Source organism: Chenopodium album, chromosome 5 (assembly GCF_948465745.1).
Source record: "Chenopodium album chromosome 5, dcCheAlbu1.1, whole genome shotgun sequence".
Lineage (NCBI taxonomy): Eukaryota > Viridiplantae > Streptophyta > Magnoliopsida > Caryophyllales > Amaranthaceae > Chenopodium > Chenopodium album.
In genome coordinates this window covers 74,112,154-74,184,242 of record NC_137838.1, presented here as the reverse complement: position 1 = coordinate 74,184,242, position 72,089 = coordinate 74,112,154, and the positions used below count along the sequence as shown (strand labels likewise).

At 33.7% G+C, this 72,089-nt stretch overlaps 6 protein-coding genes and 1 non-coding gene across 8 annotated transcripts; 4 read left to right on the top strand and 3 right to left on the bottom strand.

The window, feature by feature from the left end:
• The first annotated feature begins 1,990 nt into the window (after positions 1-1,990).
• On the top strand, positions 1,991-4,957 carry LOC145631044 (uncharacterized). Its single transcript, XM_081683152.1, has 2 exons — positions 1,991-2,362; positions 3,562-4,957. The coding sequence occupies exons 1-2, from the start codon at positions 2,233-2,235 to the stop codon at positions 4,650-4,652; spliced, it is 1,221 nt and encodes a 406-aa protein (XP_081539278.1). The 5' UTR covers positions 1,991-2,232; the 3' UTR covers positions 4,653-4,957.
• Positions 4,958-7,398: 2,441 nt separating this feature from the next.
• Positions 7,399-10,745, top strand: LOC145631043 (putative inactive purple acid phosphatase 16). The gene is made up of 5 exons (XM_081683150.1): positions 7,399-7,550; positions 8,851-9,075; positions 9,363-9,639; positions 9,723-9,891; positions 10,108-10,745. The coding sequence occupies exons 1-5, from the start codon at positions 7,520-7,522 to the stop codon at positions 10,318-10,320; spliced, it is 915 nt and encodes a 304-aa protein (XP_081539276.1). The 5' UTR covers positions 7,399-7,519; the 3' UTR covers positions 10,321-10,745.
• Positions 10,746-16,371: 5,626 nt separating this feature from the next.
• Positions 16,372-20,714, top strand: LOC145631042 (protein IQ-DOMAIN 12-like). 2 transcript variants are annotated; one of them, XM_081683148.1, is made up of 6 exons: positions 16,372-16,732; positions 16,846-17,145; positions 17,619-17,819; positions 17,896-18,027; positions 18,202-18,673; positions 19,734-20,714. In XM_081683148.1, the coding sequence occupies exons 1-6, from the start codon at positions 16,658-16,660 to the stop codon at positions 19,772-19,774; spliced, it is 1,221 nt and encodes a 406-aa protein (XP_081539274.1). In that variant the 5' UTR covers positions 16,372-16,657; the 3' UTR covers positions 19,775-20,714. The 2 variants fall into 2 exon arrangements, with proteins under 2 accessions (XP_081539274.1, XP_081539275.1); XM_081683149.1 differs by having other exon boundaries at positions 16,373-16,732; positions 17,619-17,741; positions 19,759-20,714.
• On the bottom strand, positions 19,828-20,766 carry LOC145633146 (glucan endo-1,3-beta-glucosidase, acidic-like). The gene is made up of 3 exons (XM_081685426.1): positions 20,715-20,766; positions 19,961-20,484; positions 19,828-19,833 (listed from the first exon to the last, which is right to left on the bottom strand). Exons 1-3 carry the CDS (start codon positions 20,764-20,766, stop codon positions 19,828-19,830), a joined length of 582 nt encoding a protein of 193 aa, XP_081541552.1.
• An 860-nt stretch (positions 20,767-21,626) lies between these two features.
• LOC145631041 (DNA repair protein recA homolog 2, mitochondrial-like) lies at positions 21,627-27,934 on the bottom strand. Its single transcript, XM_081683147.1, has 8 exons — positions 27,764-27,934; positions 26,532-26,595; positions 25,682-25,899; positions 24,692-24,779; positions 23,859-24,031; positions 23,499-23,645; positions 22,910-23,044; positions 21,627-22,226 (listed from the first exon to the last, which is right to left on the bottom strand). Exons 1-8 carry the CDS (start codon positions 27,845-27,847, stop codon positions 21,939-21,941), a joined length of 1,197 nt encoding a protein of 398 aa, XP_081539273.1. The 5' UTR covers positions 27,848-27,934; the 3' UTR covers positions 21,627-21,938.
• A 921-nt stretch (positions 27,935-28,855) lies between these two features.
• On the top strand, positions 28,856-32,934 carry LOC145632287 (protein FATTY ACID EXPORT 1, chloroplastic-like). The gene is made up of 6 exons (XM_081684619.1): positions 28,856-29,137; positions 29,488-29,728; positions 30,387-30,554; positions 32,227-32,273; positions 32,358-32,398; positions 32,491-32,934. The coding sequence occupies exons 1-6, from the start codon at positions 29,033-29,035 to the stop codon at positions 32,582-32,584; spliced, it is 696 nt and encodes a 231-aa protein (XP_081540745.1). The 5' UTR covers positions 28,856-29,032; the 3' UTR covers positions 32,585-32,934.
• Positions 32,935-44,558: 11,624 nt separating this feature from the next.
• LOC145633447 (small nucleolar RNA R71) lies at positions 44,559-44,665 on the bottom strand. The gene has a single exon (XR_014112772.1). It is a non-coding gene; the product is annotated as a small nucleolar RNA R71 (small nucleolar RNA).
• Between the last annotated feature and the right edge of the window lie 27,424 nt (positions 44,666-72,089).

Genomic DNA, 72,089 nt, shown 5'->3' with positions numbered 1-72,089 from the left:
TAATTTAAATGAAATAAATATTCGAAGCCTCTTGGGTTGAGTCAAACCCAAAACTTTAGATAGGGTTGAACATTTTTTGACTTGTAACCTAAAGTGACCCAATTCGAGATGATTCATAACCCGACTCTAATTGATTGGTCTACATAGTAATAAAATTCTATTACATTGTGAAGTATATTATTTTAACTGATTAGTATATATTATAAATGGATGTTTTACGCTTTGAACTACTTCCTCCACTCTAAAAATTATTATGATATAATTTTTTTCAAAAAAAAAAAAATATTATGATATAAAAAATTAATTTATATGATAATTTTTTAGAATTATGATTTTTTAGAATTATGATCTAATAATTTTTTTGAATAAAATTATAATTCAATTTGTACATCTGAAATATTGGTATTTTATTGAAAATAAAACTCTAACAATCAATAACTCTTAATACTAAAAGCGAAACCAGTGATGACACATGTTATTCACTGGTTACAAATTTTCCCTCCATTCTTTATCTTTCCTTATGAAAAATATTTATAGCCTATAATATTTACTTTCCATTTTAGCGATTATATTTTTGTCATACGCACTCAAACGAAATATTTTTGAAAGTATATTTTTATAGTAATTCTATTTTTTTTTTTTAGCATATAATTGTTAAATTAATGTAGTAATTTACTATATATCATCAATCAATAACTTAATACTAAAAGCGAAACCAGTGATGACACATGTTATTCACTGGTTACAAATTTTCCCTCCATTCTTTATCTTTCCTTATGAAAAATATTTATAGGCCCTGTTTGGTGCTAGCGTTTGAGGTAGCGGTTAGCGTTTTGACCACTCAAAACACTATTTGAAAAAAATTAAGAGTGTTTGGCAAGGTAGCGATTCTAGTAGCGGTTAGCGATAGAGGTAGTGTTTAGGTAGCTTTTCTCAAACGTTAAAAATAGTAGCGTTTAGAAGTAGCGAGTAGTGTTTGGAATTTTTTTTTACTTTTAAAACAATATTTATATGAATTTTGATATATTTTGGTATGCAACCGCTACTTTTGCCAAACACTCATGTTATTAACCGTTACTTTGACAGCTAACCTCTACCCATTACTAATTGACCGCTACTCGCTACCTTAAAAGTACCCGCTACTCCACTGCTAGAAGCTACCCGCTACCACTACTTTTGCCAAACAGGACCATAGCCTATAATATTTACTTTCCATTTTAGCGATTATATTTTTGTCATACGCACTCAAACGAAATATTTTTGAAAGTATATTTTTATAGCAATTCTATTTTTTTTTTAGCATATAATTGTTAAATTAATGTAGTAATTTACTATATAAGTTATTAAAATCCGTGCATTGTGCGGGACTTTAACTAGTTTTTTTTTTCTAAAATTCTATCCAAATAGAATTCTATACTAACTTTTTTATCTTAGGAAGTCTATTTAAATCTATCTAATGTGGCGCGACACTTGACGAAAAGTTAGAACGTCAAGTGTCGTTGTCTCGTGACATGGCTAAAAGTTTAGCTTTATATATTAGTTATACTTCCTCCGTTCTTTTATTATTGCACCACTTACCTTTTTAGGAAGTTTTACAAATATTGCACCATTTCCTCTTTAGGAAAAAAATTATTTGTGTTCACACTACAAATACCCAACATACCCTTTTTTTCACACTTACTTTTTAGTTTATCAATATGTCACATGGGCAATTTTGTATTTTTACCTTTCTCTCTCTTATTTTTTTCCACTACCAAAATATTTGTATCCAACTCTTATGGTGCAATAACAAAAAAAACTGAGGAAGTATATGATATGATATAACCCTTCGTATTCCTATTCAAATAAATCATAATTTTATAGAGCTATCAAATCAGATATTTGGATCGAGTATGGATTACTCTTTCCTTAACCCCACTATATATATATATATATATATATATATATATATATATATATAACCCTCCCCCTCTTCGTAAATAATCTTTCACCTTATATTCCCAGAAACCTTTGGGCTTGAATTTATTTTCTCTCACCTCCCAAAAATTATAAAATCAACCCTTGGCTAATACTGTGGGTGATCACTGTCTCGCCTTCAAACCCTTTTTTCTTGCAACAATTCTATTAAGTCGGTGTAATTTTAGCTGAATTTTTCTGGGTCGGTCTGATTCTTGCATAATTTTTCTGGGTTTTTGATTTTCAGAAGAATTATTTTGGTTGGTTTATGGTGGGATGATGGAAAATAATAATTATAATTATAATAATCGTACTTACTGGAAGAAGAAACCAAAGGCAGAGAATTTCAATGGCGGTTCATGGTCGAGATCACAGAACAACAACAGGAAGCCTTCTTTTGGCAACGGTAATTTGTCAGACTTTCTATTTTTGATATTTTCTGTTTTTATTGTCAGATAATTTGAAGTTTCTTATAATTAAATTACAGTTATTTGGGTGTTTGTTATTTGATTTTGAACTTTGCTCAATTAAATTGAATGTGGGTTTCCTGATTTCCCCTTTCTTTTTTTTTAATTGAGATTATCAATTAAGGTTTAGCTAATTTCGTAATTATCGTGATCCCGTCTACATTATTGCCCTTGCGACTCTATATAGTTAATAGACCAAAACAATCAATTCAAATAAATATCTACTGAATTTAGGAACCTTATAATTAGAGTAACATACTAACATCAAATTAATTGACTTACTTTTATCTTAATTTTGTCTATATTCTTAATCTTTTGTGTTAATTTAGGAAATGTTGGGTTGAGTGTCTGACATTGATATATAAGGAAGATTTTACCTGATTTATGTTCTACTTGTTTTTTATTTATTTATATGAAAAAGCAAGGAATAAAGTCTTGGGAATCTTTTTGTACACTATTTTTGGTGTATATGTTGTATATTTCCTTACACACAACCTTTGTATGTTCTATAAAGGGGTGAAACACTAAAAATACCTATGAAACCAATAAACTTTTGTGTTTGATGGAGAGAGCAACTTATGATATGGAATAAATGGCTTTGTAATCATATATCATCATTTTGGAAACCCTAGCCTAGTTGAGCAATGCTACATGAGAATGCTATGAAATTCGGCACATTGTAGGGCGGTTACGACTGTTATCATTAAGGTAGCTTTAGTAGGATGGCCTTAACCAGCAATAAAAACGCGCTGGTCCATTCCCTTTGAGTGATGATCATTATCATGGACCGTGTTTTTACATGACTTGATCAATGAGGTCCTAAATTTTAAGTCTTTGACGTTAAGCAAGTTATATAGATTAGAATATTAGATTGTAGTATGCTAACAAAGAGGGTAGTTAAAGCATGTTTTGTGCATTATAGATGCTCCAAATGAATTTGCATTATAGCGAATTGGTGTCCTAATTTAGATGTATGATGGGGTAGGACTTTTTTGCCTTATGCTGCTTCTATTAATATTTATTTGATTCATTAGTTGAAACTTGAACTAGTTGATCAAATGAATTGGATTACTCTAAGGTCTCTTTTTCTTTTTATCTACTCCATAGAATAGTGTTCAACCTCCACTTTATTCTGTAGGTGGGCGGCAGCAGTCTACGCTTTCACTGGAGAAGAAATTCTGTGCAGTGGTAGGAAGAGTATCATGGAAAAAGATATTGCATACACAGAAATACATGTTCCAAGATGAAAAGATAATAAACTGGAAGGACTCTGCTGTAGAGGAGGCTTTTTGGAATGCTAAGAAGCGGTTTTTGGCAGATGCACTTGGCCGTCCTTGTGACATAGAACTACCTGATCCTGACATCTTCATCGACAACATTGACTGGGATTCCAATGTCGATCCCCGTCTCTTATTAGACTTGGAAAAGAGAGATTCAGATATTTCTTGTGAGACAGATCAAAAGAACAGTGGTGTAGTTGTGGGGATTCCTGTGGTACCGGAGCAATATGTTTTAAGCCCTATGGGATGGGGAGATGCTGAAGAGGAGGATCCACAATTACATAATCCTGAAAAGCATGACAGTGTGAATAATGCAGAGAAAGGTTGCTCAAATAAAGGTTGGGAAGATGATAATTATGGCCATTGGGGTGACAACATTGCGAACAACGCAGAGAAAGGTTGCTCAAATAATGGCTGGGTGGCTGATTTTGATAATTGGGGTGACAGAAATATGAACAATGCAGAGAAAGGTTGCACAAATAATGGTTGGGAAGATAATTACTATGGCCATTGGGGTGACAAGATTGTGAATAACGCAGAGAAAGGTTGCTCGAATAATGGTTGGGAGGCTGATTATGATCATTGGGGTGACAGCAATGTGAACAATGCAAAGAAAGGTTGCTTGAATAATGGCTGGGATAATAGTTTTGTTTACGTTGCTAATGATATGGTTCACTACAAAGAATATCATTGGGATGGCGACGGGACCAATAATTGGGATGACTACGGGACTGATAATTGGGATGGCTACGGAACCAATAAATGGTGGGATCATCGTAGCTACAAGAAGTCAGATTATGGGGGTCAGCATGGGTTCAACATCTCCCAGTATCAACATAATGGTAATGACCAGTCATTCTTCGGTGATTTCGGAAGCAACAGAAGAGGCAATTTTTCTGATATTGAACACCCTCTGATAAAGCGGAAACCTGTTTCAAGGCAATGGTAGATTAGTAGTATGATTGTGAGCAAATTTTGCAGGAGTTTAAAGCATAATAGCAGTGGTATTTTGTTGATACATAATCAAAATTCTTTTGTTAATCTAGTATCATAAATTCGTAATGCCGTAGATTGATATGGTAATACTAAGATTAGTATATACTTGTGCTATTTTGTACTGTAGGAGGTTATTTTGTAGCTGGATGGCATGTTTATGTGTATAACATGGGGGATATATGGAAGAGTTATTGAATGAGTCAATGAGCTTGTTGTGTTAAGCGTTCTCAATCTTAATAATAATCTCTTGTTCTCGAAGATTAATCGCGATTATGTTTTTCTTTTTGTAATAAACCGTTTGCTTAAGGTATGTAAATCAACATTTGTTCTTGAAATTTCACCTTCTGAAAATCACAAGTTTTATGTTGGTTCATGTTGCCTTTTATAAGTGCAAATCAAATAGTTGTATCATAAGCAACCAAGCACCAGCTTTATTTGTTAGCCTCTCTTTGTCAATCAAACTTCACAAAACATATGCTAAAGAATATCCCATTTGGCCCCTCCCATACTCTAATGCTTTTACTTATTTACCCTTCTTGAACATGTGTATAAGTGAATGACTACAAGTCCTAGTTTATCACATTGATAAATAAAAATTGCAAATGCCAATCTGAATGACATTTTTGTAATAAAATCAACATATGAGACCCACACTTAATAAAACTTGTTAATCCATTTACAAGATTGTTAATTGATTTTAATTCCAAGTTTATCAATGTGATAACTTGGATTTTCTTGATAAATGATGGATCATGCATACAAGCTCATGCGTACGGGTATTGTTTATGGTTTTGGCATAGATATGGGAAACTTAGTTATTTTCCTTCCAAATTAGAGATTTTTTAAAGACAAAATAATCCACATAGAGTAAGATTGGATTTCAAAAGTCATGCAAAGTCAGTGGCGGACCTAGAAATTTAATAGTGAGGGGACAATTTCGATAATTCAACTAACATCAACATGTTTTTTAAAAAAACGGGTACACAATACAAATAATTCGAGTACATACTTGATTAATACGAGAATTAAAAAGTTACAATCCCAAAATCCATTAAATAATACAATTCGGTTACATACTACTAAAATATCCTCCGAATCTTCATTATTTGAAATCGATCAATGATATCTTTATCGGGGACTTGTAAAAACACTCTTTCTCTATAAAAGTAATCAAACAATATACTATTTCTAAATTTATTTTTGACATATCCTAATTCATTTAAAAAAATAAGCTTCAATATTCAATAATCATCTTTTTAAAATAAGCATTCAAAATCTAAAAAACCAAATCACAAACTAAAGTCACAAACTAATTTACATATTAATTAAATTCACAAACTACTTGCCTACTTTCAAAGTTTCAATCTTCCATTCACCATATTCACCAAATAATTCACAAATTCACAATTCAATTCACAAACTAATAACAAATAAACTAAATCACAAATTAATTCAAACACATGATTACATAAACACAATTACTCATGAACTAATTCTTTGATTTTTTATAATCTAAGATAAAAATTAGGAAATAATAATAATAATAAAAAAACTGACTTGGGTTCAGTGGGTTGACGACTTGACGGAAATGACGGGTAGTGGCGCTGCCTGTGGCGGTTTTGCGGCAAGAAATCCGGTGGTCGATGACTCGGTGGTACTGTGCTGTTGCGGTGGTGGGCGAAGGGGCGATCTACTTTCTCTCTTAGGTTTTTCAATTTTAAAACTTTTCTCTTTCCTCCCTTTTTTTCTGAAAAATTTTCTCTTTCATTCTTTCTTAACCCACGTTTTTCTGTCAGGGATGCTGATTTGCTGATTTGCTGATTTTTTCAATTTTTTTTTCTTTTTTTTTTTTATTTCTCTGATTTTTTTTTTTAAAGTGGGGGGACAATGGTCCCCCCTTGTCCTCACGTGGGTCCGCCGCTGTGCAAAGTGCTGGACTAAATCTTTTACCATAAGCCAAAATCACAATTTTCGCAAGAGCGTTATGGCCAATTGTGTTGGGGTTGTTCATCCTAAGGAGCTGTTCTCATTGATTGAAATAGGCTAAACTGAACTGAACTGAACTTATTAGAGCTGAACAAAACTGAACTGGACTTATTAGAGCTGAACTGAACTGAACTGAACTTATTAGAGCTGAACAAAACTGAACTGAACTTATTAGAGCTGAACTGAACTGAAATGATTTATAAGAGAAGGAAATTAGGAGCTAAACTGAACTGAACTTATTAGAGATGAGCTGAACTGAATTGAACAGAACTTATTAAAACTGAGCTGAACTAAACTTTAATTAGAGCTTAACTGAACTGAAAATAATCGTATCTGAACAGACCCTAAATTCCACATGGAAGAATGAAGGAAGAAAGGACTTCCTTATAAGCGAGTGACACTCCAAGTATTATATGATTTTTTTGAAAAGTAGGTGACCCGGGCCTAACAAATTGGGTTACATTTGTCTTATAAACACTTGGAAGCAAAAAAAGCAAACTTCCAAACTTAACCAACAATCAAGCTACCCATTCACAAGTCATAACAAGTTAACAACCATGAATTGTTATGGGAAACATAAGATAACTTCACAAGGGCCTAAGAATGGAGGGGCAAAATGGGAAACAATGCAAAAAATTCTCTATCCTCAAAATCGTCCTCCTTTTGCCATTAATTAGATTTGGTTCAGTGGTAGTGGCTAAGCCAAGGACAGCAAAAAATCTTCAGGTGCAGAAAGGCCTACCCTTCAAGATTGCACTCTTCGCTGACTTGCATTTTGGTGAAGACGCGTGGACTAAGTGGGGCCCTCTTCAAGATGTTCACTCTACCAATGTTATGTCTTCTATCCTAGATCAAGAGAAACCAGGTGATGTATCATAAAATTGATGATCCTAAAAACTTTGTGTTATATTTAGCTACAATAATAATCTTTCTATCTTCGTCGTATATTCTAGTGTAATTTTACATCGTCTCACATTTTCTTCCCTTATTAAACCGTGGTGTACATGTTACACATACATGACAATACTAAGATGTACACCCTAGTCGTATACTCGTATACAATGTTGTCCCATGTAACCCGATCACTTTGTTTAGAGAATAATTGGCTTTACCCATATGTGTTTATTAACGTAAATATAATTTGATTTTATCTTGTAATAAGAACCTTTGATACAGAATTGTACTCGTTTTAGGTACATAGTATTGTACTCCCTCCGTCCCTAAATTACATTCATACTTCTCTTTATTATGTGAGGAATAAATGCTGGAAGTATGAATGTAATTTAGGGACGGAGAGATTACATAAATTAGTATGAATATAATTTGATTTTATTTCTAAATCTATGTGATTGTAATTTTCAAGCAAAGGCAGTTGTTCAATACTTTTCTATGTTACTCAATCAGTGATTCGTTGCCCTTTCATGTGGCCTGGTATAGCAATAGAGGCTATAGAGTTGGTGATTTCGTACAGCTCTTTAGAGTCTAGTTTGTACTACGGAGTATTAATGTTTGAATTATTGCGAAGTACATTATTAGTTCAAATTACACTATCAACGTAGCTGTACGTGTAAACTCATAGGCACTAGGCAGTAAAGGGGGACAATATGTTGGTGGGCTTGTAGGGCTTGCTATAGGCGCCTAGTGAAGGCCCTATAGTTTGATTAAAAAAAAAAAAAACCGGGCGGTCGGGTACACTTGCTACACTAGGAATTTGCTGCAAATGGTTCATTTGGCCCAACTTTGGTAGACTAGTGAGTCATTTAGTTCGGTTTCAGTTCAAGTCGAGTTGAAGTGATTTGGATCACACCTTCACAGGATGAGTTGGAGACAATCCAGTTGAATTTAGGGTAAAAGTAAACTTTCTTTAGGTCCTTTTTTATTTCACCAAAAACAAGCAAAACTTTATTCAATTTCAAAATTGAAAAATTGACTAAGTTATGCTATTTTGCTCTTCAATCAGTTAGCCTCAGGAATCTAGCACCTTTTGTGTCTGGTGTCCTTTCTGCTATTCTCAATCAACACCATATAACTGTGTTATTAGTATAAGCATGATTCAAGGTCCTGAACTCATCATGAACCAATGCATATATAATGTTACTCGAACTTCAGGACAGGTCGCGATCTTTTTATGGACTTACATTAATAATCTACAACTGTGGGTGCAGACTTTGTAATTTATCTAGGAGATGTTATCACAGCTAATAACATTCCAATAGCAAATGCAAGTCTATATTGGGATCAAGCGCTCTCACCAGCTAAAAATAGGTGCATTCCTTGGGCCATTGTCTTTGGAAACCATGATGATGCTCAATTTACATGGCCTACGGAATGGTTTTCAGATAGCGGAATTCCCTCTCTGAAGTGCACATCAGATACTTCATTATCTTCAGGTGACCGAAATTCCTAGAAAAATATGACTTTCTTGAATTTCTAATTAAATGGCTTCATTCTTTCACACAAGAAACCTACCTACTTATTTTTGTTACACCTTATCTTAATATGTTTTAGTTATAAATTGAACTTGAACTTGGTTAGCCCTGATCAGCTGAATATTTTTTCAGAAACTTATTTTTGTAAGGTTAAGAGCACATCACCTTTGTCCAGTCTTTCGATTTTTTTTTTCCCTTAATGTATGTATGCCTTATGCAAGAAGCACTGATTACGGTTCATCCTGCAGGGGAGGACAATTGTGGCTTCATGGGCACAACGCGTTTGCAATTGATTAATCATGACATTGGAAGCAAGACATTATCATTCTCTCAAAAGGGACCTAAAAATCTATGGCCTAGTGTGTCCAACTATGTCCTCAGAATTTCATCGTCAGATGATTCAGAATCACCGGTAGCCTACCTGTACTTTCTAGACTCTGGAGGGGGGTCTTATCCGGAAGTCATATCATCTGCACAAGCAAAATGGCTTAACAGCACATCTCAGGAAATCAACCCTGACTCAAGGTACATAAAATTATGCATGATATTGACTCGTTTCTTCAAACTTTCCCAGACAGCAACTAAGATGACATGCTTAACACTTTCAGAGTGCCTGAGATAATCTTTTGGCACATTCCTAGCAGAGCTTACAAAACTGTGGCACCTTCTGGTAAAATAGATAAACCTTGTGTAGGATCGATTAACAAAGAGACTGTTGCTCCTCAAGAAGCTGAATTCGGTATCATGAACACATTAGAAGCTCGGTCTTCAGTTCAGGTATGCACATTCACAACTACAACGTTATTCCAATTATAAACATTCCTTACAGAAAAAGTTCAGTCAGTCATTAATCTTACTTGGTGCAAACATTCTGGTTGATTATAAAAAATGTTCGATGTTCAAAACTTATGTTCTTCCATGATCATTACAGTACATATATTAGGATTTTTACACTAGTTACATAGTTTGCTTTATGTTTTGTGTTTATGGTAGGCTGTGTTTGTGGGGCACAATCATGGACTAGACTGGTGCTGTCCTTACAAAAAATTCTGGCTTTGCTTTGCGCGCCACACTGGCTATGGTGGTTATGGAAATTGGGCTAAAGGAGCTAGAATACTCGAGATCACTGAGCAGCCATTCTCTCTCAAGTCATGGATTACAATGGAGGACAGTTCTGTACATAGTCATGTTACGCTGAAGTTTTGATGTCATCTATTTCCTCTGCTTCTTTACACTAAGAAGTACTTCGAATAAGGCATTGGCAGCTTGTTCTGTACATAAAAACATCATAAAGGTAAAATCATCCATGTAAATTTACACAAAACTAGATTATTATTCGTGTAATTTATGATCACTTATCAAACGAGTCATACTGGGGTTGTTTGGCAATCGGCGGTTGGCTGTTGGCTGTTGGCTTGTTTGCTTGGCTTGTTTGACTAGCTGGAAGTATTAGCTGTATGGGTTGGCTTTTTAAGTTATTGTATTAAGCTGACTGTTTTCAAAAGTATTTGGTAAAATTATTAATGATTGTTAGCTGTTTATTAGTGATAAAGTGGGCCAACAAGCCAAAAGCCAATTAAAAAAGCTACTCTTATTAGCTTTTGGCTTTTGGCGGAAAAGCTAGCTTAAAAGCCAACAAAAAAGCCAACTACCAAACATATTTTTTGGTTGTTTGACCAAACTTAAAAGCCAGAAGCCAAAAGCTAGGCAAAAAGCCAATTGCCAAACAACCCCATTACCTTAATACAATACACAACGGATAAATGAGCATGAAGGGTATATTAGATCATTGTGAAGGGAGAATTATTTGACTTGATTCATGTACTTGTTAGAATGTTCCAAGTAGTCTACTTTCCTTTTATGAAAAACGAGAAAATTCAAGTTTATCAATATAAATTTGTTTATCAAATGGCAAAATTGTAAATAAATCAACAACTTTTTATAAATATGGGTCCCACTGTTGTTGATATATTTACGAAAATGCCATTTTAACCGGAGCTTCCTCATGAAAAACATTCCTCTCTTCATTCTTATGCTATTTGGATCTTAGATTATACTTGGAATTACTATTCTTGACATGACACTGAAGCAACTTGTAAGGATATTGTTGATCAATACAGTACATAATAAATCTTCAACTTATGATTTGCAAAGATGAAAGGATGGTAAAATACCCCAAGATTCATGGCCTTGGTATACTTTCAAATTAAATCCTCATAACATGGTACAACAAGCTAAGGGTTGGGTTGAAGGACCGGGAAAAGGAAATTAATGACAGAGTCAGGCTAATTTCCAAGAGAGGACAATGTAAAAAGGCAAAATGGTGCGTCTGTTGAGAAATAAGACTTTTTTTTTTCCAAACAAATGCTAATGGAATACATGTGAGTTTAACATGTCATGTTGATTGGACATTTTTGTTAATTTATTTACAATTTTATCACTTGATAAATAAAGAGATAATTTAGGGTTTCCTCAACAAAAAGCAGGAAAAAAGTAAATAGTTTAAACTCAAAAATTATTGTAACATACTTCGTATAAAATATATTAACAATGGTGAGATGCATCATTGGATTCACTGAGACTTTTTTATATCACAAAAGTATCAATGAGACATTAAAAAGAAATAAGAGTAACAATTAAATTAAATATATACATTGTCTTTCTACCACAAGATCATACTTACTTACCATAGTACATGAAGAAAATGTCTATAATTAGGGTGAATTAAAAAGAGAAACCATTTTTTAAAAGTTAATTAAAAAGTAATTAACTTGAAAAACATGAATATAATCTAGTTTAGAGGTGTGGAAATCTTCTTTCGGCTCTAAGTCATTAGATCCACCCTGGCCCTGTAAGAAGTTGAACAGAAAATCCAATTATTTTTTGAGGGTGTACATTCTTCCACATACTTTCATCTGGGACCAAGATTTTATGCAATAACTATATCATATGTTTAGGATATATTATATAATTACTACAAATTAAAGAGTTACTTTTTATACTTTGATTTACTTTTTGCATGAATAACAAACATTGCTTAATGATGAGGAGATGTGTATGTAATTATGAAGATTAATGAGTTTATTTAAATGTTTAATTAATTTTTGATTGCATGCATCTCTTGATTTTTCTTTTTGCTTTAGATGATGAGCTCCAAATGATGACATTGGTATTCATCTAGCTATGCTATAGCTACTTCATTTCTTGAAACTAAAGGTACCTACCTGACCTTTAATTTATGTGAACTGTTTATTTGATTCAATTTGGAATGATTATTATATTCTTCTTTCAAATATAATAAAATAATAAAAATATATATATAATGGTACTTCCTCAATCAGTTTTTGTTTCTTTTTATGTTGCGGTATTAATTGTGCTTGTTTGTCAATTCCAACTTAAACTTGAAAATCATGAACAACTAAGGGCTTGTTCTGATTTACTAAACTGAGCTGAGCTGAACTGTAATGAATTGTTTATATGAGAAAGAAATTAGGAACTGAACTGAATTGAACTAATTGGAGCTAAGCTGAACTAAACTAAACTGAAATTAAGTTGAAAAGAACATACAGGTCCTAAATATTGACATGTCAAGATAACTTGTGAGTTACCTAGTCAAATCAGATCAACGGGTCAGGTTCGAGTTAATTTTGGGTCATATGGGTTGTTTATTTGGTTCGGGTGATTTGGATCGTTTGAGTTAATACAAATTATGACAAGTGGGTCAAATTGGGTTGATTTTCGGGTCGTTTGGGTCGAGTTAGCTTCGATTTTCTTTAGTGACTCGATTTTGAAATTAGGATGGGTTGGGTTGGGTTGGGTCGGGTCGGGATTTGAGAGCTCTACCTATGATGAACCCTACTTACTTAGTATTAATCAAACTCGAAGTTCAATAGGACTAAAGTAAAAATAACTTAGATTAGAATTAAACTCAAATTCAAATAATAAACATGACCCAATAAAACTAGATATGATTTCTAAACAACTTAAGTTTGTCGTGTATTACGAGTTTCGACCTGATTTGATTGAAATGTAATTGAAACGATCCATTTTTATTTCTACCTTTACCTAGGATAGACAAAATACTTTCCAATAATAAGAACCTTCAATTCATAACCAGAATTCAATTTAATTATTCATCAATCAACTAGAGTAACTTTTTATGGAAAAAAAAACCAATTGGGACTTCCTATATATAGTAACTCCAATCCAACCCATAACCATCCTTTCAAATGAATTCAATAATGTTCCAAAAAATTTTGTTTTGTCATTATATTTTTATAAGTTTGATCCATTTACATCAACTTGTACCACATGATAGAAACTAAGGAGTAAGGAGTAGTCATACTTTGAAGAACATAAATAAATAAAACATTCATTATTAGTTAAAACTTTATTGCAAAGGACTTTTGGGGATTAGAAAATTTTGGTACAGCTCAAAAGACATCCATGGACCATAATCTATAGATAGATATCACATCATTTGAGCAAATATTTAATTGACTTTAATTAATTAAATTAATTTAATTTATACAAATTATATCAATTAAGACTATTTTATAAATTCACCTACAAAATTCAAAATATTCTGACTTTTGAATTAAATAATAGCAACAATTTATGATGTTACAACTCAAGTAGTCAAGTGCCAATTTTATAATTGTCATAATCACTAATTTTAAATTATGATGCAATGTGTAAGATTAGAGCATGTTCTTGCAATTACAAGATGTGGGTCTAAACACAAGGGTGGATAGTCTTTCACGTGTCTTGATTTTTCTTAAAACAGTAATTATAAGTCTTTTTCAAGTACTATACCCCACTTTTTTGGAAGGCCTTAGCTTGATCATTATTGGACGTTATTAAGCTACTTAATTAGTTCTCATAATTAACTTTCAAAGTTCATAATTATATCATCAAGTTTCTATTGAGTTGGAAGCTTGAAGTTGGCCACGAAATGTAACTAAAGATACAATAAAGAAAGTGATATTTTTGCTTTTAAAAGTATGTAACAATGTGTATATAGGTTCAACACGCCCTCTCATATAAGACTCTTTTGTACTTGAAGTTTAGATGCAACATAGACCCTCCACATACCTTACACGAAATGTTCCACTTGAAAGTGTAGGGCAGATCAGATTTAAAAGGTCACATGATATTGGTTCTGAATATCATGTTAATGAACCAAGTCAATCAAAAGGTTATGCTAATAGTTAAAGTTCGGGAATATGTTGTATAATCTATCACTTACCTTCTCTGATCCATCCCGATTCTCAACCAATAACATGCAGCTAATTGTACTACGTAACGGATGCCATACTCATAAGACATGGGAGGACATGGTGTTACGCCATATATTTTGGATGTACAAAGAATAAATCTGTAATTAGCATTAATCCTGCAAATGGATTTTGGCAGCAATCAAATTCTTCACTGAATCAAATGTTAGTCAAATTAAGGTAGGAAGTTACATCACTATAATAATGAGTTTTTGGTTGAATGTTTGTTTTTCAGGCTTAAAGACATTACATCACTTTGCCCTAAGCTTCCCTACACCCACATGCATTTTTTTTTAGCTTCATCTTTACATCTGACACCACTACTTTCTAAATTATTGGAAAATAAAAATAAAGTTTTTTTTTAATTAAAAATATTATAATTTTTTCCCTATTTAGTCCATTATTAAAGTGATTGGTGTGTCCTGATTTTGAGAAAGTCATATTAATTTCTGTAACAAACATTCTATTTGTCAATATTATATTCTCAATCTGATCTTATAATAATTTTCATCTTATTTTTGAGGAATAATAATCATCATATTTTAACTTATGTATAGGTTTAATGCTTGTTGATTTTAATCATTAATATGTTTAAAATATGAGAATTTATCTAGATTAATAAGATTTTTATATAGTAGGATAGATGTCCTGACAATAACTTTTGGTGTAAATTTTATTATTATATGTTGAATAAGTAAAATATTACATGAATTTTGAATATTACTAGAGTCATAGTACATATACTTCATATCTAGCATAAACTACCGTAACAACGTCTAGGATAATAATTTGTCTCAAAAACTTCACACTTGCCTAAACAACTACTTTGAGGGCATGTTCTTATACGTTCAAATTCAATTCAGTTCAGTTCAGTTCAGCTCAGCTCCTAATTTCCTTCTCTTATAAAATATTCATTTCATTTCAGTTCAGTTCAGTTCAGCTCAGTTTAGTTCAGCTCAGTTCAGTTCAACTCAATTCAGTTCAGTTCAGTTCAGTCAATGAGAACAGGCCCTAACAACTAACTTCTAACAATAACTAGCATAAGAATGATTTAAATGTGTCCCCCCAATTTGCAACTAATTGATACATATACACTCCCTAATCCCTATGTTATCTTTTCATCACTGGGTGTAAAATGAAAGGGTATACAACTATACGTCAATACATGTAATAGTAGATCAAGTGATCATAAATAATGTTATTTCCTACTCCGTAATATACAAAGCTTTACAAATTATACTTTATATATTTAACTTAATTTTCTATCCGTTTCACCGTTATAATAACTAGACACAAACTCCAACCAACTTAACGCCAAAAAAGTAGAGTACTACTATTCAAAGAACCATTTCTTCTCTCTTTCCAAAATCAACAAATTTTGCATTTTTTAGTTGTGTAAACAATTTTTCATAAGAAAAATAATTTTTTTTTTTCTAAAAAAGTGATCATTCAAAAGGACACATTGGCAGCAATGAATAACTCCTATGATTGACTTGGGAAAGTACAGTGTGGTCCGCCGTAGGTAATAGACTATTTTACAAACAAAAAAAAAAGGTTGGAACTAGTCTTCTCTTCTCTTAAGCAGTTATAAGTAGGAAAGAGAGAGAATGAAATATGACATCTCTTCTTTTCTTTTGTCACACCAAACATCAAAGGGTAGATACATCTTCTTCCACTTCAATTCTTTTATTTATTCACTCTATTTTTTGTGCCTCTTTTTTTGGCATAATTTTCAACCCAACAACAGAATTTTTAGGGTCGGTCCAATATCATATATAGCTTATAATAATACAAGTATGTTATATTTTCTTTACTTTGACTAGTAGATTTTCGAGTCGTTTTATTTTGGTGTTTCGAGAGTTACAAGTGACACTGTCTACACTGGTGTTGACGGGTTTTATCTATCTCTAGTCTTATGTGTTGCTACTCGACCCCGAGTTACTCCCATTACTTTATCAACTAAGGTATGTTACTTGAATATTACTCTTTGATGAGATTTTGCAATAAAGTCTTCATGTGAAGTTTCTTAGTGTCTTCAACTTTTTCCTTTTTAGTGGAATTTGGATAGAATTGCTAAAGTGCCTTTTTATGCAACAGAAATACAATTATTGAGTCTATATTATTAATTTTACATACTTTTTTTTTTTATTATTATTTATTTATTTATGTAAATGCTTTAAGCCTTTAATTAATTACAAATGGGTATTGATATTTCTCCTTAATTTTTCAGGAAATTAATTGGTTTGTTTAATTTGTCCATAATCTTTATGGCTAAGAAGAATTGGTGGTTTAATCTTGTCAAGAATCTAATAAGTTGTGAATCCAAACCAAAAGCAAAAAAGGTACATAAATTTTGTTCTTTTGAATTTTCCTCTATTTTTCAACTACCCATTATTTGATCACTAAATTTAATTAGTTAATGTAATGATTAAATTAAATTGCTGAACTTTTTCAGGGTAAGCCAAAGAGTTGGGGTTGGATTTTTAATAGATTTAGGTTCAAACAACTCCCTGCAACATCAACAACATTACAAGAAAAGTCACTAAGTGAAGCCAGAGATGAGCAGAGGAAGATTGCAATGAATGTTGCTCGGGCCACCGCCGCGGCTGCTGAGGCTGCAGTTGCTGCAGCTCAGGCAGCTGCGGAGGTAGTCCGGCTCACAAGTGTGTCCCGACATTCGTCGTTACGACAGCATGAAAGAGAGGTTCAATACTTGGCTGCCATCAAAATTCAGACTTCTTTCAGGGGATACCTTGTAAGACCTCTATAGACCACTTCAACATTCGTGGCATCTTTATTACCCACCTAGGACATATTCACTTCAACTTAATTTCAGTCTTGTTCAGTTCAGCTCAATTTCTAATTTTCTTTTCTCATAAAATATTCATTTTAGCTCTATTCAATTCAGTTCATTACAGCTCCAATCAGTTCAGTTCAATTATTGTGAACAAACCCTTAAGGTCTCGTTTTATTCTTATTCGAGTTATAAAAATTAGTTTTAATCAGTAAAAAAATAAACTCATAGATTTATAGTTAGTTTTGTTCAATATGATATCAGTTGAAGTGAACAAAGCCGAGCTGCTAATTTAAAGTGCGATATTTTAATATAGAATCACGATTTATGTTTGAATATTTGACTTCTTTTAATGCTAAAGTCCCTATTAATTTTCCCTCCCTTGCATTTTTTTTGAAATGGCTAATTTGAGATTGATTTGAGTGAACTTTCAGGCAAGGAAGGCACTGAGAGCACTAAAAGGAGTGGTAAGAATACAAGCAATAGCACGAGGACGAGCTGTGAGGCGTCGAGTGAGCACAAAACTTCAGCATTTGAAGTGTGTAAATCCCACAAAGGTAGTTCATACAATAAGAGTTCCTAGTGTAATTGATCAATCTCCTAGCACAAAGAACATAGTAGGAGAAAATTCCAAGGTAGTGCGGCTCTTGCTGTTAAATCAGTTTTAGCTTAGCATTTTCTTTGCTAATATTGTTTTTTCATGTTTAACAGCTTCAATGCAAGAGCCAGAGGCAATGGACTGACAGCTTGTTTTCAAAGGAGGAGATCGAATCCATATACTTGCATAAGCAAGAGGCCGTCTTTAGAAGAGAGCGAATGAAGCAATATTCATTCTCTCATCGGGTAATTAACACTCTTACTTTTCCTATAACTCTTAACAACCCGTTTGGTAGGCAATAATAAATAATGAATTTTCATTTGTACACACACAAATTGGCATAGTACGTCAACCAAGTGGACCATAAATGTTTATCAAGGGGAAAAAATGAGAACTTAAATTCCAAGGACATTTTACAGGAGAGCAAATGTTCTCAAATACTTGAAGAAGCACTACCACACCGAAACAATGAAGGAAAAACATGCCTAAGAAAACAATGGAACGAGGAAGATATCCGTGACAAGGGACATTCAAAAGGCGCTATCTTAGAGTTACATCCAAATGCAAGGAGCTGGGACTTAGGAACACACTTGAGGGTCAAATCAAGGGCTACAAATCTAGCAAAACAGGATTTTACAGAGGAAGTGAGCTCCCCATATTCACATCCTAGAAGATCATTTTCTCACACGAGGCTAAAGCAAGGCATCGACGACTTTCAGCTATCCAACTCTACCATGTTTCCTACTTACATGGCTGTGACAGAATCAGCCAAGGCAAAGATGAGGTCATTGAGTACACCGCGACAAAGGCTAGGGTACCTTGATACATGTTTCGAGCAATATGGATCGCCGTGTAAGAGTAGGCTGCATTCTTCTTGGTCTTATTACAATGGTGAGTCCAGTGCACTTGGAAGGACAAATTGTTCCTAGAATATTATCTTAAAGAATGGGAGTTCTTCACCAATAAGTTTGGAAATTGATGAAATTCTCCTTTTTATTTATTTATTGGGCTCATTTTGTCATGAAAATTTTGGTTTGTGATTGTTTTCTCTTGGGATTTGATGAAACAAAAGAGTGAAAAATTTTGTTTTGACTAACACATAGTACAAAGTTAATACTGTAAAATTGAGTGTCAAAGAGTTGTGGTTGTTTGAGAGTGGTATAGAATTTCTTGGTGTTAATACATTTGTTTTATTTGTTGTCAATTTTTTCCGACTTCGATTAGATGGTTGGGGGTGACCTCTGCAATGGTATATATATTCTTCTTCTTTGATGAAATCATCCAATACTACCAATGTACATTCTGTTTGGCAGAAAGTTAATTGTGTTGTTTTTACTGGTTCCTGTGCTACTGAAGGGCTGAAGACATTGGCTTCTCCTATGAATTGAATCAATGATGACTAGTAAAGACTTGACAAAACTAACTTGTCTGATTGCTCAATCGGAACTACCCAAACTACGTTCAAAATTACATGATCCAAAAGTCTACCTGAATCAGCCCGACCCAAAACTTAATGTGAGTTATGTGACCCAAAATTAGGCTTTGTTCTCTTCACCTTATTCTTATTACTTTCGGCTTGCCCTGAAATTGATTTAAACAACCTGATTCCTAGTTAATGATATAAATTTGTACTTCATATTTATTCCAACAGGGATACATAATAAACAGATCAGTAAATACTCTGCAACCAAATCAATTAACAGCAAAAAATGTAAGCACAAATTTTATTAACATGTACAAACATGGAAGGAAACCTTAACTAAGCTAGTCCAATGGTCCGGAAAACTCGAACTTAAATTCTTTGTTAGGAGTAAATAAGCCCCAATGTTTTTCAACTTCAGGTACTCCCTGAATATCCTCATCAAACACAGAATACAAGTAAGTTTCAATATGTTTCTTAGGCTTCATCGGTGTACCTTTCTTTATTTGCTTACGCAGTTTACTGATGTAGGTCTTCTGATTCTCAACACTCGCAGCAACACCACCAGCTGAGGGCCAGCCAGTCTCTCCCACAACGACGTTGATTGAGTCATAACCCATCTTCTTTAAGGCTGAGTACATGGAATCCACCAAGTCCGCGAACAAGTTTCCACCAGAGGCATTGAAAAGAGCATAGTCAAGTGTTGACCCAGTTGGATTAAGAATATGGGCATAGTAAGGGTATATATTGACCATTACAGGAGCATGATGTTCCAACAGAAATTTCAGGATGGGATCCAGGAACAAGAGAGCCTCAACCACGAAGGAGATGTTTGATGGACGATCAGTAAATGGATTTTTAAGGACTGAAGTGTCAAAGGCGGTTGTTACCTTGATATATCTTAATCCTTGCTTAGCCAGTGCATTTTGGATGTTTTGCATGGCGTTTAGGAGGACGAAGGACAAGGGATTATTCATATTGTTAGTGCTTATCTCATTACCAACAATGAGGTACTTGAATTTAACATCAGGAGAGTAGGCCTTGACATTAGTTTGCACCCACGATTCAGCTACAGCAGGGTCATTGGCAAGGGGTAAGAGAACTGAGTTTGGTACGCCAAGCAAAACTTTAATGTCTGTACTCTTCAGGGCTGTTAAGGTCTCTTGATTTGGTTCATACAGTCGAATTCGTTTTATATTATGTCTTTCCAGAAGAGCTATAGCTTCTACTGGGGGTGTTTCATTCTTTCCTGGTGTTTTGTAACAAACTCCAACTTGAGCCTCTGCATGAAGAGAAAAACAAATACATAAATAATAACAATAAATCATGCCTCCAAAATTCAGGTTGGATCATTCCTATTTAAGTCTTATGACATTAATACATAGTATATGCTTTATGTCATATAATTTGTGTTCAATTCCAAAATTATCTAGGCTAATCTCCATTGATGCTATAATGTAAGAAAGACTAATTTTGATGATGATAAATATCGACAACGATGATGAAACTGACCTGATTGCTGCAAGTTAAAAGCTAAGAGAAGTCCAATGACGAGCAATATCATGGTTGATGGACTAGCCGAGGAATCCTCCGCTCCTTACTGTGTTCGAGTTCCAAGGGCACCCCTATCTTTCAACAGGGTTCGAGGGTACAGCTCGAATTCCTGAGGGGGGAAAAATATTTTGCATGACCCATATAAAACAGGACCTAAACTCCCCTCATATACCAACACAAAGGAGTAACTACATTATTATTACCGTGTCATCCATAATAACACAGCTAAAATCTACCTATTACAGACATACTATTTTTAGCTTCCAAAAGATTTAGTTATAGTATAACAGATTGCAACAGCAAGACAGTTAAGATCTACCAGAAATAACAGCAAAACATAGAAGATGCCAATGATAGAAGGGACAGGCAGGAGAAAATATAGGAGTAACATCACCACATAATCTGAAACTGAAACATATTCATTTAGGGCACCATAGGTATGATTCGTATGATACACAATCTACACAATGGTATAAGATACGATTTGGGCGCGGAAACTCACACCCAAAGAAAATTTTATAACGTACATAAAAAATGACAAACTTAGATGAAATTCTCATAAAAGCACGGTACAACCAAAAAATGAGAGGACATAACGCACAAAACATAATGAAGTACAAGATCTAGCATTTTCAAAGTTCTACAAAGGCTTGTAAGGAACAGAGTTGGTTATATTACACAAGCAATAATGTTAGCAATCCTAATCTAGTACTTGTATTTAGATACAAATGCACAGCGCTGAAGATTGATGTCATTGTATCGTTTCAAATAAAGGGGAATACAAGGGAGGGAGGTTCATTAACCTACCAAAAAAAAAAAAAAAAAAAAAAAAAAAGAACAAGAGCTCGACACGGTAGAAGGTTCTGCAGAAACACTTAAATTTAATGGACCCCTTTGTTCCATGAAAGAATCAGCTTCATTACACAGAGCAGGATCAGACAAGAGCACAGTTTGAAACACTAAAATTCTCCTGAAACCACAGTTCTGATTTTCTAACTCCTAGATAGAGGAGAGCATCCGAATCCGATTAACACCTGCCCCAAGGAGACGAATAGTAGTAATACATGCTTCACACGGATCCTCTAGCAATGTTACCACAGGATAGCAGTGACTTGCTGACTTCACAGTAATAATCAAGTGTAGCAAAGATTATCAAACCAATGATACAACTATACAAGGCAATCAGGAATTCCTGTCAAATAACTGACGTCTCAAGTCCATTACCACTTTCTCCAAAACTACCTCATTTTCTGCCAAATATCTTTCAGCAGCATGCTCACTGCTAACAGATTCCCCCTCAATCAGATAACTATCACCTTGCTTTATAATCAGACCATGCTCAATAGCCAATTCTAAGACCTCAGGTTCAAAGCGTAATCCTCTTCCAAAGTTAATTCCCAATTCAGTGCTCTTCATTCCTGGTGCTAATTTATTTTTCATCACTTGAACACATATCTTGATGCCAGTCACCTTAAGCACATATATAATAAACAATTCAGTGACAGGAGAATTTTCAAACTAAATGGACTGAAACACAAATATAATATCAAAATGTTCCATCTTGATATGAGAGAATAAATACTCATGTCTCAGATCAAGACATGAGATGAGAATTATAGATATTCCATAATTAGTGAAAAAAGACAAGTTTTCGTGTACAAATTACATGTAATGCCATCTCAAAGTCAACTTAAACACTGAAAACAAAAATGACATATCTGGCTTCTAGAGTTGCTTGCTTTCTTTACTCTATAAGCATGACGGAGTAATTTCATTGTTGACTAATGTCAAGATCAAAGGAAAAAACAACCAACCATTAAGTTACACTCAAAGATAGTGGACGAATTTAAATGCAGGGAAAGGATCCCTTAAGAGCCTCTATAACTCATTCAGATAAGAATAGAAAGATCAGTTAATGTGATCAGTTGCAGCCCTATTAAGAAGAGAAAGAATCAACTGCATAATACCTAAATTGAAAATAACTGAAGCAACTGCTGCAACACTGTAGGATATAAGCTATAACCATTCACCAATCAATATTGCACAACTCACTGGATTTGAACACATAAAATCGATTCAAGAAATTCTTTAGATTGCGCTGAGCACAATTACAAAACAATATATGAACTTGTTCATTGTTTTAATCAACTGACCTCATCATTCAGCTTTAATAGTCCAGTTCTTGAAATTCTCAATCGTGCGGCAGCATAGAATCCCAGGGCATTCCCACCACAAGTTATCTCATCCCTCATACCAGGACCCTGATTGGATCTTGGACTGTATCTTACCTAGACCAATGAAATTACATCAAGAAATAAAGGATATTCTAGTTAGAATGGAGAGTATACAAGTAATAATAAGAATAAAAAAAATGCAAAAATACCACCTAAGCCTTAAATGCATAGCACAATTGCCTAATTTGAAAATCCAAAAAGCATCCTCTTATGGTCTTCCCTCTAGTCAATTCCACAACAAACAAAAAAAAAAAAAAAAAAAAAAATCCCTGGCCCCTTTCTACCCTATTTTATTCCACAAGATAGTGCTGGGATAAATAAAAAATACCCACCTTTTTTTGGGGGGTTTATCCCAACACTATCTTTTACTTTATACATTCTCTCTCAACCCGCTTCCAAAAAATTTTCTCACATTTAGCAAATTTTCTTAATCTCTGAGCCAAAACAAAGTGCACCAATTTGTTTGCGGACGCAGAAATCAATTTACAAGAGTCAATGAGAATCCAACCTGATTAAGAAATATGATGAGTGTTTTTGATCGACATAATGAGTAATGAATCCTTTTGAGTGCCTTGGTCATTATTTTTGAAAGGGCATCGGGTTCACCAGTTCCAATTTCACCATCAAGCTCACACTGTGGAACAAGAGCTGCTACCTGCATAATCCTAAGATCAAGCACCACATTCAGTAAAAAAAAAAAAAAAGTGGTCTTTTTTCGTGAAAGGAAGAATTTGGGGACAAACATACAGATAAAAAAAATCAGGATACATAGCATTTATATAGGATTACAAGTTTACAACCGAAGAGCAAAGCAACACAGGTTAATAATAAACAATATAAGAAAACATAAAAGAAGGTTATCACTTACACTATCAACCACAATCACATCTAATGACCCACTTTGGGTCAATTTATCAACTACACTAAGCATGTTCTCAGCAGAATCTGGACATGATATAAGCAGATTCTTTGTATCAACACCAATGGCTTCAGCAAGCATGGGATCCATAGCATTTTCAGAATCAAGATATGCACAAAAACCTGCAAGGGAATTTTTTTTTAAGGATGTTATCCATTGGACTCCAGATAAACAGAGATAAATCACCAAGCTCACAGGACATATAGCATGTATAATTAAAGAAACACAGCATAGGAAATTTGGTAGATAATCATATCAGAAGAGTATTCAACTACCACAAGAAACTGCCTCATAAGACTATCCCCAGGTTATCCACAAGAATTTTTGGATTGCCTTTTATAATTTTCGGACATCCAAAATATCCTTTTTTTTTTTTTTTTTTTTTTTTACATTTTCTAAGACAAAAATAAAATTTTATTAAAAGTAAAATATTAAGCAATCACCTTTCAAATTTTTAAATATCCGGAAAAAATAAGATATGTGATCCGAAAAAACAGATGTCTGATTTGGTTTTATAATATTCGGATATTTTGGATAGGATATCAATTTTTTTTCAGATTGGATTGGATATTTAATTTGGCCACAACCCTGCTCAGATTTCAAAACACCAAAACAGAATAAACATATCATGTCAAACTAGACTGAGAGTTGCACAAATCTCACTAATTATAAAGGTGAGCAGGCGTGCTGTTATTGTGAAACATGGATGTGAAATAACAGCCATAAAATGACTTGTTACCAACAAGAAGAAAAATTATGGAAGAATGAGAGACACTTCATACCTCCAAGCTTTTGGGCTTCTTTAATCACATGAAGTGCAAGTGTTGTTTTTCCAGAGGCTTCCTTTCCAAAAATCTCGACAATTCTCCCCTATTCAACAAATAAAACTCTCTTGAGGAAGATGAGGATCTTTTTTAGTGGGAAAAAATATAACACTTCCATCTCCTTGAAAGAGGGGGAAAAATATTTAAAACTTGTCATTCAGTACAAATTCATGAACCTAGTAACGTCTTCATGGTTAAAAAGTTAATAAATTCAAAGGAGGTCAAACCTTTGTAATTTGTCAAATTGAAAATTCTGATCAAACCATAACACATCAACAAGAAAGTGGTTATCAACTTGGCATAGGTGTACTGATCATATTAAGCGAGAATTCTATTAAAGATTGTAACAAAACCAAAAACATGTGAAAGAATCAATGCAGTTGGGGGTTTATTCTCGATTAAATAATACTCCCTTTATTTCAGAATAATGACACACTTTCCACTTTTGGCTGTTTAAGAATAATTTGCACAGTGCCATAATTGGAAAGGGAGCACAATTACTAAATTGTAGTCACCAACTTCTCCTACTCTCGCGTAACCTTTTTTATAACAAAATTAACAATTTAAAATAAATCCACTAACTTTACATTAAACAACTCATTTATGCTCCACGCACATCATTTTCTTAATTGTGTGTCCAAGGGAGCAATTCAATTTTCCGAAAGGGTGGGAGTATGAATTCAGTTAATTTTGATCAGATCAAAATTTGAGCACGTTTAGTTGATAAGGGAACAATTAGGTTTGGCTCAAAAACATGTTATTTTATCTCTGGTGCAATTCAGATTTGATTAGATAGGGAATGGGCAGGCATTTTGGCCAAATCTAGGTCCAATCAATCATTCAACCTAGATCCTATCCACTCACATGAATCTCCAAACCTTAAAGAAAAATGAGTTCATAAAACCAAAGTATGCTAGATGAGAGTGTCATATCCACTTAATTCAATACCTTTGGTAAACCTCCTATCCCAAGAGCCAGGTCAAGCTTTAAGGACCCTGTGGATATCACTGAAGCGCAACGCGGAATAAAGAAATTTGGCAAAGATAGCCTGCACTCTTTCCCAAATTCACTCGCAAGTTGTGTTAGAGCACCATGCAATGCAGTGTGTTTCTCCTTAGCAGCTCTGTCATCTACAAGTTCATCAAATTCTATTTCTGATGCATCATCTGCAAACAAGAATGCAAGGAATCAATATTTGAGGGAGGGGCACATTAGTCATAGCCTATTAGTAGTGTCTTGAGGAATAAGTTAGAGTTAGTTATGAGACTTTTTCTATAAATAGGCCTCATTAGGAGGAATAATGATCATGCTGAAAATATTGTTAAGCTTTGCTTAGTTTTGGAGAGCTGCTCTTCCTCTCGAATGAAGAGTGATTGTATTGTTTGATTACTCTGATCATCAATACGAATATCTGGTACTTAGCTAATTTTTTTCTGCTTAATCATCTTCCTAATCTCTCTGACCTGAGCTAATTCCTAGCAAACTTTTGATGTCAATATTTCACAAGGGATTTACAGATTTTACTTCCTCCATTCAGAAGCTTGCTACCAATCATTTCTACAGGAAACACTAAATAGAGCAAATCACAAGGCAAAAGAGTTTTTCCACTAGAGGACATTAGCCTTATTTGTGTGTTATAGCTGAGAAAAATCATATTTGAAATAAAAAATAAGTAAAACTTGAAATTGCTGCTTATGAGGGAAAGACAGACAAAAGCCATTAAACATAAATCAACAAGTTAAGATCTGGCAAACTGGTTTATAACCAAAGCTAGTTAAGAGAGCCTGAGGCACTATACCTATAGCAGATGGAAAGCAGGCCTGTAAGTCGTCGGAAGGAGTGCAGCTTTCAGGTTCCCAATGCTGAAAAATATAGAGTATGCATTACCTATCAATATAGCTAAGAATATAGAACACATACTCAAATGACAAATAATTAATAGAATCGTGTAAGATCTGCTAGAGACAAACAAATCAGGAAAAAGGTGAAGGACAATATTACAAAAGTGACAGTTGATGGTAGTTCCAATAATTACAGTAAATCAGTTATCAAAATCATGACATCACAAGTGACTGGTACAAAAGATCCGAGGCATCGAATATATGGGATTCTATCACGTGAAATACTTGTTAAAGTTAATTTTATACGTCTAACATCATGGATTGAGAAAGTACAAGAAAAATGACTTGAGACAAATAAAATATAAACAAAGGACCAAAGCATATAATCAAGTGATAAATGACAAATAACTAGTTGAAAGCACTTTATGTGAAATGTGAATAACACTTCCACAACAACAAGGTGGGGAAACCATGGTTTGGATCTCCAGGGACAAATTTTCTACTACACATAATGACAACACACTATCGGCAACTTTGTGATGGTCAAAGGTTCAATACTTCCTAACAAACCAATTAATCGATTATTCACATAGACAAGATGATAATTTTCTCACCATGAATGTATCAGTTGAATTTTGGACGCACAATACACGGAGTGACCATTAACTTAATTCTTCATTGATTTTTTTTAAAAAAAAACGAGTAATTTTTCCTTCTTTGTCTTCCTCTCGTTTTTGTTTTGACCATCTAACGCGTTTAATGAAAACTTCCAAACTTAATTCAATCATTAATGATTTCATGAACAAAGCTTCCTATCGGTCATTAAACGAGCACTTTTGCCATTCAACTACTCATTCTTTCGTATTTGAAAGTATATTTCATTCTCTATTCATCCCCAACCAACGTCAATCCTTATTATTCGAAATTTGGGGAGATTAATACCAAAACTATGTACACTAGCTAAAGTTGTGCTCGGTTTTATAAGCTTTAATATATCAAAAAAAAAAAAAAAATACTAACAAAATTTGTTCTGCATAATAATGATAATCAGAAATAAAGCAGACAAAATGCTTAAATTCTGGCAATTTCTGCTAATTATAATATCGGAATTTGCACTAAAATCATTCAATAATTCAAAAATAAAAAAAGGAAGAAAAGAAGAGAGAGAGAGAGAGAGAGAGAGAGATACCAGTGTTGAGAAAGAGGAGAGGAATGAACGACCATGAATGACTTTGCTGCAGTAGCGAAATGAGCGAAACAATTGAAGGCTCATGCTTCAATTGCAAAATCTAGGGTTTTGGGAAATTTTAATGTGGAAAGAGGAAGAACTGAAGAAGGCATTGGGGTTTATCTATTTTGGACTGCCGAAAAAAGGCGCCAATGTTTGCCAATGTTATAATTTGGTAGGACCGTATGACTCAAAAACCTAAAGTCAACGCGTTTTCTGTGTGGCAAGCTGACACACCGAAATAATAATCAGGTAACTCTTGATGGACTGAGTTATTGTTGACCGATCAAGTAACCCTTGACCGATCACATAACCCTTGATCATGTAACTTCGGGCACATAATGTGGTCAGCCACATAACTTTTTAAAAAAAAAAAAAAATTATTTGTGAAAGAATAGTAACATGTCATGTTTTCTTTATAACTATTGATTTGACTAGAAATGATTTTTTTTTAGAAAAGACATTAGCAAGATTTTATTCCAAATCAAACTCTGCAAGAGCTAAAATGCTTTGCTGGACGTTACCAAAACATACAAATTCATCACTACCACGGTATCCTAATATTCTATCGAGCTACAAGATGGGCAATTGTATTTCCTGCTCTATGTACATGATATTAAAACACATGATGAAAAGACTTGGCAAGACAATTATATCATCATAGATCAGCCAATTAGGAGAAAGATCATTCTTTGCCTGTTTAATCTTGTTCACCACACCTTTAGCATCACTTTCAACCCACACATGCACAAGGCCAAAGCGCTTAGCTACTTGACACCTACCCAAAACTCCATAAGGCCAAAGCACTTAGCTACTTGACCTGAAATGACTTACTTCAATATTAGCTTGAAGTCTCAACTTGAAGTGCACCTAATTTGACAATTATAAAACAAAATCAAACTTAAAACCTAGATTTGATCCGTTTTAAACTTAAACGGCACCTAAAATGACCTAAACCCGATCAAGATGACTTTAGTTGTTAGGTCCATATTCCTAGTCAAACCATGGCACAGGCACAATCTAACCCTCGTTATTATCGTGGAAAACTATTCAACTCCGTTCTGGTGGTAGTTAACACCTTTCCATTGAATTTATTCCACGCATTTATACCCACGCATTTCAATTTATTTATTCCCACACTTTCCAATTTCATTGTAAACCAATTTCCACAATTCAGCCAAATCCAATCACAAATATTTTCGATCGATTTTTCAATCCAAGATCGTAAAAATGGCAGCAACAATCTCTCAATTATCATGCTCCTCTTACATCAGCCGCAATTTTCATCTCCAACAACGCCGATCGTCGTCGCTATTCTTCAATCATCGTTCAAAGGTACCAAATTGTTCATCAAAACCCTAATTTTTCGATATTTTCTCGTTTAATTTCATTTGACAGCTTTATTTATCCTTCAATTTGAGATCTTTACGAAAAATGTTCAACATTTCATATAATTTGTAGCAATTATGAATTTTTGTATGCAATTGTAACTTAATGATTTGTAGCGATGTAGATCAATCAGCATAATAATTATGCTTTGATTTTGATGTAGATGTAATTAATTATTCTAATTTTGTTGCTATAATAGGTGAAATTGATGTTTATGTTGATAATGATCTATGCATATGGTTGATATTCATGTAATTTTGTTGAAATAATACTGATGGTGGAAGGTACTTTGATAGTTATCAGTTGTTAGGAGCGTTGAAGGACAGGATGCTGAAACCTCTAGTTCAGGCAACATGCCTAAGCTAAGTTATGCGGCTGATTTATCGAGCCCAACCGTGGAACCGGTTGAGAAATCGTATCCTGAGACAGAGGAACATGTTAATGGAAAAATTGGTGGGAATGGAACTTTGATTCCGGATGTCGTTGAGCAGAAGAAGGCGGCTAAGATCCACGACTTTTGCTTCGGTATCCCTTTTGGTGAGTGTGTGTGTGTTTGGATATTTCACATTTTGATTGTTAAGTTTAATAGATTCTCAATATATTGGAAATTCGGCAGTAGGCACAACATCTCTATTATTCTTGAGTTGATCACGTACATATAGGTTTGTGTGCTTGAAGAGCTCCCGTTAAAGACTTAAAGTTGCACATGATTAAAAAGCTATGGATATGGGTACGATCCCGAAACACTTGATAGATAAATACTTGTATATAATGCAATTATTTTAGAGAAATTAGTTTCATATAACAAGAATTTTTAGCTTTTAGGAGCATTATTAAGAGATTTATGACTCAAGAGTCACTGAGGTGGTAGGGATCCTAGACTTACCTGCAAAGTGCAGGTTTGAGGCGCTATTCTCAAAACTATAGTTGTAAGTGTGAAAATAGGTTACATATATGAAATTAATGTGGCCGCTGCACATTTTTGCAATTTGGCGAATATGCCTCACCTAGATCCTTCTAAGCCCTCGTGCTGCAGAGTTTAGGTGTCTCTCTATTGCATCTTGTCAAACACTGTTCAGGAGTAATTAATATGGGTTTGTTATGGTTTATTACCCAAAAAAGAGTAGATATTATCATTTGTTTTTGCGTTTGAGGCAGCAGAATAAACTTCAGGTTAATTGTGACTTTGTAACAGGTGGTTTTGTTCTCACTGGGGGACTTCTTGGTTCTATTTTTTCGAGGAACTTGGCCTCTCTTGGAACAGGTGTTCTTTTTGGTGGTGCTATTCTAGCATTCAGTATAATCAGTTTAAAGGTTTGGAAAGAAGGCAAATCAAGTTTCCCTCTTATTATTGGACAAGCAGGTACGCATATATATTGCTCTCGAAATACGTTGTATTTTCATTGACAAAGTTATTAATGGCCTTTTTGCTATTTATATGTTTTAATTTATTGGTAAGATATTAGACGACCAACCTGCTTCCAGAGGATATCATAATCATACTGGCTCATAAATTAGGATTCCTAACATATTTTAATCTTCCATGGACCAATGTCTTATATGGGCAAATCTACGTGCTATGCGATGCACTTGCTGTCTTGGTAGTTGCTAGTTGGCCATTAGTTTACAGCAGGAGTGGCAGGGTGGGGGAATGTCTGAACCAGCTGCATCACAATTTGTCATTCTCATCTCTAATTGACCATAGTCACTTACATTCTTAACAAACTACTCCAATTTATAATCTGACTCATAGTTTACGTACATCATATATTACATTTTCTTGGTTTCATGACTATCACATCTGGTTTTGAACCCATTGCAGATGACAACAACAGACTTCCTGAACTATTGAAAGAACCAATTAAAATGAATGTCATTGTGTTTAAAGATTGATATCTCATATGAATTCCGATTTAAGAAGGAACCACTACAACCATTTCCTCACCTATAGGGTTTTCACTTTTCCATGGATATCAAACTACTAAGGGGCCCTTGGGGTCTTCAAGAAAGGTTAAGGAAATCAACGAGCTTGATTCCCTTAGTTTGTTTGTTTGGTTAGTTTTCCCACTCCCTTTCCCTTTCTTGTTTCCACCACCCCCAATGGTATTTCCAATCCCTTTCTTGAGCTGCCCCATACAACACCACACAACCATACCCACCAACACTACCACCAGCAGCAACCACCTCCACAACCATCCAACTGCCACCATCACCTTCATCACCACCACAGGTACCACCCCACCTAACTACCTACAACCAGTGTCACCCTCCCCAAACCTACATCCCATGCATCTGTGAAAACCCACCTCTTTGAAAACCCACCCCTTTCCACCATAAAACAACCAAACAACCAGCAACCATCCAATAACCCACAACCCAGAGAGGGGGAGGCAATGGAAGCAAGGTGAAGAGGGGCGAAATCGGTGGCGAGGCGGCTAGGTGAAGGGACGGCAGTGGTGGGAGCAAGGATGGGAGGAGAAAGAGCGGAGAAAGAAATAGGGTGTTGGTGCAATAGTGAAAGGAAAAGGAGAGGTGAATTACCAAATGTTACCAAACAACAATTCAAATCAAATGGTTTTGCTTTCCATTCTCTCTCTTGTTCTTTCTTGATTCCATTCTGTTTACCCTGTGCAAACCAAATGGCCCCTAAGAGTCTCCTCTTTCCTCTTTAGGTCTACAACTCTACACACTATGTACTGGACTACTGGGCATGTAGCCTTTGAGTTGTTCCTCCAATCTTTCGTCATTATGACCAAAGAAAATATCTTAGAAGGAAGGTTGTGTAGCTCTTTTTATTTCTGTGTGTGCGGAATGAATAAAATTATTAATAATCGTTTCTGTTTATTTTATTTTATTTATTTATTTTTAATTTCTATACTCCGATTTTGTGTGAACAGCCAAGTTACCGCTTTCATTAATGACTTATAAACTTGATAGCATTAGACTGCTTTTTTCTTACTTACTGTATTGTCTTGACATCATGCATTTTTCTTAATGTTTCTATATCTTTGACTCTTGCATATTCTGTTGTTCAGTTCTTGCAGCAACCTTGTTGTGGAAGAACTTTCAGAACTACTCCGTGGTATGTGAATACTCATTAGTGCTTGCTAGGTTGTGACTGTCTAGTGCATTTAAGTTAATTTCGATTTACTCTATGTGTTTGCAGTCAAAGAAACTGTTTCCATCAGGACTTTATGTTTTAGTGAGGTATGTTGCTATTCTCACTGTTCATCTTTGTCATTGGTAAAGCTATGCTTTTATAAATGATTTCTTGCTTACTTGTGTCATGCTTATCACAGTGCGGCGATGCTGCTCTTTTATTCTTATGTGGTGATTTCTGGAGGAAATCCACCCCCAAAGAAATTGAAATCTGTTGCTGAAGCTGCATCATGATGAAACATTTTTGAGGTCAGATTGTACGTTTTGATGGTGAAAATGTGATTTTTGCTCCCAATCTTTTTTTTTTCCCTATTCCTCTGAATGTTATAGTAGGTATACTATTCTGACTTGATAGCAAATCCTAAAATATGAGTTTAGGTTACCTATAGAGCCCTTGGCAACGGCTAGTAATTATTTTAATGAACTCTATGTATGTACTAAGTAATTGGAGTTCTTTGATTTGGTATTGAAGTGTGATCACTGATGGTAGAGATCCAGCTTAGCAGGATTTGTGCAACAATATCTTGTAATTATGTTGTTTGACATTATTTATGTTACTTTTGGAACCCATTTTGGACACTTGATCCTCTAATAAGGGTATGAAATCTTTTCTCAATACTTCTGATTCTAATCCCAAAATTTCAGTTATTTTGAAGCACTTTTATGTAAAGGTTTTTTTAAAATAAAAAATTAGAGAAAGATATCAAAAGAAAAACTATGCGACAGGTGATGTGCTTGAAATTGGGGTTGAGATAAGAAATCCAACCAGAAGCATGAGTTACACCTGAAGCATTGCTGAAAATTGTGAACCTAAAATGCCTAATTGTATGGTAAAAAACATGAAGTCTTTGAGGATTTGGTGTATGTTTCATCACTTCTTGAATGTCGTGCTCTCACAGGAGTCACACCTCTGTCTAATTCAAGAAGTGTGGAAATTTTGCACCAAGTATACCTGGCATTTGGATATCTATCCCATACCTGACACTTGGGTATATGTCCCATACCTGACACTCGGCAACCTAGACCTTATTTCTGCCTGCCCATCCATGGAAGTCAGTACTTATTGTTCTTCCCTTTTGCATTGTTAAATTAGTCAAAACTGCTTTGTAATTTGAGATGGAGAGAGAACATACCAGAAATCCATTTTCTAGAGGACCAGAAGGCAAGTTGATATATTGGTTGTTGGAACTCTAGATGGGGATAAAGAGGTTATGGCGCTACTGTGCCATGCTTAAGGGAGTTCATTCATGTCTTCATATTTGCTGAAATCATGCTTGTTGTAGTTGTTTTCAACTTGGAAGTTGGTATGTATCGGTCCGGAATGAGAAGTGGTGCTCTTGTGCTCAATACTTCAAGTGGCCTGCTTTTTTTTACAAAAAAATCACAGGTAGGGGTTTGTTTGTAGGTCACTTGAAATCTTGGAGACACTAGTATATACAACCAAATTCTTTCTACTTGCTTGAAACTAGCACTATTTGTGTTTTGTAAGCAATCGTGTTTGTTTGCCATTTCTACATGAAAATGACCTTGTACAAAACTCAAAGTGTTCCAACCAAGCCAGGATGTCGAATAAAGATTAAAGAGCCCTATAGGGGTCTTGGAATGATTCTCTTCTTGATCAGGTTTATCACATTTGGATTGTGACTGTTAGATTCAGAGGCACTCTCTAGGCATAATCTCGAGTTGCTAGGCTTTGGGTTGGGCTATATGTTACTAACGCTGTCACTAATTACATATTTGGTTGACGTATAAATGCATGAGAAGTTGATTTTCATATGAAGTATATGTTAGTAGCTCTACTTCTCAGCGAATTGAGGAAGCTAATGGACATTTCAACATCCTGGGATGCAATACATACCAGATTGACGGCTTTGAATACGGCTCTTATGCATTTTCCTCAATGCTTTGAATGCACTAGCTTTTATGCCATTTCTTCCATTATGCTACGTAAAAAACTCGCTTTTCATATGCATAATTAAGCATAGTGATGGAGAAAACAGAGAAGGATAATCGCTATGAAGAGCGTTCTAATGGAAACTCTAGCGAAACTCTATTCAAGAGGTTGAGGGAAGATTTGTTGCACAACAAATTTCTTGTTCCATTTGTTATATATCATACTTTTCATAATTGGTTTGAGAATATGTTGAGGAAAACAAAAGATCTTTTTGTGATACATTGTACTAAATAAATCAAACCACTTGATCAATGTATTCAAGTATCACTCATTAGAATTTGATATTACTTGATTGCTTTCACCTAAAATATCCCAATTTCTTGACATCCCATCTTGGAAGGCGTGTCGTTTTGTTGATATAGAAGAGGAGAACGAAAATAAAATGAGGAGAACGAAGCTTAGAGGGATGATGCAATAATTATTGTTAACTATTCATATGCTTATTGTTGTAAAATTCCTTTTAGGGCCTGTTCACTTCAGCTTTATTTCATTTCAGTTACATTAGTTCAGCTCCTAATTTCCTTCTCTCATAAAATATTCATTTTAGTTCAGTTTAGTACAATTCAGCTCCAATCAGTTCAGTTCAGTAAATATGAACAAGCCCTTAGTTATGTAAAAATATATTCCATTACTTGTATTGTTTATATAAACATATTTTTTTTATAACAAAAATATGTCAAAAGTTATGGCATACTTTATAACTTTATTCATGATTTTGTATGATAAGGCATACGAGTATACGACCTATGAAGGCTATGTTTTAATTTTCATCAATTCTGAACGTCAATTAATTTAAAATGAAAGATGTAACTCGATTGGACTTGGGCCACACGGCCCACATATCGCTGCCCACCACTTTTTCAAATTTTTCAAACAGGGCCAACATACAGAATGATCCCTATATTTTGAATTCAATAGTGTTTTTTTTTTTTTTTTGTTTTTTTTTTTTTTGTATAACTTATTCAAATAAATTTACACAATAAGTTTTATATGTGGCTGAAGTTAGTTGGTCAGAGTTTACTCGGTCATGACTTGGTGAGTCAGGGGATACTCGGTTAATCAGATTTTATTCGGTCAATCAGGGGTTATTCGGTCAGTCAGGGGTTACTCAATTAGTGTTTTGGTATGTGTTAGCCGGCTACATGGTGTGACCAGCCATACAAATAACGCTCAATTACTTGTAAATATGATAGGATTTGTGGAACATTTTATGTTTTGTTTTAATTTAGAGAAAGATAATACCAATACGAAGCACATAGGTTAAAAAAAAAAGTGAATGATTAGCTTTACAATAGAAGAGGAATTTGAACTAGTAATCAATTGTTTATACTACAAATCTTTGTGTTATTACTCTACAACTTCTGCTTGTTTAAAATGATAATGCATGATTGCACTTTAGGATACTTGGCAATTCCATTGATATCTTTTAGATTATAAAAGTATTTTTAACTTCTTTACTTTAAGATTCACCCCCCCCCCCCTTTTTCTCTATCCCAAAAATGATCATTATGTTCTAGGTGTAAAATGGAACCTAAACTATGTTAGAATATATATTGAATATGGAACTTAAGGATCATATATGGTCATAACTAGTTGGGCTTGGAGCCTTGGACAACATCTCGAGTTAAATACATATATATCGCATATTCTTAGGTGCACATTCATGCACCTAGAAATAGGTGTAACAACAACACAATATGAATATAAGCTTTTTAAAAAGTGAACATAGGCATAAAAAATATGAACATTAGCTTTTCAGAAAGTGAACATAGGCATAAAAATGTGTGATTTTCGATTTCTTATGTGGTGACTTTGTGATTAACTTCGATTCATTAGGTTATACTACCTCCGTTAACATTTAGTTGCAACTTTGGGGTATTATTTGAGAGACATAAAATATTCCAAAGTTGCAACTAAATGTTAACGGAGGTAGTATATGATTTTCTTAATTCTAATGAATTGAATTTTATCTGAATTTCTGCATTTTTTTTATAACAATGAACATAATCATGCAAAATATGAACATATGCATAGGTTCCCTTAAATGTGAACATTAGCTTTTCAGAAAGTGAACATAGGCATAAAAAATATGAACTTATGCATTTCAGAAAGTGAACATAACATTTCAAAATATGAACATAAACATTTAAAAAAGACAACATATGCATAAACAGATTTAATTTATATATCATGAACAACACATATTTACATTATGAATATTTAAAATTATATATGAACATATAAAATATTATTATGAATATAATGCATTTAATTATGAACATAAAAATTTGAAGAAATAAAAAATAATATGATTATGAAACATCAGCATTAACTAAGGCATCTTCTGATTTACTGAATTGGACAAATTGAAGCTAAACTGAACTGAATAGAACTGGAATGGATTGTATATAAGATAAGGAAATTAGGAACCGAACTGAACTGGTTGGAGCTGCACCGAACTGAAATTAAGCCGAAGAGAATTGGCCCTGAGATGTTGCACACCTAATCCAGCGAAGGGTAGTGTTAGATTTTACCATGTTTTTTTTATGGTTTTGTTGCTTGCTTGACCGAGCAAATACCAATTTGATCGGGCGGAATTCAAAATTGACTATTTGCATTGTTTTGGACAATTTGCTGTGTGACCGGCATCTGCATTTGTAGCTCTTGAAATTGTCATTGTAAAATTGAATTAATATGTTTTGAATGTTAATTAGTCATTGGTTTGGGTGGTGCTAGTGCTGTCAAATTTCAAACCGAAACCGTTTAACTGTCCGAAACCAACCGATCCAAATGAGAACCGAACCGATTAAAAATCGATTTTGTAAAATCGAAAACTGACCCGAACCGTATTTAAGTAAATCCGAAACCGAACCGATCCGAATAATGTCAAACCGTATAAGAACCGAACCCGTTAACAAACCGAACCAGTTCTAAACTGAACTGAAATCAAACCGAACCGAAAAAGAACCGAACCGTTTCTAACCCGAAACTGTTTCCAACCCGAAACCGTTTGAACCTTATTGTTAACAAACTGCAACCCGTTTGCACCGAACCGTTTATAAACCGAACCACTTACAAATCGAACCGTCTATAAATCAAATTGTAATTTCGATGTCACAATAACTCATCAAATCATGATTATGACACATCAATTAGATGATTGAATAAGAAGCAGCTAATAATGTGATAGTAAAACAATAATAATTCATTAATATACTAAACTTTTATAATCTACGTTACTTCGTAATAAACTACTAAGATCAGTATGACTAAACTTGAAATAACATGATATGTATTTTTGAAATCGATGAGAATTTGTATATAATATAATGTCTAATGACTAAATATGAAGTGATGAAGTATTGGCTTGATATAAAACTTGTTAACCAGCAAAAGGTTAGCAAGTACTATGAAATTTCAAATCAAAATCGTTTAACTACCCGAATCCAAACGACCCAATTAAAAACCGACTTTTTGAAATTAAAAAACCGTTTCGAACCATAATTTAGCACACGTAAAATGAAACTGACCCGAATAACGTTCAATCGTATAAAAGGAGAACCCGTTAACAAACCGAACCAAAATAAAACTGAACCGAAAAAGAACCGAATCGTTTGTAACTCGAAACCTTTTCCAACCCGAAACTGTTTGAATCGGTATAAAAACCGTTTACACCGAACCGTTAACAAACCGCAACCCGGCAGCACCGAACCGTTTACAACCCGAACCGAATTAAAACCGCTCAAGAATAAACCGAAACCGAATCGAACTGATAACTATTTAAACCGAACTGAAACCGACCCGCGAGACACTTAAACCGACCCGATTTAATACTGAACCGATTTCAAACCGAACTGTCAAATCGTTTTGACAGTGCTAGGTGGTCCCCATATTATTGCATATAAAGTGAGATTAGATATAATGTAAGAGTAAAAAATACAATACTTAGGCAAATTAAAGCTCAAGAAACTACTAGGAAAGAAAATTAGTGATAACCTTTTGATGCACTAAATCAATAGCAATGGATATACCTAATCCTAAGACTTCATCAAACTAAACTTTTTCATTAGCACAAATGATGGAATAAATATATTACAATAATATATTTTTTTGGATAAGATAAGATTTAATTTAAAAAAAAAAAAAGAGAGAGATGAAATGACGCAATTAACTACCCAACGAACTTCAAGTCTTGAAACAAACTGTCAAGTGACCACGTGGCAGTTAAACAGAGTAGTTGCACAGCCCCCCTCTGCCGCCCCTTCAAAGCATGGTTTTTAGTTTGACAACTGACTGATTCAAAATCAAGCACTACCAAAGTACCAATTTTTTTTGTCTTTCTTAAAAAAAAAAAAAAAAAAAAAAAGTGAAAGGATATTCCCCAATAATCCCTACATTTCAATCATACTTCATTTGGAAACTTTTATTGTTCAGATATTTTATGGGATTGGGATACTATTTTAGTTTGGTACATAATCAATATTTAGGCGACATTTGTTATATGCCTATATGGCTATATGCCTACATCTATACATAATCGATATTCACGCGACATCACTCAAGAAACTGTACAACAACGTCAGCCTGTGTACGTTCTTGTTAAATTTGTTTTAAAGTATAGTTTGTAACATCAAATTAAATTTTTAAAAATTTAATTAATCCATTGATGATTAAAAAAATAAATAAATTAGTGTGTTGACAAATTTAATTAAAGAAACGTGGTAACCAACAAAAACGCAGAGGAATTATCTTAGGTGGATGTGCTTAATTAGAGTCATGGATTACTTTCTCCCTTATATTTATACTATGATTATTTTCCTAATTCCAACGATTTTAGTAGCAAGTCAAGCGTTCGAGACGTATGACAACTTGACAAGTGTGTCACTATGTCCTATACTTTGAGGGAAAATGTGTCATATTCTTGTCCTCAAAGATAAAACTAGGATTATGATGTTGCTTGACTTATTTAGCCATTTCAAGGTGTATATGTTGAGTCATGCAATGCTTCTAAATGGTTGGTATATATGTCCATGCAAAAGCTTAAACCTTATCAAACTTAGCTTCACGAGTGGTTGGATACTTACTTGGGTGTCTTATTACCCATCTTACGTTCTAATGTCAAATTACGAGAGCGGGGGATATATAGCTCAAGTGGTTAGAGTTTCTGTCTTGATTTTAAGAGATCCTGACGTCAATTCTCATCACCTGCCCTTGTGGCTTTTTAAACACCAAAAAAAATTATGCACGTGAAAATTAAATGAATTGAAAATGTGATAGTTTAAACATATACACACAAGTGTAAGGCTTAATTATATACTCCATATTGGAATTTAAATTGATTTTGACACTTTGTGTGAATTGATTTTGAACACCTTTATTTGAGTAACACGTATACTGAAAAATTGAAAATAGTTTATCATAGTATGATTACATGATCAATTCCATAATAATGCTTCATATTGTTTCATTCTAATAACTTATATACTGCATAACAAAAATGTACGAGAAAAAAACAAATTGATAATGTTCACATTAGGTGTTCCATTTATCTATTTATATTATCTATTCCATTTTCCCATATTTTTTTTATGTATATGGTGAAACTTTTGAAGTCCTGATTATCTTTATGCACGAAAAAAAAAAAAAAAAAAACTCACACTTAATCTTTAAAAGAACAAAATAATAATTATTGCACCAGAAAATAAAAAAAAATTCCCACTCAATCTTGTTAGTTTTGTTTCAAAGTATATATATAAAAGATAATAATAGTCAAAGATATGTGCACATCAAAGCCTACACAAAATGCACGGGAACGAACATGATTCTATATGTCTTAAAAAAAAAAAATGATTCTATATTTCTGTGATTTTTTTACAGGCATATTCCTTAATAACAAATTAACAATACCACAATGATAATAAAATATAATATTTATATATTTATCCAATCTAATAATACGTACATATACCCATGAGAAAATGTTAAGTAAATTAGACCCTTATTAGTCCACCTTAAAAAAAATATTTAGTATAAATAATTTTACTTTAGTAAAAATAAGTTCAGTTCAATAAAATTAATTTTAAGTAAGTAAAAATAATTTAGGTTCAGCAAAAATTTGTAAGGCCCTGTTCACTTCACCTTAAAATAATAATATTCAGTAAAAATACTTTCAGTTCAGTAAAAAATAATTTCAGTTTAGCAAAAATAATTTCACATCAGTAAAAATAAGTTTAGTTTAACAAAAATAATTTCAGTTCAGTAATAATCAGTAAGTTGAAAGAATAAATATAACAGAGAATCAGTAAAAATAATTTCAGTTCAGCAAAATTAATTTCAGTTCAGTAAAAATAATTTCGATTAAGTAAAAATAATTTAAGTTCAACAAAAATAATTTCACTTCAGTAAAAATAATTTCAGTTCAGCAAAAATAAGGTGAAGTGAATGGGGCCTAACTCTAAAGAAGAAATATAATAGGGAATCAATACAAATAAATTCAGTTCAGAAAAATTAATTTCAGTTCAGTAAAAATAATTTCAGTCCAGTAAAAATAATTTAAATTTAGCAAAAATAATCTCAGTTTAGTAAAATTAATTTCAATTCAACAAAAATAAGGTGAAGTGAACGGGGCCTTAATTGTAGGCAAACTAATATATTTTTTAATCAAATGATGCATGATAATTAAGGGGAAAAAATGTGGACTCCTTAACCAAAGCTTATTAGCATTCTTGATTAAAAGATCCGCTCTCGCTGGTTATAATTAATGTGCTACACAAATTAGTTTTGTTTGTTTGATTTCTTAAGTGAAATACCAGAAAATACAAGTTTGTCACCTTGATAAACGTGAGTTGTTTATCATAGTGGCAAATTTGTAAATTAAATAACAAAAAAACATTGTTGAAGGAATAACCACTAATAGTGTTAGGGGTTTTATCATCATTAGCATTGACTTTTTTTTTTTTTTTTTTTTTTTTTTTTCACTATTCATGGTAGAACAGCTAACACCATTAGAGATTCTACTATGAACAGTGCCCAAAAAAAAAATTATTCATGGTATAACTGCTAATGGTGTTAGCAATTTTACCATAAACATTTTTTTTTTTTCCATTTAATTACAAATTTCCATTTGATAAACAAATCATGTTTATCAAGGTGATGATAATCCGGGCAAGCCTCGTGAAATACGACTAAGGGGTAATTTTGTTTCGAGTATAACCTTTAATCGCAGTTAAGAGGCTTGAGATCTTGAATCTCAGTCAAGAAGCACTAAGCATCATGAGCTTATAATTTGTAACCAAATAAGGCCAAGATATACACAAGCTAAACTTGCATAAAATTCTATAAATTTCAATGCCATAATAATATTTTTCATTAAACACCATCACACATGTATCAGTTGAATAATTAGTCTAAAATTTTTTATGACAAAACCTAGTCTAGGAAAGCTAATCCTAACTTGTAACTTTGTAAGGATATTATTTTGTAAATATGATTTCAACTCAAAGCTAATCTTTCTTCTACTAATGGAATTATACTAACACTTATATTCTAATTAATTTTGGCCACCTAAATAACAAATATAAAATAATATAAAATTAAAATCTATAGCCCTGTCCATACTATAAGATAATTTTGATTAAGCCCATAAATATTCAAGTAAGTTTAGATCACTAAATTGAATGCATATTCTTTCGACCATGTTTACTTCACCTTATTTTTGCTTAAACGAAATTATTTTTACTACCTTCGTTAAATGTTATGTGCAACTTTGGAATATTTTATATCTCACAAATAATACCTCAAAGTTGCACATAACATTTAACGGAGGTAATATTAGACTGAAATTATTTAATCTGAACTAGAACTAATGTTATTGAAGTGAAATTAATTCTATTGAACTGAAATTATTTTTATTAATTCTCTACTATATTTCTTCTTTACATTTATTAAACTTAAATTATTTTTTACTAAACTAGACTTATTTTAGTAAAACTAAACTTATTTAAACTGAATTGAAATTATTCTTATGGAATATTATTGATTTAAGGTGAAGAGAACAACAACTTTATGTTATACCAGATGCAAGAAAGCTTTTAAAAAAAAAAACACATATTTGAGATTGAGGATAGCTCAAGTTGTTTAAAATTCTCTCCCAATTTTAGGTGTTCATGGTATTAATTCTTATCTCTCGCCCTTATGGCTGTCTGATGTGTCTATTTTATATATTATTTTACCCCCGTCCCTTGGTCGTAATTAGTAGTGTTTTTGGCTCTTTAGAGCCACTTTTATTACTAATTGGTGTTTTCTAGTGTTTTCGTAGATTTGGTTGACTTTTGCAGGGATTTATGCTTTTGAAGTATTTTCCCGAGATATTTTGGAGCAATCACGAGCATTGGAGAAGCACGACCAGATTTTATAGCCCAGGGCTGGTTAGAGCCATCGAACCGGTGATTAAGGGCTCGGTATAGGTGATACCGGGGCATTTGGACCGAGTAATCAAGACCCAAAGAGGAAATCCAGATTGGCCCGAAGAATTGGGGCCCAATCGTAGTCCAAATAGTGGCCCAAGTGAGCCGCCCGGCCGGGCGCGAGATTGGTATTAGAGAGTAAAAAGGCGCGCCCGATCGGGCGGTGCCTCGCACGATCGGGCGCGTGTATTTGTTAGGAGACGATTAGCGTCGTTTTAGTTTGTTTTGGTTTAGGATTTGTACGGAGTATAAATACTCCTCCGTAATACGTTTTTAACGCTTTCTCTCTCTATCTTTTTCCTTTTACTCTTTCTTAAACTCTCTTAATTATTCTCTTAGATTTTCTTTCTCTTAAACCTTTGTTCTTAATCTACTCTTAATTCCAGATTTATTTTGGTAACGATTTCTCTTCTCTTAATCTTAGTTGTTTATTTTATTCCTTTAATCATGTCTTACTTTATTGCTTTGATTAGTTTAGTTTCTATTATGTGTGAGTAGTTTTCTTTCTAGGGTTTATGGGGATCCATAAATAATATGAAGGGGTAATTTATTGTTGTTAATTATCAATGCTAGATTAATTTCCTATTGATTGATTTAATGCTCTGTGACTAGATTTGCGCAGATATTTTACGCATGAGTTTAACAATATTGATTCGAGATTCGACAGATGAGAATTGATGTTTAGGTCTAGTTTCAATAGGCAGGTTAATTTATAAATGGTTAGGTTGAGATTCGAAAGATGAGATTTAATACCGGTAAATTAATTGTGTGATTATAATACGTAGCGAAAGCCCTTTATAATCTGATTAATATATGCATTGATGAATGATTATTATATTCTACCCTGGAATATTATTTATTGGTGAACCTATGCCCTAGATCCTTTTTTATATTGTTTTCTCCCTATTCTCAATCTTCGTAGTTTAGTTTCATATTCAACTTATATATTGGTTACTTCATAATCTAGATTATATTAGTTAATTAGGAATAGAAAGACTTGTTTCCCTGTGGAGTTCGACCCTACTTCCCTATCTACTTTAGTTAGAGGACTTAGGTAATTACTTTTGATTAGGGGATACGACTTTACCCTGTCAAAATTTGGCGCCGTTGCCGGGGAAACGGTTTCATTTTTATTTATGATTATTTTTGTAGTCTAGGTTATTTTTTTTTGTCTCATAGAACATTAGTTCTCTGAGGCAAATCTCACATTTGCTTCTAGTTTTTGTTTATGCCCAGGTGTTCCAGATCAGGGTACATCCCATTCGATCCTGAGATCGAACGTTCCTTCCATAGACAGAAAAATCTCTACAAGCAAATCCTGGCGGATTCTGGTGATAATAATAATAATCACCGTGATCCTCCAACTGGTTCTAGCGATTCAGAGGTATCATCAAATCCAGAATCAGAGATGAAAGCTCCAAAGAAGCTTAGTGATTACTCATAACTCAAGCTTACAGATTTTCCACATCTCACCCCTACTCCGGCTCTTGATGGGGTTCAATTCGAAATTAAGCCTCAATTTATAACGATGATAGAGAGGAAGCAATTCAGTGGTGCCAAGGGTGAAGACCCGAATCTTCACATTGCCGACTATTGTCAATATTGCAACACCATCAGGCAAGCCGGGGTCACTCAAGACCAAATCAGGGAGATTCTATTTCCCTTCTCTTTAACTGGAAAAGCTAAATTGTGGTTTAATGGCTTAAATAGAACTGCACTTGGTATAACTGACTGGGAAACTCTTGTTTTGAATTTCTATAACAAGTATTATCCTGCAGAGAGAATAGCCGTACTACGGAGTGCGATTCAGAACTTTGCCCAAGAAGCCGATGAATCTTTATATGAGGCTTGGGAGAGGTTCAAGGATCTACAAAGAGACTGCCCCCACCATAATTTAGCACAATGGCAGTTAATCCAAGCCTTTTATAATGGCCTTAGAAATTCTTCTCGAATAATTTTAGATTCTGCAGCTAGTGGGAGATTATGAATCTTGATGTTGAAGATGCAGGTCAGGTTATCGAAGACATGACAATACACAATTCCCAATATGGTAATCCTAGAGGATTTGCGAACAAGGGGAAGCATAGTGTTGACTCTATATCCTTTTTGCAAGCTCAGTTGACCTCTATTTGCCAAAAATTAGATAATCTGAGCACTGCTAATGTAGCTAATGTTTTTGCGATTAATAATAATTCTAATGAGGCTTTATGTGAAAATTGTGGTATTATAGGTCATTGGGAGCAAGATTATAGGAGTTCCGTGGAGCAAGTTAATGCCTTTCAAGCTTATAGGCAGAATAACCCATACTCCAACACCTACAATCCTGGGTATCGGAATCATCCGTACCTTTCCTACCGGAGTACTAATGTTCAAAATCCACCACCACAAGAACCACAGGTGTCACAACAACAGCAGCAGAAATATTATCATCCCAATGCTAGCCAGAAGAACCAACCACAACAACCCTCATCATCTTCTGACCCTTCTGTGGTGAAAATTAGAGCAATGTTGGTTAATATGCAAAAGCACATGGAGAGTAGAGATGCGACAATTGATCAAATTCTAGCACATAATAAAATTGTAGATAATCAAATTGAGCAACTCTCCGCTACTCTACAAGCCTGCCAACAGGGAGCTCTGCCGGCACAGCCGACCAGGCCTACGGATCAAGCATTTGCAATTACTCTAAGGAGTGGTTCAAACTATGAAGGGCCCCCTATGCCCAGAGTTGATGAACCTGTTTTATTAAATAATGCTAATCTTGATTCCGTTAAACCAAACAATGTAGTTAATAGCCCTGCAGGGCTAAAGGATAGTACTAACATATCTAATTCTACATTGCAGGGTACGACTCCAGAGAAGGTGGCTACTCCAGATAAGAGCAATAATGCTCCAAAGCCAATTATCAAACTTTCATTCCCCAATCGTCAATTGAAGACAAACTTGGATAAGCAGTTTGGTAAGTTCTTGGAGGTGGTTAAAGATTTGAAGGTAACAGTTCCCTTTACTGAATTGATCACACAAATCCCCTCATATGCAAAATTTATGAAAGAAATATTGACGAGAAAAAGGTCTATTAGTGAGGTAGAGACAGTAGCTTTCACTGCAGAGTGTAGTGCCGTACTTCAAAATAAGTCTCCACCTAAATTAAAAGATCCCTTGTCATATAGGCAATCTCTTGATTGATAATGCATTGTGTGATTTGGGTGCTAGCGTTCGTGTCATGCCATTATCTGTGTGTTCCAAACTGAACATGGGTAAATTAAAAGCTACTAACATTACTCTACAAATGGTCAACCGTTCTTTTAAATACCCCTTAGGTGTTTTGGAGGATGTCCCCGTTAGAGTAGGTAAATTTTATATACCTGTCGATTTTGTTGTTCTTGATATGGTTGAGGATGTGCAAACCCCAATTATTTTGGGTAGACCATTCCTTAGCACTGCAGGAGCAATCATAGATGTGAGAAGTGGTAAGTTAACACTTCGGTAGGGGATGATAAAGTTATTTTTAATCTGAATAATGCCCCTAAAAGCTCCATGACTGAGGAGAAATGTTTCAGTGTTAATGTGGTTGAGAATTATTTTAACAAGCCCCAAGCTCTTGAAAAAGATCCCTTGGAGGCGGTATCTTGTGTTGCATCCCTTTCAGATGATATAGACAAATGGCAGAAGGAAGTCGATGCAATAGAAAGAGCACTTTACACTGTTGGTCTTGGTTTTGAGGACGACTGTAACACCCTAAAATTCCTTTCCTTTAAATACCCATTCTACTCTTTTAAAAATACGATTTAGGAATAACTAAGACATTACCGCCACCGTGAAAACGGCTAAGACAATTATCAAAGATACACAGCGGAAGACTCAAATTTTAAAACGATTAAACAAGTCAACCCAAAGTCAACCAAACAAAAATAAAGTTTAAAAACCAAACGAAAATAAAGTTAAATAAAATCAAACTACAACTTGGAACCATTAAAGGCCCTTATTCAAAAACCATTCCCAAAACCAAACCTTTATGTTAGTCCACACATAATATATCATAAATAAATAAAGCATAAAACACATTGTAATCCAATGAAAACTAGTAGGATTCACTCTTCACTCATGCCCCATCATGATCATGCTTCAATACCTGAAAAGTTTATCTCTACTTGTTTCCACTACTCTCCATTAAAAATGGGTCATCATAGGGCCAAGATAAAGACATGGCCAAACACACAAACACACACAATCAGCAAAGCTGAGTACATAAGCGTAAAATAGCCACACTAACATGCTTTCACCTATCAACACACACTTACCTCATTGCACCTGTTCACAAACACTTCAATCAACACAACACAATGACTAGACACTAATTAATTCATTTTGCATTGATTACGCATCGAACGGGTTTCCACCTATTAACCTCGCTCCCCCAAATAAATTTGAGGTTAACTGGCACGGGAGCTAACCGTGCCAGCGACAAAACCACACAAAGGTGGCGGAATTCCTGCGCATAATAATAAATAATAAAAAAGGAATATACAGCGTCCTGTACACCATTGGAAGTTATGGTTAAATATAAAACCCCATAACTCCCCCCATTGTTCATACTCAAGGTATATACGTTCCAAGAGTTTTGGTGCGTAATCTCTTTCACTTTACGTTATTTACATATTATTGGACTTGGTGATGACTCTCAAAGCATAATGAATCAATCAACAATAATCATTCAATCAACAAAACATACCAATTTAATTCTTGAATAATTAGTGACCACATATTATTTAATGTTGAACCCTTTTTAATTCTACCTCAGTGTCAAAGACACCTTAAACGCATAATGCGCCAAAAATCCTATCCCTCGGTGTTAAAAACACCTTAAGTGCACAAAGGCACCAACATACAATTTATTCCTTGTGTACATATACACTTATATAGCTCCTTCCTCATGCTTAAAGCATCAATAAAAATTATTTGAACCATAATAAAATTCCTTTTCAATATTCCAAACGTAATTAAACATGTAGTTTAATTAATCATGCCTTCTAACATGCCATAAATAAAAATGTGGTTCAAACACAACATGCCCAAAATATAATTTTCCAATCCATAATCATCACAAATAATTCATGCTTCACAATTCAATCACAAACACCATAAATTCACAATTCCATACATAAACCTTAGCATGATACTACTTGTAATTGATTGAAATCAAACCTAGCATGATTCTACGTCATCAAAATATGCTATGTACGCGAACGTACCTCAATTAAGCCCGTAAAGTAGCCAATTACACTACAACAATTCCCGAACCAAGTCTTCTACATAAAGGGACAATAAACCTATATTAATTACCTTAGTATACAAATTTCCAGCAACTTTTAAAAATTTTAAAACCTCACTAACAAGCTGAAATTTTGGTTTAAAACCTTTAAAACTCTCTCTCTTTAAGAGAGTAATTAAAACCACAAAGTGAAAACTCAATTATAGTGTTCATATAGAATTTCCAGCATACTTTTTAAGGCTTAAACCCTTTAAAAAAAATCTGAAAATTATATTAAAACCACTTAAAATATTCTCTACTTATGGGTAAGCAACTCCATTTAATTAATACACAAAAGTAGTGTGTAAATAAAAATTCCAGCATTATTCTATTAACAAAAACCCATTAAAATTTCATTAAAACTTCATAAAGATACAATCTTTAAGCTTTATTACCACTTACAATCAATGGGTATATAAAACCCCCAAATCAATTGTAAGTTAGAACCCTAAAAATCAACACTTTAATAATTAAAACCCTAACTTATAATTTTATGAAATCTGAAAATAAAACACTTTATTATTTAAAATTTACAATCTTTAATCACCAAAACATAATTATGATACTAATCAAACATACTTTGAATAATTAAAACCAAAACCCATAAATAAAATCATTAAAATAGCTAGAATGAAAAGAGGAGAGAAAAGGGAAGAAGAAGGTGACCCGTGGTGGTGGTGGTCGGCTGGTCGCCGGCGGCTGCTGGGGCGGCCGGAGTTCCGACTGGACTGCCGGACAGCAGTGGGTCGGTGGTCGAACCCACGTCATGGCTGGCTTGGGGTTCCTACGTGAAAACAAAGAGGAAATTAAAGGAAATAAAGAAGAGAGAGAAAAAGAAAAGAAGGAAAAGAGGAGAGGGGGCGGCGTGGCTGCTAGGGTCGCCGGCAGTGGCTGACCGACCGGCTGACCGTTCCCGGCGGCGGAAGCAGCGCGGGGTGGCGTGGCTGCTCTGTTCTCACGGGAAGGAGGAAAGGGGAAAGAAAAGAAAAGAAGAAGAAAAAAAAGAAAAGAAAAGGAAAAGAAAAGAAAAGAAAAGAAAAAATAGTCCATTTTGACCATTTGACTTTTTGTGTGGGGAATTTTGAGGATCTAGTAGATATATATAGTGTAGGGTAATTAGTGTAGGTTTGGGCTTCATATAGTCATGGACTTAAAATAGTTACCCCAAATACAAAAGTAGGATGAATTAGTTTATTGACTTAAATATAAATACTTGCTCTATTAATAATCCAATAATTAAAATAGTTTGACCCAAAAATATATTTTATAATTAAATAAATAACTTATAAAATACATTAAAAATACGGGGTATTACAGTCTATCCCCCTTAAAAGAAGTTTTGTCCCCGAAACTTAGGTACGAAAACAAGAAAAAGCTCGCTTGAAAACGAATAAATGTTTGTAAAATCTGAAAATTTCCTTAATATTTTTAGTTGCTGTACTTTTTTGATACTTCCTTTCTACCTCATCTATTCATTCACACACAAACTAGTGTGTAAAGTAACCAACTTGCTGACCTTCTTACACAAAATAATGTGTAAGATAACAACTTTATTAACAAAGTTACACAAAATAATGTGTAAACTATTTGACTCTCTAACAAACTCACACTAACATTAGTGTAAGAATCAACTTTGGTAATAAACTTACACATCTTAGTGTGTAAAATAATCAAACTTATCAACTAAATCAGTGTAAAACTGACGAAAAAGCACTTTAAAATGCCAAAATTAAGGAAAAAGCGCATAATTCTATCGCACTCTACCCCCCTTAAAGAAAACGAGTTACGCCCCCGTAACTCCACTTAACTCAACTTTAGAATCATGTTGATCTTTTCTTATTTCATCCTTGGTAAGGTCATAACACTTCTCTGTATGCATTCTTTGTTGCGAACCAAAATTCTTATTAATTCCTTACTCATTATACCAAAAATAATCAATTTCCATCTATACTATCTTTCACCCATCCTCTAGTAAAAGTATGAAGCACTTTGATATTCGAAACTTTGATTTGTCCAGCTTTTTCATGATCAAATTGGCTGAACTCAATAGATCTCTTTGCAACTCATACCTTTAGTTAATGTTCTTTCACAATGACTTATGAAAATTGTCTTATACTTTACCAAGGTCCGATAATATGCCAAGTTATTTGCCACTTTACCAATTCTATGCAAATTCATACATATTTCTATATACTTTGGCTCAAATTTTCTTTCTTACCAAAATTCATCTTTTGTCTTATGGGTTACACTTTCAATAACACTTGTGCCTTGTCCGTTGTTTAACTTGCACTACTCAGATCAAATCCATTCATGCATACTTTTCTTGCTTCGGTCACTAATGTTTCCCCACATAGTGAACTTTCATGGTTCTTTTATTCCAATCCTCAAAATGTTTCCATACCAATGTTGGCTTGTATGGTGACTTTGTTACATCCTTTACTGAAATTGAATATGCTTGTTTTCTGCATAAATTCCCCTGTCAAATATTATTTCGCTATTATACCAATGGGTGGAGGTTGTAATCGTCTCCAATGTATTACCAAAGTTCTCCTGTATACCTCCTTCTAGGCTTTTGAAAGAAACTAAGAATTTTTATCTGACATGATATTTTCAAGAACTCCATGTAATCTCACAACGAATTTGATGTAAGCCTTCGCAAGTTGCTCCATCTTCGAAGTCTCCTTCATCGGGTTTTAAACATTGCGGACTTAGACAATCTATCCACCACAATCTGAATAAATCAATCACTCTAAACCCTCAATACACCTTTACCAAATTATTTTTTTGCAGCTTGTCCTTTCTTGGTTGTATTTCACTTTCCTTCCGTTATATTTCTTTTAAACTTCTTACTCTTACAAAGTATACTCAAGCTTTTATCTCTATGAATATTAAAGTGACATATCCTCTTACAAATTTGATCAAATTCACACTCTCCACTTGATTTTTTTTTTCTTCATTTCCTCGAATATTGTTGGTCTCATGCTGTCGTTACCCCAACATTTTTTTTTAACTTTCCTTTTCCAACACTTTCGAGGAGATTAATTTCCTTATTCCCCCTTAACTTTAACATTATTAGCAACGTATTTGCCCAATACATTGCTTCCCTTTTAATGACATTGAATGTCTCTTCCACGGTCCTTTATCAACTCCAATAATTTCTTGTTACATTTTTAAATCCTTATGTGTGAGAGTCTATCTCAAACTTTAAACTTTAAAATTCATTCACAAATAATCATTAATTTATACAAAGTTATTTCACACTTATTACTTTCCATGAACTTCCAATTATTCTTCGCCAGGGCATTCACTTGTTAATAATCCTTTCGAATCTATCAAAATCTTTTACACCGTTGTCCAACTTAAACCTCAACTACAATAGTTTTATCACGGAGTCCATAATTCACCGCTTCTATCCCTGTTACATCAACTTTTCCTCTTACCGCAAGGTTTCCCAAAATGGTCCTTTCTCAATCACAACTTATACTCGGGAAAAACTTGCGTGCATTTGCTTCTTTCTAAGCACCAATACGTTTTATTACAGATTTTACATCGTCCTTTCCTTCCCATTCTTAGAATTCACCAAAATACCTTCAATGAAAATACTGAATTCCATAATTCCATGGAAATTATAGGTGATTCATTATCCCAAAAGGCAAAAATGAAAACTCGAATCGTCCAAACCTTGTCATAAGTGCCAAATTCTAAATATCCTCTTTCGAATATTTTTACTGAGTAGTTCTATCCTCAAGTCTAATCTCGAAATTATATTTGCTCCTTTCATTTGATCAAACAAATCGTCGCTTTACAACAAAGGATAATTATACTTCTTTGTCACATTGATCAATCCCCCATAGGCACTTTACAGACACTTCAATCCCTTTCTTTAACAATTACATGCGCTCTCCAGGGTGATGTAACCTTCTTTCAATGACTTCAATAGTATCTTTCAACCCCCTTTAAGAAACACAACATTAACCCTTTCTCTACACGCAAATATGTCCATATAATACCTCCAACTTCACTTAACCTTTATATCCTTGCTTATATTTCCCATGCTTACATCTTTCCTCCAATTAAATCCATAATCTTTCTTCTAGCATCCCTTGAATAAATCTCGTGACCCCTAAATAATCTCAACTTCAATCACCTCATATACAATCCTTACTCAAGTTATTTCAACACATCTCAATCAAATTCATAAATCTTGTCATACACCTTTCATTTAGCTAATATATGAATTGATTATTTATAATTCAATTCAATCAAACTCCCAAAGACTTTATGTCTTGAAAACCACCCTTAAACTCATAGTTCGCCATCCTTCAACTCATTCCCTTAAGTTTAAAGCAACATCATTTCCTTGAATACCGAGAGGTCTTAACAACTTGGAGTACTTCTCGAAACCAAGTAATCTTTTCATTTCCAATTAATTAAACCTCACTATCTTCTATTTCTATCTGCATGAAAAACTGGTAAAACTTATTTCGGGTTTGTTATCTTGACAGGGTAAAGTCGTATCCCCTAATCAAAAATAATTTCTAAGTCCTCTAACTAAAGTAGATAGGGAAGTAGGGTCGATCTCCACAGGGAAACAAGTCTTTTTACTCCTAATTAATTATTATAATCTAAATTATCTAGGTAACCAATATTTATATTTGAGTAAGAAACTAAACTGCAAAGAATAGGAATAGGGAGAAAACAATATATAAAAAGATCTAGGGCATAGGTTCACCAATAAATAATACTCCAGGGTAAAACATAGTAATCAATCATTGACATTGCATAAATAACATGATTAACAAGCTCTCGCAATTTATTAATCAACATAGATCTAACTGGCTCTCGCAATTTACTAGATCTAAGTTCTTATTGAAAATAGCCTTTAATATCAAATTAACATCTGCTCGATTCATCAATTTAATATTGCTATACTTTTACAAGCCGCAATTGTAAAACATTAAAACAATCCAATAAGAAATTATCATGCAATACCAATAATCAATAATAGTCAATCATCAATGCATCAATTAACCAGATTGTAAAGGGCTCTCGCTACGTATTACAATCACACAATTAATTTACCGGTATTAAATCTCATCTCTCGAATCTTGACTTAACCATTTATAAATTAACTTGCCTATTGAAACTAGACCTAAACATTAATTCTCATCTCTCGATTCTTGAATCAATATTGTCAAACTCATGCATAAAAGATAGGCCTAATCTAGTCACAGAGCATTAAATCAATCAATAGGAAATTAATCTAGCATTGATAATCAACAACAATAATTTACCCCTTCATATTATTTATTAGATCCCCATAAACCCTAGAAATAAAACTACTCACACATAATTAGATCTAAACTAATCAAAGCAATGAAATAAGACATGATGAAAGGAATAAAATAAACAACTAAGATTAAGGGAAGAGAAATCATTACCAAAAAGTAATCTGGAATTAAGAGTAGATTAAGAACAAAGGTTTAGAGAGAGAATTCTAAGAGAATAATTAAGAGAGTAAAGAAAGAGTAAAGAGTAGAAGAAGAGATAAAGAAGTCGTCTTTAAAAAGTATTACGGAGGAGTATTTATACTCCGTACAAAAATCCTAAGCTAAAACAAATTAAAACTACGTTAAACATCAACTAATAAAACACGCGCCCGATCGGGCGAGGCACCGCCCGATCGGGCGCGCCTTTTTGTCTCTAATACTAATCTCGCGCCCGGCCGGGCGCGTCACCGGGCGCCAGACTAAGCTTCTCCCGCCCGGCCGGGCGCGCCTCCGGGCGCCAGCCTTTTTGGCCGGGCGGCTCTCTTGGGCCACTATTTGGACTACGATTGGGCTCCAATTCTTCGGGCCAATCTGGGTTTCCTCTTTGGGTCTTGAATACTCGGTCCAAATGCCCCGGTATCACCTATATCGAGCCCTTAATCACCGGTTCGATGGCTCTAACCGGCCCTGGGCTATAAAATCTGGTCGTGCTTCTCCAATGTTCGTGATTACTCCAAAATATCTCGGGAAAATACTTCAAAAGCATAAATCCCTGCAAAAGTCAACCAAATCTACGGAAACACTAGAAAACACCAATTAGTAATAAAAGTGGCTCTAAAGAGCCAAAAACACTACTAATTATGACCAAGGGACGGGGGTAAAATACTATATAAAATAGACACATCATATCTCAAACATCTCTAAATAAGATCGGATGTATTCATAACTTGTTCGTTCCCTCTGACATGGTAAAAATCAACTATCTCCAGTACTTACCATACAAACTTTTATTCACTCTCAAATTCTCAAGACACAAATTGTTTTTAAACAACTTGTATAACTCTTTAACTCAACCGTCAAAACTTTAGGAATTGATCTCCCTTTGGTATATATATTGTTTTCACTTCTTAACACCATCTTGTTTCACCTTTTTCCCACTATGGGATTGTTGGTGGTTATATCATCCTTGCCTCCTTGGAAATCTGTCAAGCTTGCCTTACTACCTTGTTCAAATAATTCCATTATTAAAATTGCTTCTTGTTACCATACTTTCTTGATGATAAAACTGGTTGCTATATAGGTTGGGTTGAAACACTTAGCTTCCTCTTATTCTAATCGACTAACACCAACCACTAAACTCAATCAAGAAACAATTATCATTTAATTCGAATTAAGGTTTGAGGTAAAAAAAATTTTATGTCCTCATTCCCAATAATTTGAATACATAAAATCTTGATTGATAAACAACCAAAATTCATATACTTAAACAAACAATCAAAAATAAAAAAAAATATCCCCATTAACTGCTACTCACAAAGGGAAGAAAGAAATGAGTAGCTCTTGGAAAACAATAAAAATCATAAGGTTGTTGAACTACTCTAAAAGATTAGGTGAATAAATCCAAGAATTTTCTCCAAAATGATAGCGTTGCTACCCATAATGACTCCTTGAAGTAAAATAATTATCCTCATATCCCAAGTGAAAGAATAAATACTCATAACTCCTAAATAACATATGTCAATATTCTCAAGGTTGAACATGTGACAATGTATTTAAGGTCCAACATAACAAGAGTCCTCAATATTCCAACAAGATCATAACTTCTCAAAACTCCAACCATATATTAAAATATATATGCTCAACTCTCCATCCCAAATTAAATAATTTAATCATAAGAAATGATAAGTCACTAAGCTTAAAATGTCAACCTTCAATTGATCCGCATTGAGTATCCCTCAACTCATATAATAACTTTCATCATTACTCATCTCTAATCAATTCCTATGCTCACCTCATTTGGGCTCTTGTTCAATTTCGATTCCAATTCAAACTCATACTCAAAGACAAAACATATTCCTCAGAATAGATCATATCCCAAATGATTTCATCTTTAAGCTCCTTAACCATATGCATTAAAATCAATCTCTTTATCCTTATAACTTGGTGTCTCCATACACAAGTGTACAAAACTCAAATTACTCATTTTTTTAATATCTAGACAACGTATCTAAACAACAAATTATCCCAAAAATAATACTCACATTCATGTGATGATGTGCATCCAAAATTTCTTCGAAAATACATCTCAAATAAGACCATTGAAGCGAACCATCCTAACATAAGCAATTGAACTCTCAAAATCCTTAACATTCCTCAAAATTCTCATCATAGAAACTCACAGGGTATAGGTTTAGGGATCTTACAAGAAAACGGGATTAACTACCAATAGCAAACCCTTCCCATAACCATATAATACAGTTCTTGCAGAAAATTAAGTTCGATGTTCAATCAAACAATCTTGATAGCTCACATATAATGATTCACATATTACATGTTGTCATCAATAAACATTTAGTCATACAACATGCTTGAACACCTCTTTCAAAATATATATATATATATATATATATATATATGCACATAGGAAAGAAATTAAATTCTAGCCTATATGCCTTTATTCTCCTACCCAAGCTCACCAACATGCTTATAAAAGCTTTTAACACATATTTCTTACCTCGATCCTTGCTTTCCTGCAACATGAACAAACTAAAAATATTTTTGACTCCCTTTTTTTTTTTTTGTAAAGAAATTCAAAAATAAGCTTTGAAAAAGACCGAAAAATTTTCGGCTTTCTAAAAAAAAATTCAGACATCCTTAATAAAAGAAAATTCGGATGTTCTTCATAAAAAAAAAAAAAATTGATCATTCCTAAAATAAAAACAAAAATAAAATTCAAAACAATTTAATTTAAAACCGTTGAATTAAATAAGCACTTGGCCAAGTTTTAAAACAAAACACTTTAAAATACTTTTTTTTTTTTACTTTAGTGGTAATAAAATCTCAACCAAAACTCCCATATACCACTTTGTAACACCCTAGAAATTCCTTTCCTTTAAATACCCATTCTACTCTTTTAAAAATACGATTTAGGAATAACTAAGACATTACCGCCACCGTGAAAATGGCTAAGACAATTATCAAAGATACACAGCGGAAGACTCAAATTTTAAAACGATTAAACAAGTCAACCCAAAGTCAACCAAACAAAAATAAAGTTTAAAAACCAAACGAAAATAAAGTTAAATAAAATCAAACTACAACTTGGAACCATTAAAGGCCCTTATTCAAAAACCATTCCCAAAACCAAACCTTTATGTTAGTCCACACATAATATATCATAAATAAATAAAGCATAAAACACATTGTAATCCAATGAAAACTAGTAGGATTCACTCTTCACTCATGCCCCATCATGATCATGCTTCAATACCTGAAAAGTTTATCTCTACTTGTTTCCACTACTCTCCATTAAAAATGGGTCATCATAGGGCCAAGATAAAGACATGGCCAAACACACAAACACACACAATCAGCAAAGCTGAGTACATAAGCGTAAAATAGCCACACTAACATGCTTTCACCTATCAACACACACTTACCTCATTGCACCTGTTCACAAACACTTCAATCAACACAACACAATGACTAGACACTAATTAATTCATTTTGCATTGATTACGCATCGAACGGGTTTCCACCTATTAACCTCGCTCCCCCAAATAAATTTGAGGTTAACTGGCACGGGAGCTAACCGTGCCAGCGACAAAACCACACAAAGGTGGCGGAATTCCTGCGCATAATAATAAATAATAAAAAAGGAATATACAGCGTCCTGTACACCATTGGAAGTTATGGTTAAATATAAAACCCCATAACTCCCCCCATTGTTCATACTCAAGGTATATACGTTCCAAGAGTTTTGGTGCGTAATCTCTTTCACTTTACGTTATTTACATATATTGGACTTGGTGATGACTCTCAAAGCATAATGAATCAATCAACAATAATCATTCAATCAACAAAACATACCAATTTAATTCTTGAATAATTAGTGACCACATATTATTTATTGTTGAACCCTTTTTAATTCTACCTCAGTGTCAAAGACACCTTAAACGCATAATGCGCCAAAAATCCTATCCCTCGGTGTTAAAAACACCTTAAGTGCACAAAGGCACCAACATACAATTTATTCCTTGTGTACATATACACTTATATAGCTCCTTCCTCATGCTTAAAGCATCAATAAAAATTATTTGAACCATAATAAAATTCCTTTTCAATATTCCAAACGTAATTAAACATGTAGTTTAATTAATCATGCCTTCTAACATGCCATAAATAAAAATGTGGTTCAAACACAACATGCCCAAAATATAATTTTCCAATCCATAATCATCACAAATAATTCATGCTTCACAATTCAATCACAAACACCATAAATTCACAATTCCATACATAAACCTTAGCATGATACTACTTGTAATTGATTGAAATCAAACCTAGCATGATTCTACGTCATCAAAATATGCTATGTACGCGAACGTACCTCAATTAAGCCCGTAAAGTAGCCAATTACACTACAACAATTCCCGAACCAAGTCTTCTACATAAAGGGACAATAAACCTATATTAATTACCTTAGTATACAAATTTCCAGCAACTTTTAAAAATTTTAAAACCTCACTAACAAGCTGAAATTTTGGTTTAAAACCTTTAAAACTCTCTCTCTTTAAGAGAGTAATTAAAACCACAAAGTGAAAACTCAATTATAGTGTTCATATAGAATTTCCAGCATACTTTTTAAGGCTTAAACCCTTTAAAAAAAATCTGAAAATTATATTAAAACCACTTAAAATATTCTCTACTTATGGGTAAGCAACTCCATTTAATTAATACACAAAAGTAGTGTGTAAATAAAAATTCCAGCATTATTCTATTAACAAAAACCCATTAAAATTTCATTAAAACTTCATAAAGATACAATCTTTAAGCTTTATTACCACTTACAATCAATGGGTATATAAAACCCCCAAATCAATTGTAAGTTAGAACCCTAAAAATCAACACTTTAATAATTAAAACCCTAACTTATAATTTTATGAAATCTGAAAATAAAACACTTTATTATTTAAAATTTACAATCTTTAATCACCAAAACATAATTATGATACTAATCAAACATACTTTGAATAATTAAAACCAAAACCCATAAATAAAATCATTAAAATAGCTAGAATGAAAAGAGGAGAGAAAAGGGAAGAAGAAGGTGACCCGTGGTGGTGGTGGTCGGCTGGTCGCCGACGGCTGCTGGGGCGGCCGGAGTTCCGACTGGACTGCCGGACAGCAGTGGGTCGGTGGTCGAACCCACGTCATGGCTGGCTTGGGGTTCCTACGTGAAAACAAAGAGGAAATTAAAGGAAATAAAGAAGAGAGAGAAAAAGAAAAGAAGGAAAAGAGGAGAGGGGGCGGCGTGGCTGCTAGGGTCGCCGGCAGTGGCTGACCGACCGGCTGACCGTTCCCGGCGGCGGAAGCAGCGCGGGGTGGCGTGGCTGCTCTGTTCTCACGGGAAGGAGGAAAGGGGAAAGAAAAGAAAAGAAGAAGAAAAAAAAGAAAAGAAAAGGAAAAGAAAAGAAAAGAAAAGAAAAAATAGTCCATTTTGACCATTTGACTTTTTGTGTGGGGAATTTTGAGGATCTAGTAGATATATATAGTGTAGGGTAATTAGTGTAGGTTTGGGCTTCATATAGTCATGGACTTAAAATAGTTACCCCAAATACAAAAGTAGGATGAATTAGTTTATTGACTTAAATATAAATACTTGCTCTATTAATAATCCAATAATTAAAATAGTTTGACCCAAAAATATATTTTATAATTAAATAAATAACTTATAAAATACATTAAAAATACGGGGTATTACAGTCTACCCCCCTTAAAAGAAGTTTTGTCCCCGAAACTTAGGTACGAAAACAAGAAAAAGCTCGCTTGAAAACGAATAAATGTTTGTAAAATCTGAAAATTTCCTTAATATTTTTAGTTGCTGTACTTTTTTGATACTTCCTTTCTACCTCATCTATTCATTCACACACAAACTAGTGTGTAAAGTAACCAACTTGCTGACCTTCTTACACAAAATAATGTGTAAGATAACAACTTTATTAACAAAGTTACACAAAATAATGTGTAAACTATTTGACTCTCTAACAAACTCACACTAACATTAGTGTAAGAATCAACTTTGGTAATAAACTTACACATCTTAGTGTGTAAAATAATCAAACTTATCAACTAAATCAGTGTAAAACTGACGAAAAAGCACTTTAAAATGCCAAAATTAAGGAAAAAGCGCATAATTCTATCGCACTCTACCCCCCTTAAAGAAAACGAGTTACGCCCCCGTAACTCCACTTAACTCAACTTTAGAATCATGTTGATCTTTTCTTATTTCATCCTTGGTAAGGTCATAACACTTCTCTGTATGCATTCTTTGTTGCGAACCAAAATTCTTATTAATTCCTTACTCATTATACCAAAAATAATCAATTTCCATCTATACTATCTTTCACCCATCCTCTAGTAAAAGTATGAAGCACTTTGATATTCGAAACTTTGATTTGTCCAGCTTTTTCATGATCAAATTGGCTGAACTCAATAGATCTCTTTGCAACTCATACCTTTAGTTAATGTTCTTTCACAATGACTTATGAAAATTGTCTTATACTTTACCAAGGTCCGATAATATGCCAAGTTATTTGCCACTTTACCAATTCTATGCAAATTCATACATATTTCTATATACTTTGGCTCAAATTTTCTTTCTTACCAAAATTCATCTTTTGTCTTATGGGTTACACTTTCAATAACACTTGTGCCTTGTCCGTTGTTTAACTTGCACTACTCAGATCAAATCCATTCATGCATACTTTTCTTGCTTCGGTCACTAATGTTTCCCCACATAGTGAACTTTCATGGTTCTTTTATTCCAATCCTCAAAATGTTTCCATACCAATGTTGGCTTGTATGGTGACTTTGTTACATCCTTTACTGAAATTGAATATGCTTGTTTTCTGCATAAATTCCCCTGTCAAATATTATTTCGCTATTATACCAATGGGTGGAGGTTGTAATCGTCTCCAATGTATTACCAAAGTTCTCCTGTATACCTCCTTCTAGGCTTTTGAAAGAAACTAAGAATTTTTATCTGACATGATATTTTCAAGAACTCCATGTAATCTCACAACGAATTTGATGTAAGCCTTCGCAAGTTGCTCCATCTTCGAAGTCTCCTTCATCGGGTTTTAAACATTGCGGACTTAGACAATCTATCCACCACAATCTGAATAAATCAATCACTCTAAACCCTCAATACACCTTTACCAAATTATTTTTTTGCAGCTTGTCCTTTCTTGGTTGTATTTCACTTTCCTTCCGTTATATTTCTTTTAAACTTCTTACTCTTACAAAGTATACTCAAGCTTTTATCTCTATGAATATTAAAGTGACATATCCTCTTACAAATTTGATCAAATTCACACTCTCCACTTGATTTTTTTTTTCTTCATTTCCTCGAATATTGTTGGTCTCATGCTGTCGTTACCCCAACATTTTTTTTTTAACTTTCCTTTTCCAACACTTTCGAGGAGATTAATTTCCTTATTCCCCCTTAACTTTAACATTATTAGCAACGTATTTGCCCAATACATTGCTTCCCTTTTAATGACATTGAATGTCTCTTCCACGGTCCTTTATCAACTCCAATAATTTCTTGTTACATTTTTAAATCCTTATGTGTGAGAGTCTATCTCAAACTTTAAACTTTAAAATTCATTCACAAATAATCATTAATTTATACAAAGTTATTTCACACTTATTACTTTCCATGAACTTCCAATTATTCTTCGCCAGGGCATTCACTTGTTAATAATCCTTTCGAATCTATCAAAATCTTTTACACCGTTGTCCAACTTAAACCTCAACTACAATAGTTTTATCACGGAGTCCATAATTCACCGCTTCTATCCCTGTTACATCAACTTTTCCTCTTACCGCAAGGTTTCCCAAAATGGTCCTTTCTCAATCACAACTTATACTCGGGAAAAACTTGCGTGCATTTGCTTCTTTCTAAGCACCAATACGTTTTATTACAGATTTTACATCGTCCTTTCCTTCCCATTCTTAGAATTCACCAAAATACCTTCAATGAAAATACTGAATTCCATAATTCCATGGAAATTATAGGTGATTCATTATCCCAAAAGGCAAAAATGAAAACTCGAATCGTCCAAACCTTGTCATAAGTGCCAAATTCTAAATATCCTCTTTCGAATATTTTTACTGAGTAGTTCTATCCTCAAGTCTAATCTCGAAATTATATTTGCTCCTTTCATTTGATCAAACAAATCGTCGCTTTACAACAAAGGATAATTATACTTCTTTGTCACATTGATCAATCCCCCATAGGCACTTTACAGACATTTCAATCCCTTTCTTTAACAATTACATGCGCTCTCCAGGGTGATGTAACCTTCTTTCAATGACTTCAATAGTATCTTTCAACCCCCTTTAAGAAACACAACATTAACCCTTTCTCTACACGCAAATATGTCCATATAATACCTCCAACTTCACTTAACCTTTATATCCTTGCTTATATTTTCCATGCTTACATCTTTCCTCCAATTAAATCCATAATCTTTCTTCTAGCATCCCTTGAATAAATCTCGTGACCCCTAAATAATCTCAACTTCAATCACCTCATATACAATCCTTACTCAAGTTATTTCAACACATCTCAATCAAATTCATAAATCTTGTCATACACCTTTCATTTAGCTAATATATGAATTGATTATTTATAATTCAATTCAATCAAACTCCCAAAGACTTTATGTCTTGAAAACCACCCTTAAACTCATAGTTCGCCATCCTTCAACTCATTCCCTTAAGTTTAAAGCAACATCATTTCCTTGAATACCGAGAGGTCTTAACAACTTGGAGTACTTCTCGAAACCAAGTAATCTTTTCATTTCCAATTAATAAAACCTCACTATCTTCTATTTCTATCTGCATGAAAAACTGGTAAAACTTATTTCGGGTTTGTTATCTTGACAGGGTAAAGTCGTATCCCCTAATCAAAAATAATTCCTAATTCCTCTAACTAAAGTAGATAGGGAAGTAGGGTCGATCTCCACAAGGAAACAAGTCTTTTTACTCCTAATTAATTATTATAATCTAAATTATCTAGGTAACCAATATTTATATTTGAGTAAGAAACTAAACTACAAAGAATAGGAATAGGGAGAAAACAATATATAAAAAGATCTAGGGCATAGGTTCACCAATAAATAATACTCCAGGGTAAAACATAGTAATCAATCATTGACATTGCATAAATAACATGATTAACAAGCTCTCGCAATTTATTAATCAACATAGATCTAACAGGCTCTCGCAATTTACTAGATCTAAGTTCTTATTGAAAATAGCCTTTAATATCAAATTAACATCTGCTCGATTCATCAATTTAATATTGCTATACTTTTACAAGCCGCAATTGTAAAACATTAAAACAATCCAATAAGAAATTATCATGCAATACCAATAATCAATAATAGTCAATCATCAATGCATCAATTAACCAGATTGTAAAGGGCTCTCGCTACGTATTACAATCACACAATTAATTTACCGGTATTAAATCTCATCTCTCGAATCTTGACTTAACCATTTATAAATTAACTTGCCTATTGAAACTAGACCTAAACATTAATTCTCATCTCTCGATTCTTGAATCAATATTGTCAAACTCATGCATAAAAGATAGGCCTAATCTAGTCACAGAGCATTAAATCAATCAATAGGAAATTAATCTAGCATTGATAATCAACAACAATAATTTACCCCTTCATATTATTTATTAGATCCCCATAAACCCTAGAAATAAAACTACTCACACATAATTAGATCTAAACTAATCAAAGCAATGAAATAAGACATGATGAAAGGAATAAAATAAACAACTAAGATTAAGGGAAGAGAAATCATTACCAAAAAGTAATCTGGAATTAAGAGTAGATTAAGAACAAAGGTTTAGAGAGAGAATTCTAAGAGAATAATTAAGAGAGTAAAGAAAGAGTAAAGAGTAGAAGAAGAGATAAAGAAGTCGTCTTTAAAAAGTATTACGGAGGAGTATTTATACTCCGTACAAAAATCCTAAGCTAAAACAAATTAAAACTACGTTAAACATCAACTAATAAAACACGCGCCCGATCGGGCGAGGCACCGCCCGATCGGGCGCGCCTTTTTGTCTCTAATACTAATCTCGCGCCCGGCCGGGCGCGTCACCGGGCGCCAGACTAAGCTTCTCCCGCCCGGCCGGGCGCGCCTCCGGGCGCCAGCCTTTTTGGCCGGGCGGCTCTCTTGGGCCACTATTTGGACTACGATTGGGCTCCAATTCTTTGGGCCAATCTGGGTTTCCTCTTTGGGTCTTGAATACTCGGTCCAAATGCCCCGGTATCACCTATATCGAGCCCTTAATCACCGGTTCGATGGCTCTAACCGGCCCTGGGCTATAAAATCTGGTCGTGCTTCTCCAATGTTCGTGATTACTCCAAAATATCTCGGGAAAATACTTCAAAAGCATAAATCCCTGCAAAAGTCAACCAAATCTACGGAAACACTAGAAAACACCAATTAGTAATAAAAGTGGCTCTAAAGAGCCAAAAACACTACTAATTATGACCAAGGGACGGGGGTAAAATACTATATAAAATAGACACATCATATCTCAAACATCTCTAAATAAGATCGGATGTATTCATAACTTGTTCGTTCCCTCTGACATGGTAAAAATCAACTATCTCCAGTACTTACCATACAAACTTTTATTCACTCTCAAATTCTCAAGACACAAATTGTTTTTAAACAACTTGTATAACTCTTTAACTCAACCGTCAAAACTTTAGGAATTGATCTCCCTTTGGTATATATATTGTTTTCACTTCTTAACACCATCTTGTTTCACCTTTTTCCCACTATGGGATTGTTGGTGGTTATATCATCCTTGCCTCCTTGGAAATCTGTCAAGCTTGCCTTACTACCTTGTTCAAATAATTCCATTATTAAAATTGCTTCTTGTTACCATACTTTCTTGATGATAAAACTGGTTGCTATATAGGTTGGGTTGAAACACTTAGCTTCCTCTTATTCTAATCGACTAACACCAACCACTAAACTCAATCAAGAAACAATTATCATTTAATTCGAATTAAGGTTTGAGGTAAAAAAAATTTTATGTCCTCATTCCCAATAATTTGAATACATAAAATCTTGATTGATAAACAACCAAAATTCATATACTTAAACAAACAATCAAAAATAAAAAAAAATATCCCCATTAACTGCTACTCACAAAGGGAAGAAAGAAATGAGTAGCTCTTGGAAAACAATAAAAATCATAAGGTTGTTGAACTACTCTAAAAGATTAGGTGAATAAATCCAAGAATTTTCTCCAAAATGATAGCGTTGCTACCCATAATGACTCCTTGAAGTAAAATAATTATCCTCATATCCCAAGTGAAAGAATAAATACTCATAACTCCTAAATAACATATGTCAATATTCTCAAGGTTGAACATGTGACAATGTATTTAAGGTCCAACATAACAAGAGTCCTCAATATTCCAACAAGATCATAACTTCTCAAAACTCCAACCATATATTAAAATATATATGCTCAACTCTCCATCCCAAATTAAATAATTTAATCATAAGAAATGATAAGTCACTAAGCTTAAAATGTCAACCTTCAATTGATCCGCATTGAGTATCCCTCAACTCATATAATAACTTTCATCATTACTCATCTCTAATCAATTCCTATGCTCACCTCATTTGGGCTCTTGTTCAATTTCGATTCCAATTCAAACTCATACTCAAAGACAAAACATATTCCTCAGAATAGATCATATCCCAAATGATTTCATCTTTAAGCTCCTTAACCATATGCATTAAAATCAATCTCTTTATCCTTATAACTTGGTGTCTCCATACACAAGTGTACAAAACTCAAATTACTCATTTTTTTAATATCTAGACAACGTATCTAAACAACAAATTATCCCAAAAATAATACTCACATTCATGTGATGATGTGCATCCAAAATTTCTTCGAAAATACATCTCAAATAAGACCATTGAAGCGAACCATCCTAACATAAGCAATTGAACTCTCAAAATCCTTAACATTCCTCAAAATTCTCATCATAGAAACTCACAGGGTATAGGTTTAGGGATCTTACAAGAAAACGGGATTAACTACCAATAGCAAACCCTTCCCATAACCATATAATACAGTTCTTGCAGAAAATTAAGTTCGATGTTCAATCAAACAATCTTGATAGCTCACATATAATGATTCACATATTACATGTTGTCATCAATAAACATTTAGTCATACAACATGCTTGAACACCTCTTTCAAAATATATATATATATATATATATATATATATATATATATATATATATATATATATATATGCACATAGGAAAGAAATTAAATTCTAGCCTATATGCCTTTATTCTCCTACCCAAGCTCACCAACATGCTTATAAAAGCTTTTAACACATATTTCTTACCTCGATCCTTGCTTTCCTGCAACATGAACAAACTAAAAATATTTTTGACTCCCTTTTTTTTTTTTTGTAAAGAAATTCAAAAATAAGCTTTGAAAAAGACCGAAAAATTTTCGGCTTTCTAAAAAAAAATTCAGACATCCTTAATAAAAGAAAATTCGGATGTTCTTCATAAAAAAAAAAAAAATTGATCATTCCTAAAATAAAAACAAAAATAAAATTCAAAACAATTTAATTTAAAACCGTTGAATTAAATAAGCACTTGGCCAAGTTTTAAAACAAAACACTTTAAAATACTTTTTTTTTTTTACTTTAGTGGTAATAAAATCTCAACCAAAACTCCCATATACCACTTTGTAACACCCTAGAAATTCCTTTCCTTTAAATACCCATTCTACTCTTTTAAAAATACGATTTAGGAATAACTAAGACATTACCGCCACCGTGAAAATGGCTAAGACAATTATCAAAGATACACAGCGGAAGACTCAAATTTTAAAACGATTAAACAAGTCAACCCAAAGTCAACCAAACAAAAATAAAGTTTAAAAACCAAACGAAAATAAAGTTAAATAAAATCAAACTACAACTTGGAACCATTAAAGGCCCTTATTCAAAAACCATTCCCAAAACCAAACCTTTATGTTAGTCCACACATAATATATCATAAATAAATAAAGCATAAAACACATTGTAATCCAATGAAAACTAGTAGGATTCACTCTTCACTCATGCCCCATCATGATCATGCTTCAATACCTGAAAAGTTTATCTCTACTTGTTTCCACTACTCTCCATTAAAAATGGGTCATCATAGGGCCAAGATAAAGACATGGCCAAACACACAAACACACACAATCAGCAAAGCTGAGTACATAAGCGTAAAATAGCCACACTAACATGCTTTCACCTATCAACACACACTTACCTCATTGCACCTGTTCACAAACACTTCAATCAACACAACACAATGACTAGACACTAATTAATTCATTTTGCATTGATTACGCATCGAACGGGTTTCCACCTATTAACCTCGCTCCCCCAAATAAATTTGAGGTTAACTGGCACGGGAGCTAACCGTGCCAGCGACAAAACCACACAAAGGTGGCGGAATTCCTGCGCATAATAATAAATAATAAAAAAGGAATATACAGCGTCCTGTACACCATTGGAAGTTATGGTTAAATATAAAACCCCATAACTCCCCCCATTGTTCATACTCAAGGTATATACGTTCCAAGAGTTTTGGTGCGTAATCTCTTTCACTTTACGTTATTTACATATTATTGGACTTGGTGATGACTCTCAAAGCATAATGAATCAATCAACAATAATCATTCAATCAACAAAACATACCAATTTAATTCTTGAATAATTAGTGACCACATATTATTTAATGTTGAACCCTTTTTAATTCTACCTCAGTGTCAAAGACACCTTAAACGCATAATGCGCCAAAAATCCTATCCCTCGGTGTTAAAAACACCTTAAGTGCACAAAGGCACCAACATACAATTTATTCCTTGTGTACATATACACTTATATAGCTCCTTCCTCATGCTTAAAGCATCAATAAAAATTATTTGAACCATAATAAAATTCCTTTTCAATATTCCAAACGTAATTAAACATGTAGTTTAATTAATCATGCCTTCTAACATGCCATAAATAAAAATGTGGTTCAAACACAACATGCCCAAAATATAATTTTCCAATCCATAATCATCACAAATAATTCATGCTTCACAATTCAATCACAAACACCATAAATTCACAATTCCATACATAAACCTTAGCATGATACTACTTGTAATTGATTGAAATCAAACCTAGCATGATTCTACGTCATCAAAATATGCTATGTACGCGAACGTACCTCAATTAAGCCCGTAAAGTAGCCAATTACACTACAACAATTCCCGAACCAAGTCTTCTACATAAAGGGACAATAAACCTATATTAATTACCTTAGTATACAAATTTCCAGCAACTTTTAAAAATTTTAAAACCTCACTAACAAGCTGAAATTTTGGTTTAAAACCTTTAAAACTCTCTCTCTTTAAGAGAGTAATTAAAACCACAAAGTGAAAACTCAATTATAGTGTTCATATAGAATTTCCAGCATACTTTTTAAGGCTTAAACCCTTTAAAAAAAATCTGAAAATTATATTAAAACCACTTAAAATATTCTCTACTTATGGGTAAGCAACTCCATTTAATTAATACACAAAAGTAGTGTGTAAATAAAAATTCCAGCATTATTCTATTAACAAAAACCCATTAAAATTTCATTAAAACTTCATAAAGATACAATCTTTAAGCTTTATTACCACTTACAATCAATGGGTATATAAAACCCCCAAATCAATTGTAAGTTAGAACCCTAAAAATCAACACTTTAATAATTAAAACCCTAACTTATAATTTTATGAAATCTGAAAATAAAACACTTTATTATTTAAAATTTACAATCTTTAATCACCAAAACATAATTATGATACTAATCAAACATACTTTGAATAATTAAAACCAAAACCCATAAATAAAATCATTAAAATAGCTAGAATGAAAAGAGGAGAGAAAAGGGAAGAAGAAGGTGACCCGTGGTGGTGGTGGTCGGCTGGTCGCCGGCGGCTGCTGGGGCGGCCGGAGTTCCGACTGGACTGCCGGACAGCAGTGGGTCGGTGGTCGAACCCACGTCATGGCTGGCTTGGGGTTCCTACGTGAAAACAAAGAGGAAATTAAAGGAAATAAAGAAGAGAGAGAAAAAGAAAAGAAGGAAAAGAGGAGAGGGGGCGGCGTGGCTGCTAGGGTCGCCGGCAGTGGCTGACCGACCGGCTGACCGTTCCCGGCGGCGGAAGCAGCGCGGGGTGGCGTGGCTGCTCTGTTCTCACGGGAAGGAGGAAAGGGGAAAGAAAAGAAAAGAAGAAGAAAAAAAAGAAAAGAAAAGGAAAAGAAAAGAAAAGAAAAGAAAAAATAGTCCATTTTGACCATTTGACTTTTTGTGTGGGGAATTTTGAGGATCTAGTAGATATATATAGTGTAGGGTAATTAGTGTAGGTTTGGGCTTCATATAGTCATGGACTTAAAATAGTTACCCCAAATACAAAAGTAGGATGAATTAGTTTATTGACTTAAATATAAATACTTGCTCTATTAATAATCCAATAATTAAAATAGTTTGACCCAAAAATATATTTTATAATTAAATAAATAACTTATAAAATACATTAAAAATACGGGGTATTACAGTCTACCCCCCTTAAAAGAAGTTTTGTCCCCGAAACTTAGGTACGAAAACAAGAAAAAGCTCGCTTGAAAACGAATAAATGTTTGTAAAATCTGAAAATTTCCTTAATATTTTTAGTTGCTGTACTTTTTTGATACTTCCTTTCTACCTCATCTATTCATTCACACACAAACTAGTGTGTAAAGTAACCAACTTGCTGACCTTCTTACACAAAATAATGTGTAAGATAACAACTTTATTAACAAAGTTACACAAAATAATGTGTAAACTATTTGACTCTCTAACAAACTCACACTAACATTAGTGTAAGAATCAACTTTGGTAATAAACTTACACATCTTAGTGTGTAAAATAATCAAACTTATCAACTAAATCAGTGTAAAACTGACGAAAAAGCACTTTAAAATGCCAAAATTAAGGAAAAAGCGCATAATTCTATCGCACTCTACCCCCCTTAAAGAAAACGAGTTACGCCCCCGTAACTCCACTTAACTCAACTTTAGAATCATGTTGATCTTTTCTTATTTCATCCTTGGTAAGGTCATAACACTTCTCTGTATGCATTCTTTGTTGCGAACCAAAATTCTTATTAATTCCTTACTCATTATACCAAAAATAATCAATTTCCATCTATACTATCTTTCACCCATCCTCTAGTAAAAGTATGAAGCACTTTGATATTCGAAACTTTGATTTGTCCAGCTTTTTCATGATCAAATTGGCTGAACTCAATAGATCTCTTTGCAACTCATACCTTTAGTTAATGTTCTTTCACAATGACTTATGAAAATTGTCTTATACTTTACCAAGGTCCGATAATATGCCAAGTTATTTGCCACTTTACCAATTCTATGCAAATTCATACATATTTCTATATACTTTGGCTCAAATTTTCTTTCTTACCAAAATTCATCTTTTGTCTTATGGGTTACACTTTCAATAACACTTGTGCCTTGTCCGTTGTTTAACTTGCACTACTCAGATCAAATCCATTCATGCATACTTTTCTTGCTTCGGTCACTAATGTTTCCCCACATAGTGAACTTTCATGGTTCTTTTATTCCAATCCTCAAAATGTTTCCATACCAATGTTGGCTTGTATGGTGACTTTGTTACATCCTTTACTGAAATTGAATATGCTTGTTTTCTGCATAAATTCCCCTGTCAAATATTATTTCGCTATTATACCAATGGGTGGAGGTTGTAATCGTCTCCAATGTATTACCAAAGTTCTCCTGTATACCTCCTTCTAGGCTTTTGAAAGAAACTAAGAATTTTTATCTGACATGATATTTTCAAGAACTCCATGTAATCTCACAACGAATTTGATGTAAGCCTTCGCAAGTTGCTCCATCTTCGAAGTCTCCTTCATCGGGTTTTAAACATTGCGGACTTAGACAATCTATCCACCACAATCTGAATAAATCAATCACTCTAAACCCTCAATACACCTTTACCAAATTATTTTTTTGCAGCTTGTCCTTTCTTGGTTGTATTTCACTTTCCTTCCGTTATATTTCTTTTAAACTTCTTACTCTTACAAAGTATACTCAAGCTTTTATCTCTATGAATATTAAAGTGACATATCCTCTTACAAATTTGATCAAATTCACACTCTCCACTTGATTTTTTTTTTCTTCATTTCCTCGAATATTGTTGGTCTCATGCTGTCGTTACCCCAACATTTTTTTTTTAACTTTCCTTTTCCAACACTTTCGAGGAGATTAATTTCCTTATTCCCCCTTAACTTTAACATTATTAGCAACGTATTTGCCCAATACATTGCTTCCCTTTTAATGACATTGAATGTCTCTTCCACGGTCCTTTATCAACTCCAATAATTTCTTGTTACATTTTTAAATCCTTATGTGTGAGAGTCTATCTCAAACTTTAAACTTTAAAATTCATTCACAAATAATCATTAATTTATACAAAGTTATTTCACACTTATTACTTTCCATGAACTTCCAATTATTCTTCGCCAGGGCATTCACTTGTTAATAATCCTTTCGAATCTATCAAAATCTTTTACACCGTTGTCCAACTTAAACCTCAACTACAATAGTTTTATCACGGAGTCCATAATTCACCGCTTCTATCCCTGTTACATCAACTTTTCCTCTTACCGCAAGGTTTCCCAAAATGGTCCTTTCTCAATCACAACTTATACTCGGGAAAAACTTGCGTGCATTTGCTTCTTTCTAAGCACCAATACGTTTTATTACAGATTTTACATCGTCCTTTCCTTCCCATTCTTAGAATTCACCAAAATACCTTCAATGAAAATACTGAATTCCATAATTCCATGGAAATTATAGGTGATTCATTATCCCAAAAGGCAAAAATGAAAACTCGAATCGTCCAAACCTTGTCATAAGTGCCAAATTCTAAATATCCTCTTTCGAATATTTTTACTGAGTAGTTCTATCCTCAAGTCTAATCTCGAAATTATATTTGCTCCTTTCATTTGATCAAACAAATCGTCGCTTTACAACAAAGGATAATTATACTTCTTTGTCACATTGATCAATCCCCCATAGGCACTTTACAGACATTTCAATCCCTTTCTTTAACAATTACATGCGCTCTCCAGGGTGATGTAACCTTCTTTCAATGACTTCAATAGTATCTTTCAACCCCCTTTAAGAAACACAACATTAACCCTTTCTCTACACGCAAATATGTCCATATAATACCTCCAACTTCACTTAACCTTTATATCCTTGCTTATATTTTCCATGCTTACATCTTTCCTCCAATTAAATCCATAATCTTTCTTCTAGCATCC

Bases quoted from the DNA above. Each gene is read 5' to 3' on its own strand.
- LOC145631044 (XM_081683152.1), top strand. From the start codon at position 2,233: ATGATGGAAAATAATAATTATAATTATAATAATCGTACTTACTGGAAG. The intron at 2,363-3,561 runs GTAATTTGTCAG...TTTATTCTGTAG, and splicing joins GAAGCCTTCTTTTGGCAACG to GTGGGCGGCAGCAGTCTACG.
- LOC145631043 (XM_081683150.1), top strand. From the start codon at position 7,520: ATGTCTTCTATCCTAGATCAAGAGAAACCAG. The intron at 7,551-8,850 runs GTGATGTATCAT...CTGTGGGTGCAG, and splicing joins CCTAGATCAAGAGAAACCAG to ACTTTGTAATTTATCTAGGA. The intron at 9,076-9,362 runs GTGACCGAAATT...TTCATCCTGCAG, and splicing joins AGATACTTCATTATCTTCAG to GGGAGGACAATTGTGGCTTC.
- LOC145631042 (XM_081683148.1), top strand. From the start codon at position 16,658: ATGGCTAAGAAGAATTGGTGGTTTAATCTTGTCAAGAATCTAATAAGT. The intron at 17,820-17,895 runs GTAGTGCGGCTC...CATGTTTAACAG, and splicing joins TAGTAGGAGAAAATTCCAAG to CTTCAATGCAAGAGCCAGAG. The intron at 18,674-19,733 runs GTGAGTCCAGTG...TTACTGATGTAG, and splicing joins TTCTTGGTCTTATTACAATG to GTCTTCTGATTCTCAACACT.
- LOC145633146 (XM_081685426.1), bottom strand. From the start codon at position 20,766: ATGATATTGCTCGTCATTGGACTTCTCTTAGCTTTTAACTTGCAGCAA. The intron at 20,485-20,714 runs GTCAGTTTCATC...CTCTTCATGCAG, and splicing joins TTTTAACTTGCAGCAATCAG to AGGCTCAAGTTGGAGTTTGT.
- LOC145631041 (XM_081683147.1), bottom strand. From the start codon at position 27,847: ATGAGCCTTCAATTGTTTCGCTCATTTCGCTACTGCAGCAAAGTCATT. The intron at 23,045-23,498 runs GTTGGATTCTCA...TCATTGGTCTAG, and splicing joins TCATCATATTTCTTAATCAG to GTAAGATACAGTCCAAGATC. The intron at 22,227-22,909 runs GTCAGTTGATTA...TATGTGCTTAAG, and splicing joins TATTAAAGCTGAATGATGAG to GTGACTGGCATCAAGATATG.
- LOC145632287 (XM_081684619.1), top strand. From the start codon at position 29,033: ATGGCAGCAACAATCTCTCAATTATCATGCTCCTCTTACATCAGCCGC. The intron at 30,555-32,226 runs GTACGCATATAT...TCTGTTGTTCAG, and splicing joins TCTTATTATTGGACAAGCAG to TTCTTGCAGCAACCTTGTTG. The intron at 32,399-32,490 runs GTATGTTGCTAT...TGCTTATCACAG, and splicing joins GGACTTTATGTTTTAGTGAG to TGCGGCGATGCTGCTCTTTT.